The sequence below is a fragment of the Choristoneura fumiferana genome, chromosome 8 (genome assembly GCF_025370935.1).
Source record: "Choristoneura fumiferana chromosome 8, NRCan_CFum_1, whole genome shotgun sequence".
Classification (NCBI taxonomy): domain Eukaryota; kingdom Metazoa; phylum Arthropoda; class Insecta; order Lepidoptera; family Tortricidae; genus Choristoneura; species Choristoneura fumiferana.
The window spans coordinates 11,254,580-11,325,991 of record NC_133479.1 but is presented as its reverse complement, the minus strand read 5'-3'; the positions used below and the strand labels follow the sequence as shown (position 1 = coordinate 11,325,991).

Genomic DNA, 71,412 nt, shown 5'->3' with positions numbered 1-71,412 from the left:
TGGATATCTTTTTCAGTTTATCTGGTACTCCACTATGCAGAAACTTTTGTTTAGCCTCTAATGCTGCTAGATCTAATTGAGGCTTAGGAGCAAATATGGGAGCTAACTTCAGATTACTTTTTTCTTTGACATGATTTTTTTTAACAAGTTTCTTAGCATCCTTTACATTATTTTTGACTGATTTGTTACTTGTATTTCCTGATGGTGTAGATACTTTAGTAACTTCGGGAGCTTCAACTGTCCTATCAATTTGTTTTTTCTTTTTAGGTGTGAAAATATTGTACTCTTCATCAGAACTAGACAAGTTAAAATCTGTATACTGTATTGGTTTTCGGATACTTCGTTTTGGTCTTCCAATATTACATTCATTTATCTCTTCAGAGTTTAAGGATTTTTCTAGGTTTTCAGATACCGGCGTATCTTTCTCTTTAGTGACTTGTGCTCGTTTTCTTTTTCTTGAATCACTCTTACCATTTGTATCCGTATTTACAATAGGATGCATTACATCATCTGCAGCATTCACTGTTTTTGTATTTTCATCTTGTTTTTGTAATTCACCTGAGTTTAAGCTTAATTTCTTCTTCTTAAACTTCTTTTTGTTCCTTGCGGGAAATTTGACTTTAATTACTGGACTACTCTGTTCAGTATTTTCAGAATTGATCGGAACTAAAGATTCATCATTTTTTTCAAGTTTCTTAAAGTAACAAAGCATGTTTTCCTTTTTTCTGATTGAGGGAGATAACTTTTTAAGGAACTCACTATCTTCTTTCGATATTTCTTTTTCACTTAAGCACTTCGCAATAGTACAATTTTGCACTGACTCGTTACTCTCGTTAAACATATCAATTATCTGAAGTGTACCACCATAGCTATTATGTCCGTTTACGTCAGGTATATCACCTTCTTTATTATTGAGTATAGGTGATTTTTGAAAAATTGGCTCTTCCTTCTTTGCCTTCATTTTCGATTTACTGTTATTGACAAGCATGTTAGTTAGCCTTTCTGCTCTTCTCTCCATTTTTCGTTTAATAGCTTCCTCTTCTAATTCTTCTTTCTCCTTTTTCTTTAGAGATCCTTTTGCTTCGGCCATCTTTTGTAGCACTAAAAGTCTTTTCGCCTTTTTGTTCTTTTCTTCTTTCAACAATAGTAATTCAACTTCATCAACAGTCTTTTCTTTGCCAGGTGAATTACTACCAATACTTTTGTTTCTAGATTCCATCATTAACTGAAAAGCATTTGTATGTTTCTTTTCCTGACTATTTGGTGTTAGTTGCTCTACATGTTCAGATTCAGCATTTAAAATTTTATCAACCGAGCTTTTATCTTTCGGGATTTCTTTGAACAAGGTTTTAACTGACGTAGTTTTATCTGTTACACGCTTTCTTCTCGCCATTTTGAAAAGGTAATTTCTTGGGTAAACTTCGGAATCGCAGATGTTGAGTTCTTTGATATTGTTATTATTGGGCGATTTTATTTTCAAAGAACACTGAAATATGTGTGAGACATTTATAACTTCAGGGTCTTCTTTGCCATCTCTTCGGAGTTTGTATTTTTTCAATTTATTCTTAAGTGCCTTATTTTTACTGCATTTATGTTTGAATATATTTTCCTTAAATTTTTTTATACCACATTTCAAGCTTTTTTCAGAGGGCAAGTCCTTATTCAGTTTTCTAATTGATATGTTATTCTGTTCCCGTTCAGTGATAATTGGCTTGAGAACAGTTGACATCACTTATCTGAAAACACAGAAAAATCATATTAAACAATTGTGTACAAGTAAGATGTCCAAGCGTGTTGTTGTTAACAATCTACTAATTTGTGCATCCATTCCATGAATATGAGGGCCACATTTCAGCATTTTCTGACACATTCGGACTCAGAATCGCTTTCAGCACTCCTTTCATTACTGAAGTAGAACTCCTTAGTTATTTCCGTGGGAATATCTCAAATTCCGTTATCAAAATTAAACAAGGTTCATACTTGTTTACTTTATAATTTTTTTGCATTTATTAAAAATTTTAGCTTTCTAAGTCCAAAAGTTTGGGCTGGACATTGATGATGCAATTATCGAGGAATGTTTCATCTTATGCTCATATGAAAGAGTAACACACACAAGATGGGTGCAGTCGGAAGCGGATAGGGGCGGGAATTCGGTGGGCTTATTTACGTGGCTGTATATGAACAACATCTCACCGCGGTGGCCCGCCCCGCGCCCGACGTCGGTAATGTTGTTCATTATACAGCCACGTAAATAGACCCGCCGCACTCTCGACCCGGCCCGCTCCCGACCCGCACTCTTCGTGCGTGTGTTTTGCGCTTAACTTATGTTCGCTACGGTACTAAAACTACGCTCTTGCTTGGAATCCAAAAGCTTAACGGTTACCTACTTGACCTGAAATGTATATTTCAGAATCAAATTATTATTATTTTATTTATGAACATAGATATATATATAGTTAGTATTTAGTTTTTAACCAACTTCAAAAAAAGGAGGAGGTTCTATGGTTCCAATGTTTGTATTTTTTTTAATGTATGTTCGCCGATTACTCAGTCAATTGTGGACCAATTTTCAAAATTCTTTTTTTATTTGAAAGGGTATCAGGGCGCTCATCTGTAAACAATCATTATTAATATACCTAGATAAGCGACTAAGAAGGAGCTTTAAGTTAATGATTCTTTCAAACTGATCTGATGCTGAAGCCGGAAGGTAGGCAACAAAACTGTTATAAAACAGCGTAAGTAAGCCGTATTTGGGCTTCATGGAATCGTTGTGAGATGTGCTTTGGCTACGAATCACTAAAAAGGGAGAAATAAAGAAAATTTTTAAGAATAAAGTAAATCAACTCCAAAAAAATAAAAAAATAACAAAAAATGGAACAGACTACAAAACACTTGAAAATATTTTTCTAGCACTAGGTACCTGTTCAGCACGAGCCAGCAGAAATGAAACAATAGTCGTCTTCCTAACCTACATACTATGGGTTTCAATCCATCCCTTTTTTTTTAACTAAGGGATCAAATTTGTAATTTTTTCTTTAATTTTATACTGTAGTTTTTAAGTATTTTATTTGACCCAGATAAAGCTGGGAAAGAGGCAAGATGATCATAATAATATGTCATTCAAAAACTCTCACTGAATTTTTCTATAAAAACATGTAACATTTCTATAAACACAATATTTTATGTAAACAGTTTAGTAATATCTGGAGTGACCATTCTAACTGAATTTGTTTTATTCACGGAAACTAGACCTAGATGTGTCTTCAATGGTCTACATTAACTCTGCAGTTTTTTTTCATAACAATATTTTTTCAATGGTGGCTTGGCTAGCTAGAACCATATTGTGTAGCCAGCAGTTGGAAATCAAAGTGACTATGTCAGCCTCACACAGAAAACTATATGAAGCTCTCACTAGCATTGTGCCAAAGTTTATGGCTATAAAGAAATGTTTTTAAAGAATTTTCCCATCCATCAACAAAGCTTCATCTGATACGGCAGACTCAGAAAGACGCGTGAATCTTTAAGATCTTTTTTTAAGGAAACAGATATCCTAACCCTGCCGTCACTTTATGTTTTTGAAATAATCATGTATGTTAGGAAGAACATATGTGATTTTCCCACTAACGTCGATAAGCCAAAGGCTACTAGAAACACAGGGAAGCTTAAAGTTCCATCTTACAGACTGGCTAAAACCAAAAAGTCTTTTCTGGGAAATTGCATATGTTTTTATAATAAAATTCCAAAAAATATTATAAATGAAACAGATACAAAATTCAGATCTATTGTCAAGAAGACATTAATATCAAAGGCGTATTATAAAGTTAATGATTATATCATGGACGGGGATATTTGAAAATAATTCCGATCCGCATTAGTGATCCCTTCAAATAGCGAACCTACTGTGTTAAAAATAAAGTTGTGTTATATACTTGTGATGTATACATATTATTTAATAATATTGTAAATCTGTTTTAAAAAAAATATATATACCTCGTTGAGTTTCTTGCCGGATTCTTCTCAGCAGAGGTTTTACCGAACCGGTGGTAGATTTTTTTTTGACATTCATAAGTGCTTGTTATAGCCTAAATTGAATAAAGATATTTTGACTTTGACTTTGACTTTGAATGATCAAGAATAGCATTACAAGCATTGGGCTCAAACTCAACAAGCAGAGACTTACTTGGTTTCCTTGTTACAATATACTACTATATTGCAGGCCTTAATAGATAAAATTTTAAACCCACATTATTTCCCAGAACAGATTAGGGAAATAGTAGAGTAGCTATCAAACATCTTCTCGTCCAAGACAGGTATACATGTAGATTAGATTTACAAAAATAATTTGTATATTAACAGTCTATATTCATAGTTGATCATTGAATCTTCATACTGCTGATAATATTGCGAACTATGCAGTGCAATAATCACTGCAGTGAGGGTTTCCAGCTCGACTCATTTCTCGCTAATCTTCAGTGGTGGCACAACTACATATTATATTCAAATAGAACTTTATATCCTAGCAGTGAAAGATAACAGAAAAAAACACCAGTCCTTGGTTACCTCAATATTAAGCAAGTGGGCTCTTCTAAGATAATCTTACATAAACTGATACTCCGCACAAGATGTTGCAAAAGCAAAAGCACTGATAATTTACTAAACAATCCATCAATTCTCTGTAGTAAAATATCGTAGAAGCAACATAATTAAACAAATGAAAACTATTTCAGGTTGATGTATCATAAGTTGTGTCAAACGGTTACTTAGACTAAACACAAGTAACTTGCACTAACATAATAAACACGTACACTATTTATGATACAAATTTTTCTCCGTCATCACTTGATAAATAGTTCGTTTTTCGCTGTAAATGCAAACACAACAACAAAATTCTAGGAGCAAGTAAATTGGCGGTAAACAGAATGCAATGCGATCCGACCCAATGAAATGTCACTTCACTGTCAAATAAATGACACATAGCACGCACGCATGGCACATTCGTTTTTGTTCTATTCTTTAAGCTACAAAAAAGTTGCGGTAAACTTGATTTTGAACGGACTGAATCGCTATCAAGACGTAAAGTAAAAAATTTACAGTCAAAATTTTGAAATAAATAGCATTGAATAAAATATAATTGAAACCGCTGAACATGTTATCCCATTTTAAATTAAATGTGTACAACTTGATCATATCTGAAACACCACGAATCTGAATTGACGATTTGCACAGTAATCTGTCAGATAATTAAAAAGTATACTTTTTCGATCGAATCGGTGGTCCAGCAGTTCCTCTGCTATTGCTTGGAAACCATAAAATTTTGATAAAATGGCCTCAAATGCACTGAAAGGCAGTTTCATTCGCCATGTCGGGGTAACTATAACCAAATTACATCACTATCTAGTTTCCCATGAGCCCATTACTTTGATCTCCACCTGGGCTGTCAAATGCCTGTTATGTAAAAGTAATTTATTTCATATATATTTTGTAATTGTGCGGTTTTAAAAAGGCCAATTTTGAGTGTCAATGTTTTATAGGCGAGAAGCTATGCGCAGGCTGCCCCAGCTGTTGCAAGGAAGGACGCGAAACTTCAACATAGTGTTCTGCCCAATAAAACATTTGTGGCTGCTTTGGATAACGGCGCCCCAGTTACTCGAGTGACGGTAGCCTTCAAGTAAGTTAAATCTACAAAGAAGATAAGTAACTATTCTTGCTGAAACAGCAAGGCGAGCCATAAAAAAAAGTGTAACTATTATGTTGTTCTATCCAACACTTACAAAACCATGCATCTAAAATCTTGTATTTATATTTCAAGGGCTGGTTCTCGCTATGAGTCTCCTTCGGACCTTGGACTTGCCCATGTTTTGCGTTCAGCAGCTGGCCTTACCACCACAAATGCCAGCTCCTTCATTATTGCAAGGAAACTGGCACAAGCTGGAGCCTCCGTTACTGCCTCAGGAGACCGCGAGTTCATTTACTACACACTTGAGGTAAGTTGAATTGTTAATTTATGTATTCAATTCATCATCCCAGCCTATATACGTCCCACTGCTGGGCACAGGCCTCCTCTCAGAACAAGAGGGCTTGGGCCATAGTTCCCACGCGGGCCCAGTGCGGATTGGGAACTTCGCACGCACCATTGAATCGCTTCGCAGGTTAGTGCAGGTTTCCTCACGATGTTTTCCTTCACCGCAAAGCTCGTGGCATGTATTCAATTAAAACAGCCAAAATCTGCATGATTGAAATGTACAGTCAAGGTTACCAACATTCACCTTAATGTGTTGGACATCCTTTGTACCACAGTGGTGCATAACTGACTGTTTTCAATTTTCTACTAGTTTACAATCATCTTTCAATGTAAGAAAATAAAAGAATAACCCTGACAAGTTGGTTGTGTGATGGGTTGAGTCCAAAAAAAATTGTATATGTTTGCAAATGCATGGCTACATTAGTAAACATAATTATTGACAATTGAAAGGAGATAGGTATTGACTAAGCATAATTTTTAAAAGATAGTGAGTTATACTACATGGGAATCAGTAATTTTTTCTCTGTTGTTTGAGCTATGTCTCAAAATTTTCACAAAAATGTTGCTGTCAATTTCTCCTTTCAATCTTTGATATGCAAATTTTTTTTTTTGCAAACCAATGCAATCTTTGATAATGTCGACGTTGTTTAAGGTTACCTGGGGCAAAAGCAACTAAAAAAAATAGTATAATAATTTTGCCACCCTCTACCATGAGCTCTATAATTAGAAAGGTTATTATTGTTATTAATAATGCACAGGCAGCTTATAGCTGATGCGTGCATATCATTGTTCACTTGTGTAGTTGTCTTCAAAGTACTTATCAAGTCAAATAAATAAACTTAATTGCTCACATTTCAATGAACAGTTTTAACTTCAATTACACTACAAACTTAGCTTAGGTTTTCCAATAATATTTTTATTGTTCCACGAGAACAGTAATAGTTACATTCACCCCACTGTGGGGTAATGTGACTATTAGTTATAACATTGTTGTAATCAGTAACTGTAAGTTGGGGGATAAGAGTACATGTACATTCATGCAAGACCTTCTGAAGATGGTATCTAGTTGCTGAGAATAGGGCTCAGTCTCCAGCAAATTCTTGTTTTAATTTTTATGGGGTAAATGCAACTACTTATCAGTTAATATTTGTGAATTAAATTCTCTTTTTTTTACATCACTAGCGAATGGCATTTTTCATACAAAAAGTATGGGGCTATTGCAACAGTTGAAATAGTTGCAATAACCCCATGTACCCGAAAAGTTGACGTTAATGTAACTATATCAATAAAATATTAATTGGAAGAACTACAGTTCAAATAAATATACCAAAAGCACTTAAGTTTTATCTTTTCTTTAGGAAGAACTTGTGTTTTTCCATAAAACGGCTTGTAATTTTTTTTTAACAAAAATAAACAACACTGCAAAGCGTTGCTTAAAAATGGCGGCTGATAAAATTTGCTCTGTCAATACAACAGTGAGCGATCTAGGAACGCAATTGGTGTTTTATGTTATAAAGCAATGAGTTTACTACGCTCCAACCGATGGCTCTTTTTACAAAAACCATTATGTTGAGAGAAACTTCAATTAGTTACTTTAGCCTCATAGTTGCTTTCGCCCCGGGTGACCTTATATAATATTTATAATTAGGCCCTTTATTCCAGTCAGCGGTAAAATGGTAATGCAACATTTTGACACATGGCAATATTGGTTGCTAAATATTGCTATTTTTCTGCTTTTTGATTCTTGTAGTTGGGTGCCGGAAAGGTTATTAGGTAACTAAATCAAAATTTTCTGTTTATTAGGCAACCAAAGAAAACCTGAGCCCTGCTTTGGAGTGCTTGAACAACTTGGTGTCCAACCAGGAGTTCAGACCCTGGGAGCTGAGTGACAATGTGCCCCGCCTCAAATATGACATTGCTGCTCTTGGACCTCAGGTAAATATCATTAATACCAACCAAGATGTTAAAATATTGGATGTATGTGATTTTTCTAGTTATAATTTAATGAAGATATTGTTGACTGTGATTAATTTTACTTGATTTTATGTAATAGGTATCTTATAATTAAGTAGATAATATTTTTGCACTTGACTACTAACAAAATAGATGAAATGGTCAAAATAACACCAACGGGACTTATCACGCTAACACACACGAGTAATATATAATATATATATATATTTTTATTTGACTGGATAAGTAAGTAGTAAGAGATCACCACCGCCCATAAATATCTGCAAGATTTACCTCGATGCTTCGGCATCATAGGTCTACTCGTGACCACGGCCACTGCAATGTTGCCGAAATGTCGAGGTAAATATTACTCGTGTGTGTAAGCGTGATAAGTCCCGTTGGTGGTATTTTGACTGAGTGAAAATCACGAAAGTTTAAAACATTATAAAATAGATGAAAGTCTAAACTTAATAAAATAATTATGGCGATATGTTTTTTTTTGTTAAGGACAGGAAATATGCTTTTTTTGCCATAATTATTTTACTATGATTTTTTTCGTTCAATAAATAAATAAATATCATGGGACACTTGACATCTAGTCCCAAACTAAGCAAAACTTGTACTATAAAACAAATGTTGTATTGTTGTTTTTTATGGTGATATAGAATAAAGAACCATGTAAAACAGACCTTGGCAGAATTTTTCAAAGTAAACATTTTTATTGTTATGTTTGATACATCTAAGGTGCGTGCCGTGGATCTGCTCCACAAGGCTGCTTTCCGTCGCGGACTCGGAAACTCGCTATTCATCTCGCCGAAGAAGATTGGAAAGGTCTCGTCCGAGTCTATGCAGCACTTTGCTTGCAGCACGCTGACGCCCGCGCGTTGTGCTGTCACCGTTGTTGGAGATGCACATGTAAGAACAACTGTTCTTTTATCTTAATCCTTCTCATAAACAGTGTCTCATAAGCTGCATGAGAAACTTAAAAGCACAGTATAAAAAAGGAGCAGTATTCCGTCTCGGCAGCGTCCTTGATATAATTACCTGCGCCGGCTCGGTACACAAACGCGCGATAGGGCTATGCCTACTCTACTAACTGTCTGTCACTCTTCAGTTATGTATTTGATTTGATAATGTCACATGAAATTTAAATTTGGGAAAGGATTAGGAGAGATTAAAGATGAACTAAGTAGTATTTAACAAAAATGCATTTTACGTTATTTTAATAAACCACAAAACGTATTATGTTTTAAACGGTTTTATTTGGCTTCATCACTACGTATATTTATTACGGCTGTAGCATAGCTGATTGCAGATTTGAAGAAAGAAAAAAAAAATAGATGAATTTAAGCATCCATACATCGAACAATACTGTTAATATTATTGTGACATATTCATCATCAGGCCTACGCGTCTGTTCCAGACGAATTTTGGCGTGTTGCCTGTGACATATTAAGGCACGTAATAAATGCGCGTGAGTCCGTACGTAACCGCGGAGCACTCGCGACTGTTGGTTGCCGAGGTATGCTGAGAATTCGTGGCGCGTAGGTATAACTCGCGTTCCGGCCGTTTGTATGAAGATGGTGTACTGCTCCTTTTTTGTACTGTGTTAAAAGAGGGTTTGATGGGCAGGTCAACTAACAGATAAACACACTTTCAATAAAGTCATTTTTCTAATGACTAGTAAAAGTGTCACCAGTTTCAAGACATTAAGATTTTTCCTGTTTTTTTTTTTTAATATACCTTTGCTAACATTTTTGATTGTGATATTTATAATTTATCAATTATCATACATTCTTTTTAATAAAAAAAGATGGATAGAGGACCTCAAAAAACAGCAGGAATATACTAAATGAATAGTGCTACAGACAATGAAAAGGGGAAAAAGGTGGAGGAGGCCTTTCACTTTCTGACTTTCTTTTTTACCCTTGGGGACCACTAATATGAATTAAAAAAAAGCTTTAATAATAAAAATATAATTTACAGGACAGGGCTGCTATGATTGCTCAGGCCTTGCAGCTGCCATCTGGGGAGAGCAAAGGCGAACCTGGCAAATTCTTTGGCGGTGAATTGAGGTAAGGTCAGCTTAAAGCCATGGTATATAAATCAACAATTTTAAATGAAAAATTTTTTTGGTAATAAAAAGTATTTTAACAACAACAAGGTAAACGTACGAGTGCTCGTCACTGTCCCAATAGTTGGCATCATTAATCATGTCATGTCATTAGGAATAGAAATGACAGCAGGGTGCCGTCGTGTCGAACATTCGGACGTTTACCTTATAAGGTACTAGCTTTTGCCCGCGACTTCGTCCGCGTGGAATAGTAACTTTGGGAAGTATTTAATGTATTTAGGATACCTATTCTGCCAATAATAGCACATAGAAACTTCTACGGTTTACTGAAAATAACCATTTCAATACATTGCTATGAATATAAATTTTTTTTTTGTTCTTCCATCCATCCATGGTCTTTAGTAAAACATAATTATTTTGCGGGTAGCCACATTTTAGCAAAACGACGTGTATTCTACCCTGCCAACACAAAAGGACTCATTCTTCATAGTGAACTCTTGACACCTTACGTCCTTTATTGTAAGTTAGGAGGGTAGGATTATAATTAAGACGGCATTTTAGCTACACAGAGTTCCGATAAATATACTTATAGTAAATTTGTTTGGAATTCCGTAAGAACTTTCATCCCCATATTTTCAAGTAAATAGGTTGTAATTTGAAAAGCGCCAGAACAAATGTTTTTTAGGGTTCCGTTCCTCAAGAGGAAAAAATTGAACCCTTATAGGATCACTTTGCTGTCCGTCCGTCCGCTTGTCTGTCAAGACCCTTTATCTCGTAAACGCGCGGGGTAGATAATCCTAAACTCAGGTCAATAGTCCCGATAGCTGTGAAAAAAACAAACTTCTAAGTCAATGCAATCAAAAGCTACAGTCACTGATGCATTAAACTGGCTACAGTCATTAAAAAGGTGTTTTCATACAAATCGCCTTAACAGAAAAAGTTATAGCGCACTGCTGGCTGTCCTAGAAACTTGGAATTTGCATAAAAGTAGCTCTTGTATAGCACAATAAATAAGAAAAATCTGAAAATCATAATTTTTTTCATGATGACCTCACATTGCGTACATTTTTCTTATGAGCTTAATAGGCTCTGCTAACACTGCATCATCCCCTCTGCTAACATCCCCCCCGCAGGTAAAGTTTTCAAATGAGACATTTTTTATAAACAATTTTTTTTGTCATTCATCATCATCGATCATCGTCACCACAATAACCATCATCATCATCAATTATCATACTCAGCACCACTATCATCACCATCACCATCAATCAGCTCCAGTCTCCGCTCCGCTCAGCAGCGTCCGCTACGTTCTGCTTCACTGCCTCCGCTCCGCTACCTCCTCTCCACAGCCTCCGCTCCGCCAGCCTTCGCTCCGCCAGCCTCAGCTCCGCTCTACTTGACTGCCTCCGCTGCAGCCTGCATTGTCTCAGCTCCATCCGTTGCCTCCGCTCCACTCCGTTGCCACGCTGCCTCCGCTCCGATGCCTCCGCTCCGTTGTCTCTACTCCGATCCACTGCCTCCGCTGTAGCCCGCATTGTCTCCGCTCCATCCGTTGCCTCCGCTCCACTCCGTTGCCACCCTGCCTCCGCCCCGATCCGATCCGAACAAATATCTATGTATCTCTTATCACGTGCCCAAATGCCAAGTTTCATAAAGAACCACCGATTTATCTTCAACAATGACGATCTTCCATATAAACTTTCATTTCATCCCCTATTTCACCCCCTCTCAGGATGAATTATAAAAAACGCGCGAACAAATATCTATTTATCTCTTATCACGTGCCGAAATAGCAAGTTTAATAAAGATTCATCGATTTATCTTCGATAATGAAGACCTTCCATATAAACTTTCATCCCCTCACAGGTCGAATTTTCAAAAAAGCTCAACCAAATATCGACTTATTTCTTATTAAATGCCTAAATGCCAAGTTTCATGGTTTTATTTTCGACAGCGATGAACTTCCACCATATTAACTTTCATCCCCTATTTCGACCCCTAAAAACCTCTTTTTCGCGATTAAAGGTAGCCTATGTTCTTTCCCAAGGTCTATTCTATCTCTGTACCAAATTTCATCCAAATCGGTTCAGCGGTTTAGGCGTGAAAGCGTAACAGACAGACAGACAGACAGACAGAGTTACTTTCGCATTTATAATATTAGTATGGATAGTATGGAAGTATGGATTAAATGCCTAAATGCCAAGTTTCATGGTTTTATCTTCGACAGCGACGAACTTTCACCATATAAACTTTCATCCCCTATTTCAACCCCTTAAAGCCTCTTTTTCGCGATAAAAGATAGCCTATGTTCTTTCCCAAGGTCTATTCTGTCTCTGTACCAAATTTCATCCAAATCGGTTCAGCGGTTTTGGCGTGAAAGCGTAACAGACAGACAGACAGACAGAGTTACTTTCGCATTTATAATATTAGTATGGATAGTATGGATTAGTATGGAAGTATGGATAGTACGGATTTTGTAGTTTATCAAACGTTTTTGAATATTTAACAATTCATAATACGATACATAAAGGCGGACTTGCGCAGATCAGTTTACTATGTAACTCCCAGTTAACTGCTAACCCGGGGCTAATTAGTGTCAAAATGTATGGAACTCACTCCTAATTTTTTTAACCCTAGTATGGGCGTCACAAAAAAGACACATAATTTTTGAAACATTTTGAAAGAAAAGAAACACTTTTTTAACGCCCAGCTATCGTAAGGTAGCGGGTGAGCAAATTAATTGTCTTTAGTTCATAACTTATTCTGTTATTAGGAAGGAGACTGGTGGTGATTTGGCTCATGTGGCCATTGCTCTGCAGGGTGCCCCAGCTGGCACTCCCCAGTCTTTGGCTCTCGCGATTGCCGCCAAAGGTGAGTTATTCTTGGAGTTTAGTCTGAAATCCGTACAAATAATAACTATTTCAGAATGTCCTTTGTTGAATGTCTTGATCGAGTTGTAGTGTATTTTAGTAGTTATGGAGAGCTCGACCAGTTTTTTATTTCCCATTAGTGCCAAATTTCTGTCTGCAAGTATAATATTGTACATAAATTCTGATGGTATTACGTGTATGGATAAAAAACTTGAGTAATAAATTGCGAAATTATTACACAACTTTTTTTTTAGCACTGGGCAACGGTCCAGTCACCAAGTGGGGTGCTGATCTGTCTCCTCTAGCAAAGGCGATTGGAAACATCGGACCATTCGCTGCGGCTGGCTTCAATGTGTCATACTCCGACAATGGCCTTTTCGGCGTGGTCCTGTCTGTACCTAAGGACGAAGCTAACAATGTAAGTAATCTTGAAATAGTGATATCCATAGTAAATTTTTGCAACCACTCAGAAGCAAAGCTGAGAATTCGGATTAGAAATTGTAACTAAAGGCAAGAAACTCCGTTTTCTGACTTTGTAGACGTAACTTTTATAGACTCGCCTCGTGAGTATGAGTTTCTACGTCTAAAAACACGAGCTGTCGCTTGTTGTAAGTATCTAAAAGGGCTCCAAAGGCATGACTCGCCCGGGGCGTCTAGGGCGCCCGGCCCTGCTTTATAGTATTAAAGAAACATAACTTCAATATATCAAAGTTAACTTATCAATTCGGTAGCGGCCCCTACGTAGTGTGCGTATAGCGCCGAGGCCGAGCCAAAAGAGTGCGTTCGGTGTATATTAAACTACGCCATTTTACTGTTAAAATTAAAATTAATGTTCTGCGCAACAAGGTTATTGCTCGTCTGTCAAGATGATGTCTAGGGCAATGGCGTAAACTTTATTAAATCATAAGATCTAAACATTACGCCATTTTATATTGCAGGCTATCAAAGCAGTTGCTAAGGTGCTTAAATCATCGTCACTGTCCGCCGACGCTATCAAGGCTGGCAAGAGCCAACTTAAAGTCCAACTCCTGAGTGAAGCCGATGATGGAGCGTCCCTGGCCGAAAGCCTCGCTGCGCAAGGCCTCTACACTGGTTCAGTAAAATCTCCCGGAGAACTGGCTGCCATCATTGAACAAATTTCAAGCAATGACGTTATCCAGGTAGGATACCACAATATGCAAACTTAAGATATGAAATAAACCAGAAACTCCACGTCGGTACTGTCACCAGCACCATATCTGACATAACAAAGCATTTATAAATATTTATAGCTCTAAAAATAAAATGACAAATTACCTACTATGTATTTCCTCTGTAAGTGAATTTGTATATTCTTAAGAGAAAATAAATATCTTATACCTAAACCTAACCTAAAAAAATAAATAAATATCATGGGACACTTGACACCAATTGACCTAGTCCCAAACTAAGCAAAGCTTGTACTATGGATACTAGGCAATGGATAAACATAATATATAGATAAATACGTACTTAAATGCATATTAAACATCCAAGACCCGAGAACAAACATTTGTATTATTCATACAAATATCTGCCCTGGCCGGGAATCAAACCCTGAATCCCAATTCTAGGAAACCTCTATTTCTAGGGCCAGAGGACTGTCATATATTTTTGTACACTTGAACAAGTATATCCAGATTGAAAGGTCCAAATTCAAAATATCTTTACCTATTCAATTAAGGCTAATAGCAAGAATTTAATGAATGTAACAAAATCTGGGACCGGTTCTGAATCTGGCAAAAAACTCAACAAGGTACTTATATATTTCCATAGTTTAGTTTTTTCTACACATATATACAATTATATTTAAAGACTCGTCACAAGTGTTTAACACTACTAAACATTTTTAACACAGTATAGATGCACTATTTGAACTAAGGCTAAAAGCGTGCGCAGGTCAGCTAAGCACCCATCAATTTGGTCTACCTGTGATCTTGGTTGTTGCAAGTTGCAACATGGCCAAGTTATTTTCCTTTAATATTGGCTCCAATAAAAGACATGGTTTCTGGTTTATTACTTTATTCTACAGGTATTATAAGGACTATGATTATTGATCATAGTTTAGGTGGCGACAAAAAAGAAGTATAGGTAGTGCCACGAGTGTTGAAGTGAATGATACACACAGCTACAACATTTCGTGTAATGACAGCAGGTTTAGACATTTACTCATTCATTTTGTGCAATCAGTTCCTTTTGTAGCTGTGTGTGTAATCATTCACTTCAACTCTCATGGCACTATCTATAGTTACTAAATTATTGCTCTATTTCTTCATAACACACATTTTTGATTTAAAATTGTCAAATATGCCTAAATTTTGTATGAAAGTTTGAAATTTGTACTACTTATTGGTAGTCTTTAGGTTCAAACTTTTAAGGCACCAAAAACCTTGTTTTTGTCGGTTTCCGTCAACTTCAACAGATGGATCAGTTCATTCATGGAAACTACCCAGTAATTAAGTTTAGGCCCAAATTTCAAAAATATTTTTTTCCTTTTATTTTTATACGTAAGTGTTTTCCAAAGTGTAAATTGTAAAATTCATAAACTCGACTCGATTCGCGTTTTCTGTATTGCCAATGGAACTACTGCAAATAATGCAAATAAACTCGCAATTTTAAACTTCTTTGCTAAATGCCTGAATTAAAAACACTTTCGTTACGGACTTTAAAAAAACTTTATAAATTAAGAAGCTTCACTGTTTCACTTTACTGTTTAACTGTGCTGTGCATTATAGCAATTCAATAAAAGTTACAAAATTAATTAATTAATTAACTTCTTTTGACCTGTTGAATGTCCCCTTAAAGTTAACGGAAATCAAAAATAACGTACTGTATAAGGGATTAAGGAATCAATTGGTTAAACTTTTTGCTGTCTTATTAATTAACTGTATATTACCATCTACATAATATATTTCTTTTGCAGACTGTTGGAAATGCATCAAAGTGTCCCCTGGCAATGGCATCAGTTGGCAACCTTGCATTTGTGCCCTATGTTGATGAACTACTTTAAAATGTTCAAGATAACTGTATAGAAAATTATGTATTGTATGACACCCTAATATAATGAGATCATAGTTTTGAGGGGTTATAATTTATTGTTTTACCTAAAAAAATAAATGATTTGTTATAGGTATGTTGTTTGTTCTCTTTTGATAACTAGTAATTATCTTACTAGAACTGCATAATGTTTTGAAATGTGTAGTAACACTTGCAACAGTACCCGTAGCGCCATCTGTGGGCTTTGTACGGAATAACCCCGCCGGCCGCCCGCGCCGACAGATACAACGCCCGGTGCGTTTTAAAAGATGGCAAAGAGAACTGACGTGATGGTCAAACGAATAATACGGATTTTATGTGAATTATGTGATTATTGTGATTTCTGTAAGTTAATATAGTACATGAACATTCTGGTGGTAAAAATAGTGAATAAACCTCAGATTAAACAATTGTTTGTATGATCTGAGGAATAAACGAATAAATGATGTACAAACAAGCTCGTTTCATGGCGCCCTTTCCAAAATGAAAAATCGTGAACTGTGTATCACTTTGACCGTTTTATAATCATTTTTACCTTTTTAGAGTCTTTTACGTATTTACAATACCTACACAAACACAAGTACTCAATGATGACTCGTTCTGGTCGCACAGCGCGTACGCCAGATCCACCGCGAAACCCAACATCAAACGAAGACGCCGCTGCCGCAGAACACCATTCTGATGTGGATGATGGTGAACACCCTGGAAATGCGACGATAACCTGTCCACCTTGCTGCAGACCATTCATTCTTGTTTCAAATGCAATTATTCGATCAGAACATTCTATTATACAAATCTTACATAATCCTACTAATATTATAAATGCTAGTTTGGGATTAAGTGTGCATGTATGTTTGTTACTCCTTCACACTCAAATGGCTGGACTAATTTTTTATTTAAATAGCTGGATGTCTGGAATAACATAAGTTAAATAATTTCCTGATGTTTCTAAAGGATTGACGTAACATTCCAAAATTTCAATTGCAGGGATTTAGAGGCCATCAAATTTGTCCAACATTAATGTTATGTATGTTTATTGGGAATATTAGTGAAATTACAGAATAAACATTCACTCGTATAGGACAAAGACAAATGACTGGATATGGTATGGAGAACTACACCATGTATTATTTAAAGATGATATTTTTGTTGTGTTCTAAAGCACTAGGTATGTCTATCATTTTGTTAACCTCTTCAACGCCACAAAACAAAGTGACATGCTCTGTATGCCACAGAAAAACCTCCAACAAATCAAGTTTATTTTTAAAGTTCACTGTAGGATTAATTTTGAGTTAAATGTTGGTCATGTCATTGTATAGATGAACATGGCGCGTTCCATTAGCTGTCGTGACTGGATGGCTGGTGGTGGAAAGGTTAAAAGAAGGCAGGACGTCAGACAGGAAAAAGTTTGTTTTTGAGACAGCAAATAACCAGAAGTCAACCATGAAACTGTCCTTGCTTATTCGTTAAATGAAAGGTTGAATGAAAAACTTTGTATCATCATAACTTTTTTATTGCACTTCTGCTTCTGTTAAGAGCATATTAGGTATACCTTTAGTTATAGGAAACTGTCTGCCAGTTTCTGGGCATGTGAGATGGCCTTCCTCTATTTCAATTTCTAATAAAATTCGATGAATTTTCTTCAGATTTTCTTCATTTTGTTCACAATTGTCTAATGTTTTGGGTAAACCATCACTGTGCCCTATACTGTCAGCTGCGGTCCACAACACATCCCAGTTGAGTTTTGGTATAACGCGAGTTATGAATTCTGGATTAAAGTCAACTTGTATAACTTTAATACTTGTAGCGGTAATAGTAAGCGGATAGCCGGTTGTAACGCCCTTCAAGCATTTTGATGTTAGCACGTTGTGAGTTACAAGCTTCATTTTGTAGCTTCAGGGTTTCTTCATGTGGTTACGAGCTCTGTTATGAGTCAATTGAATAATCTACGATATTGGCATGTAAAACAGAACAAGAAAAAGTAATTACAACACCTTGTGTAGAAAATCTATAATCTAAAGATAACTTAGCTTCAGGCAGAAGCATGCGCTTTTAGAATTAGAATTGCTTTAGAAGAAGAAAAGAAAACTGAAGATGATACGATATCTGTCACTGTCAGTGTGACATTGTCAATTTAATTTGACAGAATTAAGGTGGGGCCACATCTCAGATCAAATAAAAAAGTAAAGATGGAGAGCACAGATGGTGAACAGCCGAGTGAGGCCGATCAAACTACACCAACCCGTTTGCTTACACAGCGAGACTTGCAACCAAACTACACCAAAACCTTATCACTTAGCAACGCATTCCCATGGAGCATGACGTATCTTAAACTTCGACAAATATAACTAATAATGCCAAATTGTGTCGTGAAAGGATGTAAAAACTATCCATTCAAAAATAAAAAGCAGGATGGAATCGCTTTACACACGCTAGTAAACTCGAAAACTAATATTTTCATTAAAAATCGAAATAATTTTGTTTGAATTTTGCTTTGAACACAAAACGTCAATACTAGTGTTGCCATTATAATAATTGTAGTTACGGATTCGATTTGTAGCATTCGAACATGGCGGATGTAGACAATATCTAATTTTGCTATTTCTGTTTCTTTGGCTAGTTGAAGTATAATTTTGATAGTGTTTTATGCGGCGATTTACCTTAACAGTGAACAGTGATCACAAAATTCTATATTTCTCTCGTGTTTGACATTTTTTAATGCACAAGTTGTGTCCACGTGGTTTCTGGAATTTTACTATCAAGTTGCAAAAACTACAACCACCGTACAACGTCCCTCTCAAAGAGAGTATACTTTGACACTGGCGAAATTGTCCTATTAATTAGGACAGAAAAGCCATATTTTAAAAGAGAAGAATTGTAGTTACCCTATTATTGGGTAAAAGTCTCCTAGGTAATACAATTTTTTATTTTTAAATTCTATTCTTTCTACGGCTTAAAACTTGAGAACGTGAAACGCAACGTAAAGTTATTTGTTTCCTGTAAACGTTTACTAACGTATTTTAATGTAAGTAGTTGTTTTAGGTTGGTTTTTGAATTTAAAGCAATAAATAAAAACGTTATTAACGATAACGATAACGATATTTTTGTAGGTGCGGGGTACTGAGAATGATTATGGCAACACCGGCCTACGAACACATGTTTTAAAACAGGCCTACTTGGCTGTTTACCGCTCTCCATCTTTACTTTTTTATTTGATCTGAGGGCCACATTTGGGCCACATGCAGTCGCTCGACCTTGCGCTCGACGCTCGTTTCCAACGTCAAATCTGGTCACGTGACATTTAGCGATAAAGCTTAAAATGTTGAGCTTTGTCGCTGCAAAAAAAACCTCTTAATAATTTCGGCAAAAACAGTGTTATTTATTTTTTTCATTCACTCCAATTGCTTTTATTTGTACCATTGCCACGACTGCTACTAAATGAGATTAAGAAAATAATCAGCTGGGCTACTATGAAACTCGCAAATCGAAGTTGGTATTGCACCGTCCCCTTCACTCGCGTATTAAATGAGATAAGCGTCAGCGGGATGGCAACATACGAAGTTCGAGTTTTGCGCTTCGCAATATAGGGCCAGCAGGGCTACTACGAAACTCGAAACTCGAAGTTCGTGTCGTGCGGTCCCTCTGACACTTATACTATGTAATACGAGTGAGAGGGACGGTACGATACGAACTTCGACTTTCTAATTTCGGAGTAGACCATCTGAACCCCTGGGGTTGCACAATAATGAAGAATTTTGATTATCCAGCCCCTAATAAACCTTAAAAATTATTTGTTTAGAAATACTTAACACGATTTATTACGTTTACAAAAATGCTTACCTTTGGTCACACTATTGTCTGATGTCGGCTATTTTATCCACGGATTTTATCTGTACCCAACATCCACTTGGAAGATTTGAAACAAAAAACATGGTCTATCTATATAAATAATGTGGTGTGGTGTGGTACTAACTTAACCTGTCAAATGTCAAATCGTTTCTGTCGCTCGGCTCGCGTATTGAAAAGAAAAGGTAGTAACGACCTAAAGTATACCTACGTGTCGAGTAGGTTTATTTGGTATAATTATTTGATCCAAAATTATCTGTCTTCTTTCGTTTGAATAGTCTACTTGCCTTGGCATAATCATGGCTAACAGTGATAATTCATCAGAACACCAAGCAGAAACGAATAACCCGACGGTTTCGACTTCGTATGTTCCTAATACTCAGCCTAAATCAACCGTAAGTTCTTCAAGTGCAAATGTGGATGAGAATGAGTTATCTAGACTTACAGAAGATTTAACATTACATCACTCCGCTACACAACCCCTTAATAGTGGAAAGGCTATTGAAACAGTATCAACTTCGTCATTGTTTACAAACGTAAGAGAAAATGTTAACAGTGAAATTTCGAACACTAATGACAGTCCAAATCAAGGAGTTGCAGGAAACCCTAAGCCGGGAGCATCTAAAAAAAAGAATGCTAAAAAGAAAGAAAGGTTAAAACAACTACACATGCCTCAACCGGCAGCTACGTCCCAACAACCTCAAACCGCGCCAGCAGCGCCGACATCTCAGCAAATAAAACCCGAATACTTCCTACCACGTAATGTAGCTTCTATTCAAGAACTATTCACTCGACACATTGGCCCCATGTATGCAAACACTGGCTCACACTACTTAGAAAACTTGAGTCACCACCCGCAATATCAGTTAATGCATAACATGCAAGTACGAGACTTGTTTCAACAACAAGCTCATAATGTAGCTAGTGCACCCAACTCACCTCATGTGCAGACGACTCCATACCATATGCCTAATTCAGTACATCAACAAATGGATCCGAGAACTCCAAGATATTTGCAAAATGTGATGCAACATCCACTGCTCAACAAGTCATATTCTGTGGAAAATTACAAACAGTACCAAAAGCAACAGCAGCAGCAAGAAATACATTATAATATGGAAAATACTGAGGAACAGTCTTCCACACCCAGAAGGAAAAGAAGAAGTAGGACAAAGAGCAAGGAGGGACACGTTTCTGATAAGAAGTTTGGATTTTACATGCATATTAAAGAAGTTGAAGCAGGCTTAAAAAACAAAACTTTGGTTGAAGGAGTTTTGAGGATTAACCCGAAACAGTTCACACATGCTTATGTATCAAGCAGTGACCGGGATGAGCAAGACATCCTAATTGATGGTATAAAGAATAGAAATAGAGCCTTGGAAGGTGATATTGTTGTTGTAGAGCTTGTAACAGAATGTATGAATGATGATGATGATGAATCTGAGAACAGCAAAATTGACACTAGTCTAGATACAATAAATGATGGTGAAAATGCTGTTAGTAATTCTAGTAATATTAGTAATGATCCTGTACATTCAAGACCTGATGCTAAACAGAAACGAGGAAGAGTGGTATACTTAAAAGAAAAAGTACACAACAGGACATGCATTGGGGTCTTAAAGCTGATGGCAGATAAAAACAGACAGAAAGCCTTATTTGTGCCTCGAGATCATAGGATACCACGACTTAATATTCCATTCACAAGCTGGCCTGACAATTTCTATCAAAATTCTAAAAGTTATGAAAACACACTGTTCTTAGCCAAAATTATAGACTGGTTTGATCTAAGATTTGCCACAGGCAAAATTATTCAAAGTATTGGCCAATCTGGTGACATGATCACAGAAACAAAAGCTATCTTAGCTCAAACTGATTTGGACGTTACACCATTTGGACGGGAATATAGGCATTTATATCCACGCCTTGATTATAAAATCCCTGAGGAGGAGATACTACTTAGGGAGGATTGCCGTAAGCTTTGTATATTTAGCATAGATCCATCAAATTGCCGTGATATTGATGATGCAGTTTCATGTAGAAAACTTGATAATGGAAATTATGAAATTGGGGTACACATTTCTGATGTTAGCTTCTTTTTGACTGAGAGCACAGAGCTAGATGAAAAAGTAGCTGAAAAAGCTACTACTATTTACTTAGTGGACAAGGCCTACCATATGCTGCCTGAGGAACTATGCATGCTTTGTTCTTTGTTCCCTGGTGTTGATAAGCTAGCATTCTCAGTGTTCTGGGAAATAACTGAAAATGCAGAGGTGTTGAGTCACAGATTTGCTAAAACAGTAATTCATTCTTGCAGTCAGTTGGCTTATGAACATGCACAAGCTATACTTGAAGATAGAGAAGATGCAGAGATTAGCTTCCCAGAGACATACAATGGATATCAGTATAAAGACATATATGAAACGATTAAAATATTGGGCAAAATTGGAGCTAAATTTAGACAAAATCGGTTTGAAAATGGAGCTTTACGAATTGATCAACCCAAGGTTGCTTTTCATTTAAACCCATTTGATGGGTTGCCTAAATCATTTTGGATTTATGAATCTAAAGAAAGTCACCAGCTCATTGAAGAATTCATGTTACTAGCTAACATGACTGTTGCGGCGAGAATTTATAAAGACCATCCAAATTTAGCATTTTTGAGGTGCCATCCTCCACCTAGTGGTTACATGTTGAAACAGCTAGCCAAAGCACTTAAACCAATGGGTATTGATTTAGAGATCTCAACAGCTGGTGACCTCCAGCGCTCACTCTTGCCTTATGTAGCTCCTGACAATGTTGATAAAGGTAGAGCTATGGTGCTCAGTATGCTGTGTGCAAAACCTATGGCCAGGGCCAAGTATTTCTGCGTGGATGGTGTTGAAGATGATGATTTCCATCATTATGCTTTGAATGTGCCTCTGTATACACATTTCACCAGTCCCATTAGACGATATGCTGATATTATTGTGCACAGGTAAATATTTTGAATAGATATAATTGACATTTATTAATTTACTAGCCATTACCTGCGACTCCGTCCGCGTAGAATTTGTTTATCGCTAACCCGTGGGAACTATGCATTTTCGGGGATAAAAACTATCCAATATCCTTCTCTGGGACTCAAACTATGTGTATACCGAATTTAATCTAAATCGGTTCAATAGTTTAGACATGATGAAGTAACAAACAAACAGACTTACAACTTTCGCATTTATAATGTTAGTGGGATTCCTACTCCCTTACTACTACTTGAACCTTTTAATGTAAATAAGTGCACTTTTTAAATATGAGCAATAAGAATGGTTATAGTTTATTACAAGCTTTAAGTTTTACCTGTCCTGTTGTCTGTCTGTCTGTGTGTAGTAAAATCTTGCAAGTTAAATTCTACCAACTTCCAGTAGTCAGATTGGCTGGAAATTCAGCATACATATGTAAATTGAGCGAACTTGTTTCTTATACAATTCTTAATAATGTACAATACAAGAAACAGGTACATATAGAATGTCTTACAAGATAAAAATAACAGGCGGCCTTGTCGCTTCAGAGAGATATTCTAACAAAAAGAAGTAAGAAATAGATTTGATACTTGCCAGCATCAAAGATCAGCAGCATGAAAGTTCATTAAAATAATCTCTGCTGACAATTATTTTGATTTTCTAGGTTACTGGCCGCCAGTTTATCCTGCAAGGGCTCACCGCGATGGGAGGTGGACAAGATTCGTATGATAGCAGCTCAATGCAATAAGCAAAAGTACAACGCAAAGAAAGCTGGTGAACTTTCCACCGAACTGTACACACTAAAGTACATTGAGATGCATTCTCCTATAGTGACAGATGCGGTCGTCGTCGAAGTGCGCGAGAAGTACATTGACGTCATTATCGTTGCTATGGGGCTAAATCGAAGAATCTATTTTAATAACGTAAGAAAAAAATACTCCTTAATATTATTTACACACACAAACATCACGCCTGTATTCCCAAATGGGGTAGACAGAGCACACGAAACGTTAACGCTTCGGAACTACTTTTAGCAATTTTAGGTTTTAAGTTTGACAAAACAGAAACATAATATTATTTAGATTCAGAAAAAAATAATTTCGGTAGCTGTTGCCTGCAACATGGTCTGCGAAGAATTAGCTTATCACTATCACGCGGGAAGTACCCAATCTCCAGGATAAAAACTATCACATGTTTTTATCTCGGAAAATGGCATAGTTCCCGCAGAATAGCGATAAACCAATTCTTGGCAGACGACCTTTAGGTGCGGGAAAAACCTGGTAGTAACAAATATATTTTTTTATTCTTTTTCCATGGCCACCTTAAAAATATTTGAGCACATTTTTACGTTTAATAATTTACATGTTTAAAACCACAGTTATAAACAAACAAAAAGAAAGTAGAATATTACATTATTTTTTTAAGACACTCATGTAAATTCAATGTTTTTACAGGACTTCCCGGGTGACTTTAAGTGTGTAAAAAATGATGCTGGCGCTAAACTTTCACGAATGGAAATAGATTGGAAGAAAAAGGATGTGCCTGATGCACCGCCTGTCAAGCAAGTCATAGAAGTATTCTCTATTGTCAAGATTGAAATGACGAAAGGAAATGACCTGGTGAAGGTTGAGACTAAACTTGTGACACCAGACGAGAATGTTCAAAATTGACTAAATAAATAGTACAATTTGCTGTCTTTTCAAGACGCTCCATTTCATAATAGTTTGCTTGTTTAAACGAGTATGTACATTTCTCCTAAAAGGACACTATTTTTCATAAAATGTAAAATCAATGTCATAATACTTATGTAATTTATGAAGTAGTAAAAGATTTTGCCGTACTTTTAAACTAACTTTGACTGTATCTGTAAAGTACAATGTAGTAGTACATAGTTTGTATTGTGTGTTTGTCGTAAAATAGTGAATAATTGACCACTATCATGGATCATCACCTTTTCAGGTTAACTATTTATTCAAATGGCCTGTGATTTAATCCACAGAATGAACTTAGTATGAATTGTAATAGGATAGAATATGAATTTCAATGTTTTACTCTGTCTGTAATATAAATAAAATAATTAGTAATGAAAGAGGTGATTTGAGGATGTGATGTGATTTTAGAGGCACAGATATCTATCTAAGCTAAGATTATGAACTATTTTATATACCTAATGTTTTTTTTATATTTTATTGTGTGTATGACTAACTTCTTATTTCATTCAATATGAAATTAGATGTTTAATGAGAAGACAACTTTTTCCCAAATGGAACAAGAACATAATTAAATTGTGACATTGTTTAAAAAAAAATGTATTATAGTTATGGTGTTTTTTGCTCAACTCATTTTTATTATATTTCCTCTGCTTTGCTTAATTACGTCAACTACTTAGATAATAGTCATAAAATTAATTTTATCAGGGGTTGGGTAGGTTATTCGTATATGTAATAATGCCTTTAATGAACTAATGATTTTTCCGTTACATATGAAATGAGATAAAAAAAATACATTTTATTTTATTCAATGTGTAAACTATACCTAGTAGGTACGGATGTTGCCAAAATTACCGCTGATTCAGTTATAATAATGTACTCTGTGTTCAATGCACGCTCAATTAACGCGATTAGCAGCTGGTACATTAATAGTCAGTAAAATGAAAATAAAAATTATAGTCCATAAGGTTTTGTTATCAATTTAATTTTTGATATAAGCTTTTTTTCTGACTACTAGCATTGTCATCCAAATAACGTATCCATATCAAGTATGAAATCGATGCTATTCCCATTGAAGAGTTCCGTCCTGCGGAGACGATCCTGGCCGAATCACCAGAATTTCATTACCAGATTATTGGATTGTTACCAACCTTATTTAAGCGTATCAAATTTCAGATCAACCGAATACCAGAAAGTAACCAAAAATGGTTTAAAAATTTAGAAACCACAACTTACATAACGAATGTTGAAAGTTAAAAAAAAGCTTGAAAAAAATGAATAAAAGAATGAGGGCTATCGCGTATGAATTCGCCACTAGAGGCGCTACTGTAGCGTGAAGGTCTCCGAAATGTCAAATCTCATAGTTTTTGGGTGAGCTACGCGGGTTTATTTATAATTAGAATAATTTTGTGAATATTTTGCAATATCTGAAATTAATTATGGCAAATATGCGTTCCGGGGCAATGAAATGTCTGTGTTTTGAGACAGTTTTGTCTTTCGGAAACCTTGTCCTCCCTTTTTTCCGAACAAAACGGGGAATATGCAACACTGTTAATATTTTTATGGTACGGTTTTATGGTGTATTAAATATGATTTTAATCTAAACTTTGTTTTCACGCCCGTAATAACAGACTTTGAAAGCCATACTTAAAAACTTCACGCAACAGTGCGCCATCTAGTGAAACAAAAAACGATAGCCCTCATTGCAACAGGTTTAACATGGGCAACTAACTTTACGTAATTTAGGTCATTTAACCACATCATACAGTTGCCGCTTTACTGTCTGCTTGCCCATAATCAATCTCATAGGATATGTATATACAACATACATGATTAATTTGTGCACATTATGTGGCAAACTGCACAGATTAAACGTACCGACTTTGTGATAAATCATATCCCACATTCTACTTTCATGTATTATAAATGAGAAAGTTTGTGTTTGCGACTTCATCTAGCAATAAAATGTGAACTGATTTAGATGAATTTTGGTATGGAGGCAGTAAATTCCGGCGAAGGACATGGTAGTTTTATACTGGAAAATGGCATACTGCCCGCGCGATGGGGCGGTTTCAGCACTTTGAGCGTTAAGCTCGTTTTTGGAAGCGCATTGCGCGTACGAGTGCGGTTTTGTTTCGAACTTCGTATGTTGCCGTCTCTCTGCCGCTTATGTCATTTAATACGCGAGTAAAAGGGACGGAGCGATACGAACTTCGATTTGCGAGTTTCGTAGTAGCCCCTCTGAGGAAGAAGCGCGTTCACGCTCGTTCGATTTAATCTAGCACGTATGCCAAAAACTACTGGTATACGTGCAGAGAAGAATAACACTAGTCTGGAACCGCCCTAAACGAATTCTTCGCAGGTGAAGTCGCGGGCAACATGTAATGAATATTTCTTTATCTACATGCATATCATAACTTCCCTATTATATGTTCAGAAACGACTATCAAATGGCCTTTATTAAGAAACCTGGTATCTGCGGGTGCATCTTAATGTTCACATTAAAGTACAGTGCATCTTAATGTTTACATTAAAGTATCGGTAATTCTTTTTTTAACAATGCATATCTATACATATTGTAGAAAACTTATGACATGCATGTAGATAATAATTATTATTCAGTCAGTCAAAGTCAAGTCAAGTCAAAGTCAAAGTCAAAATACAGGCCATATCTGAACATATTATAGAAAACTTATGATATGCATGTAGATAAAGTTATGTATGCGGCTATACATAATTAGGCATTATGCACCAGCCCCATAAATAACTATTTTGTCATAGGTATGGTGCAAAATAATGTGCAAAGTAGTGTGTCCTTGTTGTCAGTTAAGACGTGGTTAAGACAAAGAATGTACTACACTACGTATTGTAACTTTTTGATTTTTTGTAGATGCATGTATACTCCCTACCTACTGTGACTTTAATACAATAATAATTTTGCCTAAATCAATTGTTTTTCTTATGTGCCCCCGCCAAGTTGAGTGCAATGCCATCTGCCGTACTACTCTTTTTTGGAAGCTTCCAAAAAAAGGGTGGTGCTTCGACCCAAGTCGAGCAGCCAGTTTCAGGTAGACTGTTGAAATTCTGTTTATTTCATGGGCTAACTGATGGTAACACTGCAATTTCAAGCTTATTGCCTCATTCATTTAGAAGTTGTACCTAATAAGCTTACACACAGCAGCAGCAGTATTCATTTAGACCACTAAAAGGTATGTAAAGTTACACATACTGGAATGGAAACTGATTAAGGATAATCAGAGTTCAGACCTGAATGATGAACTATCGTAGTACCACAGAATAACTAATAGCACTATGGTAGTCCTTCGCAATATTTTATAGAGCTGAAATTTGGCGTAGAAATAGGGTTAAATACTCAAATATAAGGAAAAATCTTCTAAACCTTTTCTTGAAGATCTGAAATTCGATTGGGAGTTTCTAGATTTGCTCACTAGATGGCGCTAGAATGGAACGGAACGGTTGATGTGTGTGTGAAAATGGTCGCAAAGGAATTAAGGAAGACCGGCAGATTGCTGATTTGGGACCAATTCGTGACATGCATATTTTTATTGTAAGTATATTGTTTTTACCTATTTTCCCATGTTGTCACGAATACCTAAATGTTTTCTTTCTTAAATGAATGAAAAATATATTACCTACTACAAATCATAAAAAAATTGTTAGGTTTAAGGGGATTGTTTAGTATCGTTCGTCTAAATAAGCAGCTGGTCTAAGTACTTAGCAACTGGTCTTAAAAAGCAGCTGGTCTAAGTAGCAAGTGGTCTAAGAAGCAGCTGGTCTAAAAAGCAACTGGTCCTAACCCCTGTTCATGTAGAAAACTTGAAAAAACAGAGTAGGTTAGGTTCGGTGTCATATACCGCAGCGTGCTTGCTCGCTGGAAGCCCGCCATGGGACCTCGAGGCCGAGGTCAACTCAAATGTCTATCTAAGAGCAGAGGAGAACTGGCCCCACCCTCGTGAGGTTCGGCAATGGCGGGAGGAAGATGGTCGGAGAGGTTAGGAGTCCCCGGAGCTAGCCGGGAACTTGTGGCAGCCATTCGGCCTGTACTGAAGGAGTGGGTCGAGCGCAAGCACGGCTCCCCCACATACCACGTCACGCAGCTCTTGACCGGCCACGGTTGCTTCGTCAAATACTTACCTGTGTGAGGTGGTGGGTAGGGAACCCTCGACGATGTGCCATCATTGTGGCGGCAGAGCCGTGGATACGGCCGAACATACTATTACGCGCGCTGAGTGTCCAGCATGGGCGGAACCTCGCGCAGTCCTATACACGGTTGTTGGAGACCTGTCGCTTCCGCCCCTCATTGGAAAAATGGCCGAAAGCGAAGAGGCCTGGGCGGCATTTTGTGTATTTGCTGACGATATAATGTCGTAGAAGGTGGCGGCGGAGCGGGAGCGGGAGGACGACGTCAACTCGCTTCCGCAACGCCGAAGGAGACCAGGTCGGCGGCGACGTGCCTTCGCAGACCGAATACTGCCGCAATGGAGTCCGTCACAGAAAGCACGGGACGGAGGCAGAGGAGGAAGACGCGCCCTACCATCCTGGCGCGTCTTCGAGGGGGGTCGCCTAATGGCGACAGCCGCTGGCAGGGTCGCAGAAGTAAGCCACAAGCGTTCCTGTGGCCCTGCCGCTATGCGGCGAGGCGGTAATTCCGGTGAGTTTTAGTGGATAGGCCGGGGCCTTCTGCTCCGGGAGTCCCACATACCCGTCCCAGTCCCTCGGCCGGGCGGAATGCGTAACTGCATTTTCTCCCCGAAAAAAAAAAGGTTACTGTTGTTGAACAATGAAGGATGTGATGTGACATATTTGTTTGATAGCAACACTAGTTTTGACGTGTGGCTACACTTTCCTTTTCACTTCCTCTTCTACAAAACGACCCGGCCATGGACGGACGATATTTGTATTGTACAATATAATGTGATGCAAGCATCATAGTGCTTTATTTACACGCCTGTGCCTCTCTCCGTTCCATTCCACTCGACAACAGAAAGTCTATCAAGAGTTGCGTCAAGGCGCGAAGCGCCTCAGCTACGCGGAATAGGATTAGTGCTTATGATTGCGATACGATTATTATTATTAGTAGCGGACATGATCAAGACGACCACAGTGGAAGGTCAAGACGATTCAGACTATCACTTAGATCCACAGACTTATGCTCATCCTCCTTTGCCTGTCCCTGAATCACAGATTACTAATATATAGCTAGCCCTGAATCAATGAACTTAAAAAAAATCGCACTTGACATCTCTTGTCACATCCGCTTGACAGTAACCACAGCAGGACCATCTTTTATTTGTGGTAGCTATCAGTGTCCAACCGAAACTTTATTCGATGGCTGTTCTAGTATTTAATTTTTAAACTTGCGTTCATAATACCTTAGTATTATATTTCTATCAAAAGAAGCCATTATTGGATAAATTTAAATTTATAGTGGAAGCTAAAAAAGCGAGTATCTATTTTATTTATTTCACTTTATTTATTTTGCTTTGGGACTAGGTCAATTTGTGTTAAGTGTTCTGAGTCCCGTGATATTTTATTTTATTTATTTATTTGATGTGAAATAACATCATAGGCACGAATAATTTGCAGTTGCACGGGTGGTGCGGCCACTCCACAACGCCGATCGTTTCCGCACGCCGCTTTAAAGCGTACGAATCAAGTTTCGGTTTCGGTTTTAGTTTCAAGAGAGTTTCTGGCGAAATCGAAACTATGCCGAACTCCAATTTAACGCTGAAACTCGTCGAAGTCGGAACCTAAACCAAAAGTTTAGTCGGATACTATAGTACAAGTGGATTTGACGCTTGTAGTAACTTAAAAAAAGTAAAACAAAAAATTTGAAAATTATTTCATTGAAAAACCTATAACACCCGAAACTCGATTGTAGCCTCTCCCCACAAAAAATAAAAATGTTTTCGCCGGACACGGAATGCGTCCAAAATTACTAGTTCAGTACAATTAGCTGAAAATTTGGCAAAAGTAATGCAAGACTTTTATCTATCAGGATATGTAGATTATAGAGCATAGTTAAATTTTATCCACTCTCCCCCCCTGCCCCCCCCCTCCGGGGCGAGGTTTTTCCATTTTGAAAGAAAACCGTACACGATACGTAAAAAGTGTGTAGGAACGAAATAATCCTTGATAAATTTACTATGAACCTTTCATACATTTAAAAGCAATATCACTTATAGTTTCAGCGCCAATACTAACTTTTTTTATAATTAATCGATTTTTTCTGCTAACAGGTTAGTTTTCTCAAAAACTTCACCCTTTACCGCCAATAGATGTATGACAGAAGTAAAGAATAGAATATTTTCTTTATAAAAAGGTATAATTTATTTCTAAATTCTTTCATTTACCGTTGCTATGCTATTTTTAAAATTTAATTCATTTGGCCATTCAGTGAAATATAAATATTCATACTAGTTAAACGGTGTTACTTTAAATACTTAGATTCTCATATGTTTTCCTGAAATCTATAGGTATGGACCTATTTTCTGTATTTTTTTAAAAATTTTAGGCCCTACTGGGCTTTTAGGAGATAAGGGGCGAGGAAATGGTCAATTTTCACCTATTTTCTTAAATAACTTCAAACGGATTAATTTAATTTTCATAATATACCCTTTCATTTGATATGTCACACGATTTGACACGATATAGTTTATATTAGTTTTCTTAACTTATACCACAAGTAGCACTTGTCAGATTACAGATCTTTTTAACATATCACACAAGCCAGTGGCGTGCAGTGAGGATAGCCAGCACCAGTACTACTGCCTACCCTCCCTGCATGCTGGAAGCATGTTATATAACATATAACGCAACTAATCCGGAGGAGCAGATACTCTATTAAATATAATTTGATGGATCAAAACAAAAGCAGACAGGTAATAGTAAATAACCACTTGAAACTGGATAACATTGCGTTTTTTGGTAACACCTCGTTTGTTTGGACTTTTCAAATTCAAATTGCCGTACTAATGGCGACACTGCCCGCCATGTTATTTGAAGTATGAAAATTTTCCATTTTTTTTTGTTTAGTTGATAATTCAATTATTTCAATTAATTACAACTTTATATGTAAAAAAAAAATTATGTTTTAACTTATCGTTCGATATTTAAATTTGTTTTTCGATAATTTATAAAACAAATCTACTAAAACGATAACATTCAAAACAGCACAGCTTAGAGCTTCGCCTACTCACTAAGTCTTAGCACTAAGTACCAAAATGTTTCTTCCACACTTAATAGATGGCGCAGTTGGTTACTCCAACTGTCAAAATCAGGTTATTTTCTCCCTCTGGGGTTTTCGTTCGTTTCGTTCGATTCGTCTCAGTAGTCTGTGATTTGTTCAAACTTCAAGTGTTATTTTATTTTCGATTGGACCGGTATGACTTTTTTGACAAGTTACACGAAAGTTATTGTATCGTAATTTTGACAAATATTTGATCACTACCTAATTTTTACTTGTATTGTAGTATATATAAATCCTACTGAAGATTTTTTACAAAGAAATGGAGGGATTGCAACTAGTAGAAGTCATTAACAATGTATTAGATTCGCGCGCTGAAAAGAAAAGTTTGTCGTCATTATTGCACTATTTACACGCAACGCTGTATAAAAATTTGAAAAATTCAGATACGGTAGTATCGGATCTAATCGACTCTGAATTCTTGAACGAAATTTTACATCTAAATGATCATGAACATATATTTCTTTACTTTGGCAAATCTTTAAGATGTTTAAAAATTGTGTTTCGAACCGGAGGAAGTATCAGAGATATTGACGTGCTCATACAATACAAAGGATTAAAAAGAATTTGTGTTACTGATGCGAATTTACCACCATCACCTTTATTAAGCAAAGAATACAGTAGTTTAACAGATATTGTTACCAATTTCCTGGAGCATATAGATAGCTTAACACCCTATTTTCATGAACTAGACCGAATTGACCGATTCTGTACTGTTATGGAACCAGCTAAACCGACATTCAGAGACGCCTATAGAAGAATTCTGTTAGGTGATTTTTTTTATTTTGATTTGATATTTGTAATTCATAATCATAATAGGTATCATGCATCTTTAATAGAACAAAATGATACATAGCCTTGTTATGACTAGATATATGTAACTTCGGTTAGATATTTTACAATTCATTATTGTGCAGCATTGTATTAAGTATGAGCACTAACACTAGTTAATGTTCTTTCTTTTGTATACTAACCCCTACCCCCTAACTCCTATGAATGCTGCCTGAAATAAATTATAATTATTTAATTTTATAGAACTGTATGAAATGTGGATTTCAATTATCTGACATTTTGATTTTTACTTACCTATCTATGCATTACTTATATAGCTATTTTATTTGGTAGATGAAAGGGCATGGCTACATGTGAAGGTGAGTCCCAAGGGCTTTGCGACAGATATCCATTTGGTTGGCAACGCTGAGCAGTGGTCTGAGAAACTACAACTAGGTCTTCTCAACTGGGACCATGATATGGACATAGTGGAAAACATTACGGCTGTGTTTGGTAAATATTTCAGTATTGTTGAAACACACTAATATTGTTTTTGTTAATATAGCTTCCACCCATGCTGTTTTAGCAAAATGTGTGTTGCCAATGTTGATGTAGAGACATTACACACATGAGGACTGTTTGGTTTTTAGGGTTCCATAGCCAAAATGGCAAAAACGGAACCCTTATAGTTTTGCCATGTCTGTCTGTCCATCTGCGGCTTTGCTCAGGGACTATTAATGCTAGAAAGCTGTACAAATATATATTTACATATATGTGTGGGGTATCGTTGGATAGGTATTTTAAAACTATTAGGGGGTTGCTAAAACGATTTTTCGATTTCAGTGATTTGTTTGCAAAATATTCAACTTTAAAGTGCAAATTTTCATTAAAATCGAGCACCCCCCCCCCCCTCTTAAATCGAAACCAGTTGGAGGAAAAATTTGAAGAAAATCAGGATGGTAAGTAAGTATATCAAACTTACAAGGAAAACTATAACGGTTAAGTTTTCTTGAGAATTATTAGTAGTTTCAAGAGTAAATAGCAGCCTAAGGTATAAAATATACCTAAACTTGGAATATTTCGTATAAAATACGAAATTCTTAGAAAAATATTACTTATTTTTTTTCGTAATGGCTACGGAACCCTATTTCGGGCGTGTCCGACACGCTCTTGGCCGGTTTTTATAATTTTGATTTTGGGGAAGGAACAGACAGGGGACCAAAAACAACATAATGTTATGGTAGAGTGACAACAACATAAGATTATTACAAGTTTTTTTTAATCAGGGAATATTAGAAAAAAAAATCCTTTTCTCAAATAAAAAATAACAATTTTACAGATTTAAATATAAATAACAGATGGCCATAATTTTTATTGCACGATTAATATTTCATTGACTATTATGAAGATAATGAAATATAAATTCAGAGAAGACATCTATTTCTCAGATATTTGGAACTTTCCAACTGAGCAGAAGTTACCAGAAGAGCCCAAGTCATTGGAAAAGGTCAACAGTGCATCAGACGAGATAGTCTGCAACATTTGCTTCTCCTCAGAGCAGCTAGAATCACCCAGTGTTCCCCAGCCTCTGTGTAAGAATGCCAAGTGCGTGGCTTATTTTCATAGGAATTGTCTTTTTCAGGTTGGTAATATTTAATTTACTAAGTATTTGAGTCATTGAATTCAGTTTAAAACCCGTCAGAGTTCAGTCAAAACTGTTTATAACAACACCAGTTATTACATATTATAACAATTAAGAAAATAGTTCCAACACAATCTTATGTATGATCCAAATGCTTTGATTATTATGTGCGAGTCCAGCTTGCATCTTGAGGGTGCCATACTACACTGAAATAGAATAATCCTACACTGAAAAGATACTTCAAATGGTGAACTACATAACATAGGTAGTGCCACCAGAGTTGAGGTCACGCACACAAGAACTTGTAGTGTAATGACAGCAGGATTTTGTTTGACATTTACTCATTCATTCTCCTTGTGTGCAATAAATTCTTTTTTCTCAAACATCCAAGGAAATGTCGTCCTTATCTTCGTGATCATAGAACGCCAAGTACGTCATTGTATACCACTTATTGAGGATTCGTTCTAATTCCAAATTAGAGGATAGTAATGGAAATTCATACAACATTGCCGGCCAAGGCCAGCAAAGAGATTCTTTTGTTTCAAATTAGAGGATAGTAATGGAATTTCATACAACATTGCCGGCCAAGGCCTGCAAAGAGATTGTCTTTTGTTTCAGTGGGTTTTATTTATTTTATTCACTATCTATGGCATACTGCCAATCAAAAAAAGAGTATTTTGGCGGGAATAGAAAAAAAAACAAATACTTATACGGTTTATATCTAAAATAAGTGGTTTTTAGGGTTCCGTAGTCAACTAGGAACCCATAAAGTTTCGCCATGTCTGTCCGTCTGTCTGTCCGCGGATAAGCTGAGAGACCGTTAGTACTAGAAAGCTGTAATTTGACATGAAATATACATATAAGTCACGCCGACAGTGGTACAAAGTACACAATACGAAATCCTTAAAAAAAAAAACCGAAAATCCTTAAAATATTATTTTATTTTTTCGTAATGGCTACGGAACCCTATACTCGGCGTGTACGACACGCTCTTGGCCAGTTTTTTAATTTGTTTAAATTCAAATAAGTGTTATTCTTTCCGATATGAGTTCATCATCAAGTGACATGGTATTATTTCCTTGGATTTATTTGAGAAAAGCACTATACAAGCCTCGTCCGCGAACAGGGATTGTCGGCCTCGTATCTCTAGATGATAACTAGATCTATAACTACTCGGCCGGCAATCCCCTATTTCGCGGACTCTACAGTAATGTGCTATTGTAGCTGTGTGTGTAATGAATAATTTTTCACTTCAATTCTCGTGGCACTACCTTCTTTATACAATCTATTAACAACACAACTGTATTGTGCAAATAATAATATAGTTCTATACCTAGGGCTTGTTTTTAGCTCGATTCAAATTGTACTTTTTTTATGGTTTCCTTACCCAAAGTGTGACGAGCGGCACCCTTTACCATAGTAAAAGAGAAGAAGTAGGTCCGCTCCGACCCTTTAGAGACTTAACTGCCTACTCTGGCGCGGACGCTTAGGGTTGTCGACGTCTATTTTAGATTAATTACCTACCGGCAAATAATTTTGTACGAAAGTTAACTTAAAATTGTCTAATGTCTGTGTCTAGAGAAACCAGACAGATTCTATACCTACCGTTATATTATTATTATTATACTAAATTTTAAGATGTTATTTTAAATTCACCGGAACGGTGATGGCGACTGTATAGGTACATATTAATTATGTTTACCTACACATAATACTATAACTATATTGTTTATAGATAGGTATCTATTATTTTTGATGTGTCCTTGCACGAAACTATTACACTACACTTATATACCACTAATTTACAACTATACCGAATACAAAAAATACATAAGTACGAGTACTCTAACGTAAAAGGTGATAATGAAAGAAAGCAGCCTTGACTAAAGAAAGAAAACTTAATTAATCCTCCTTAAATTATCAGTGTGTGCGTACGGCGGGTGCGTGCGTACAGGCGCGCACACGTTTAAGCCGCGCGATGTACTTTTGTTCGTAGTGAGCCTCTTGATTGTTTTTATTATTCCAGTTAATCATGTTTATTATATTTTTACCAGTGGCTGTTGGCATGCTCTGGTGGCCGCCTACCCGCATTCGGAGTAACAACTGGCACCTGTCCAGCCTGTTATGAATCTACTACATGCAGTGTAAGCGACAACTAAAGAATTGGAAGCTACTACACCTACTAAACAAACTAGTTAGGTAATGTTAAGACAAAAACTACAAATATGTACTTAAAACTGCCTTAAAGTCTGACAACGAAGTGCAGAAATAGAATTATATTAATATGAGTTTTAAACTCATACTTTCGACTTAAATCGGTTGAATATGGTAACATTTTTTTCTTGTCAATCTATGAACTTTTTAACTGTTAACACATTCTCTTTATTTTTCTGCTTTTTTTTCTAATTTTCCTGTGTCGTGGTCTGGTTCGTGATTAAATCACAGCCCGCCTAGAATAGTTATAAAAGTTTTAAGGGAAGAGTAAAATGATAAATATGGACAATTCATAAATCCAATATTGTTTAGGGTGAACAAAGTGATCCAATAGGAGTTTCTACCTCAAGTGCAATGTAATAGTAGGTCTACGCTCATTACACATCTCGTGAAAAGATTTTGGACATAGGTATGTAAGTAATTGAAGTAAACATCAATGCAAGTGTGTTATCATTGGGCTCCATTAACGATACGCCAACTCTAAGTGGTCGTAAGTTAATTTTAGTCAACTAAATTTAATTTAGTTACTAGATCAGTGTAACGAAAACCAAATCGATGTGCTTATAAGCAACCTTTAAATGTGATAATTACATATTATGTTTTTAAAAGATTTGAGTTTTATTTTAAAGAAAATTTTTTGGGACACAAATACATTAGAACATATTTTCGAACCTATGGTGGTGGTGGTAGTTTACCACCAGTTTGAAAAATGTTCTTCCACACCTATTATCGCGAGGATAAAAATCTCACTGACGCTAATATTATTTCATACGAGAGCGATAGGGAAGGTACGATACGAACTTCGAAACTTCGAATTTCGTAGCCCTACTACCTATTTCGTTTCGTGAGTACAATTTATTATTATTACCTACTATAGATAGATCAATCATAAACTCAACACTGACATTGATTTCCGGGACGCAGGAAAAGATGAGGGTTCCCATTGACCGATTGATTTGATATTTGGTACACACATTTAGTTTTGATGACAATACAATTTTATTATAAGTTTTCAGTATCATTCAATCAAATTAAAGAACTTGACTAGTAGACTATAGGCTACACTACGAAGTGCAAAATTCAAATTTCGTATCTTGCCATCCCACTGAGGCTAATATTATTTAATACGAGAGTACGGGACGGTACGATACGAACTTCGAATTTTATAGTAGCCCCCCCCCCCAGTACAGACCAAAAAAAAATTTGATCAAAGATGGCCGCCATCACAAAATGGCGGATTGGATTAAGTACTTACATAATTTCTTTTCAATCCCTTCATCATGAAAAGGTTTAACAAGCCGCACTAAGATTTTGAGTTATTATGTATCATACTTATTCGGATTTTTTTCGAAAAAACAAACAAATCTATTTGCCCAATAAGTTAATTACAGTCGAGTAGAGTTATTTATACCTACTTCTGAGCAAAAATTCAACAAAAACTATACCGATCTGAACACGCTTCTAAGCCGTCACAATAGTCGCGTTCACATATTTTTGATCAAATTTTTGCTCACCTGCATTTAATATCTGCCAAAGCGGAGCGTACAAAAATATCTGACACGTCCTACCGGCGCGGCCCTAAAAATAGAGTCGTATCAGATATTAATTATGCACGCTTTGTTGTGTCAGATATTGCCGATATTGGTGCTGGTGACGACTGTAGACTGGCAGCTTTTATTCTGAACTGAGCTGTCTGTCTGACGAAGTTAATGGAAATCAAGAAAAACACGGTGTATACATGTATACAGTTTTACTTTTAAAGCTTATTTAAATACGTATCTTCTCCAAAAAAACACGACTTAACAAGAAAAAAACCAGAACACAGCTCGGTCGCCCAGGTAGGTAATGCTATAAATTATGGACATCGGAAAAGCGCTTTTCTGTGGAATCTAATTTTGAGCTGTCATGTCAACCAACAATCAAGGAGGAAAACCTGATACGAACTGCTAGGTAGTTTCTAAAAATATTACTTGCGCTATCAGTAGAGTTGACCAAGTACAGTCGCCGTAAGATATTTCGGAGCGGCATGTGCCGCCTGCCGGGCACATGCACTCTATTATTCAGGTATTAGAGTTCACGTTTTGATATTTTTGATCACCTTGGCCGCTCCGAAATATCTTATGGCGGCTGTAGGTACATATACATACGTGTAGCAACTATGTGCATTTGTATGTAAATAGATAACATGCACACATACATGTTTTCTATTTAGGGTGTAGAAATATTATCAGACTATTACACAAAATTCGAACAAAGATCATCTTTAAGGTCAAGTTGTCGTACAGAGCGTTATCGCAATGTCATTCAGTCGTGTAGTGAATCTATCACATATTAGGTATGTATGTAATAGTATTGCTTCACTTAAGCTCCTATTATGATTGTGTCTTGGCTAGTGGGAGGACCATTAAAACCCATAGTACCTTTACTCTTTTAATGATATTAAAAATTATGTAGACATTATTTTGTGGTTATATAGAATAATTCAGTTTATACAATGTTGAAATGCTTGCACCAGCTGTTCAAGTTTTGTGATTGCCGATAAAACATTTTACTTAAAACAACAACAGCAATTTCGCAATGGCAATATTGCTGCAACCACAGAGCCTACCTTTCTTTCTCGTTAAACAAAAACATAAGCAAATATTCAGTACACAAAAGGGAGTGTTCATTAAAGAACATTTGTCTTCACATGACAATATAATTACGGTTATACTTATTTTGAATTATATCAATATATATATCTTGGTAATTGTTCAGAAAGAGGCATTTTGCGTGTTAGTTGTGTGAGTGTAATTTAAATTGTCATGTAAAAGCATTACCCATAGTTTGCTACCTTATAAGTTAGGTCATCACAAGGGTACAGTGTCAATGGTTCGAACAGTACAGGTGAGGCTGGTGCTGGAGCCAGGTGCTTCCCCACTCTGGGGGCCAGTCTCACGACCAATGTTCTGGAACAAAACATATAAATTGGATTGGGTTGTTTTTGCTTTTATAAAACAGGAAAACACTGAAAATAAGTCAAGAAAATTAAAAGCGAAAAGGACTTTTATAGATTAAGTTTAGTACCTTGACATGGATTTGATTCTTGAGCATTGCGGCACGGAGAATTAACATGGAAGTTCTTCTCTGGTATTCCTTTCCCATAGTGAGGCTCCTCTCAAATGTCGTGCTTCTCTGATCAACATCTTTTGCATATAGAATTTTATTGTGTGAATCAATGCGAGCCTGAATCTGACCATCCAGAATGAGCTGCATCAACTCATCTTCCAATGCTGTCACTGTGCGATTGAAGGCAGCAGCCATTAGGTGCATATCAGCTGACAAGTAAGGACTGAAATACTGAATAAGTGCTCTGTTGCGTATTTGCATGTACAAGGAATTTAAATGTGGGGCTAAATACATATCTAACAAAAGATTGTCCCTTATCTCATCCAGTAGCCTTAGGCAGGATGCATACTTCGATTCATAGAATTTAAATATTATGTCACGCAACTGCGGTTCTAGCTCTAAAAATAACTTAAAAGAACTGCTAACTATGACTTGCTTCTGAAGTTCAGAGCGATCAAAAGTGGCCAGGGCACAAAGCCCTCCATATATAGCAACATTGTTGCTGCTGAGAAGCTCAGGATAGTCGCAGTGGTCAATGCTTGCAGCCAGAAAGTGCTTGGCAGCAGATTTGTATTTTTTCGTAGCCAGTTCTGCTAGTCCTGCAGCACATTTTAAGCGTGTCAAAATGGTTTGGTTTGTGTCTTTACCAGGTGCTTCTGTGAAGTCAGGCGTGCTTTCAGCTTTTGATACATAATTAAGGACATGAGCCCAGTTTTGCAGGTATACTGACACCTTAACTACATTGAGGCACATCATTATGATGTGCTTGCCGCTTGTACAGTAATCCCTCGCTCTAGAGTAGCATTTGAGAGCACTTGTAAGGTCCCCACAATCAAGATAATGGTCCCCTAGATCATCATGCCCTCTCCTGATACTTTCTTTGATTGAATTAGTTTTGTAGTTTTTGAGGTCGGTATCTAATTTTTCCAACTTTATCGCAGCCTTCTTCGTCTTGGATTCTACCCATATGGTATCTAACACAGGGATGTCCTGAGAACCCATTTGCACAGCTATGTCAGGCAAGCCCGCACTGGCTACTGCTTCCGCAAGCTTCTTATGTAAGGACTGGTAGAGGCTTACATTGTAGGTTGTCATGACATAGGATATAGCCATTTTGAGGGATTCTAATCTCAGAGAAGGACAGTGATCTGCTACAAACATTAATCTGTACAACTTGGCAAAACCTGTATAAGCTGCTGAATAGGTCTCTAGGTCCAAGGTGGGATTTTCGACTACATAACACTCCGATTCATTATTTTCATTGTCTTCCAGTGGAACGTCCACCTGCATAGGTTCCGCGGCGTTCTGTAATAACAAGATTACGTTAATCATAACACCATTTGAACACAGTGATACAGTTCAGAAAGAGAAACAGCTTAGAATGAAATAGCTCACCATTTCGAACATTTTTAACGTGTAGTTATTTACGATAGTACGCGAATTCCACTGTCAACGCAGGAAACCAACCTAAAACACAACGTATTTCTTTATGTCTTGATCGTAACAATCTCGGATCTAGCGTTTAATTAATTTCTTAAAACACTCACTGCACTTAAACGATAGTGAAAACTATTTAACAGTAATAATTATTATGAAAATACCTTCAGTACGATTCTTATTTGCAGCGGCATTTTTCTTTTAATTTACCAGCGACAGCAAAGAGAATCTGTAACGGTTCGTTTACACGCACGCTTCAAATTCCCAGACACAGTTTGTTAAAAAAAACAAATTACTCATTCAGGCATAGAATACAATATTTTTATCAGATATTTCATAACAAAGCAATAATAAAAATAATAAAAAAATATCGATAATTTCAATAATTAGAACGTGTGAACGTAACTTTAACTCAACGTCCAACTCTATATCCGTTTGGGGCTACCATTCTGTGCTACCATTAACAAAAAAAGAAACCTTGAAGTTCGCGCGTTCATTTGAGTGCGTATTTTGTTTAAAATCATCAACTATTTGTTTACAATTAAAACGATTATTGTATAGGACTTAACTTATTAATAATTTGTTCTGAGTAATTATCGAAAAAGTGTGAGAAAAGTCAAAGTTAAAACCTTTCCGATTTAGATTTTTTTCCTTTGCCACGCGGAAGTTTACATATTTTATACCGTTTTTATACTATGAGACCCAAAATATGCCGAAAATAGTGTCGCTAACTTATTGCAATTAAGTTGATATAATGAGGGCTATCGTTTTTTGTCTCACTAGATGGCGCACTGTAGCGTGAGGTTTTTAAGTATGGCTTTCAAAGTCTGTTATTACGGGCGTGAAAACAAAGTTTAGATTAAAATCATATTTAATACAACTTAAAACCGTACCATAAAAATATCGAGCATGCCACAGTGTTGCATAGTCCCCGTTTTGTTCGGAAAAAAGGGAGGACAAAGGTTTCCGAAATATAAACTGTCTCAAAACACAGACATTCATTGCCCCGGAACGCATATTTGCCATAATTAATTTCAGATATTGCAAAATATTCACAAAATTATTCTAATTATAAATAAACCCGCGTAGCTCACCCAAAAACTATGAGATTTGACATTTCGGAGACCTCACGCTACACTAGCGCCTCTAGTGGCGAATTCATTCGCGATAGCCCTCATTAAAGAGAATGTATTTGATTTTTAAATTGACTTAAAAAAAGGAGGAGGTTCTCCCAATGAGGGCTATCGCGTATGAATTCGCCACTAGAGGCGCTAGTGTAGCGTGAGGTCTCCGAAATGTCAAATCTCATAGTTTAGTTGAGTGAGCTACGCGGGTTTATTTATAATTAGAATAATTTTGTGAATATTTTGCAATATCTGAAATTAATTGTGGCAAATATGCGTTCCGGGGCAATGAATGTCTGTGTTTTGAGACAGTTTTGTCTTTCGGAAACCTTTGTCTTCCCTTTTTTCCGAACAAAACGGGGACTATGCAACACTGTGGCATGCTCGATATTTTTATGGTACGGTTTTAAGGTGTATTAAATATGATTTTAATCTAAACTTTGTTTTCACGCCCGTAATAACAGACTGAAAGCCATACTTAAAAACCTCACGCACAGTGCGCCTAGCGAGACAAAAAGCGATAGCCTTCATTCGATCTGCACGACTTGATAATGATGTAGGTAATACGAATAACGAAATAACGAATTATCAAGTCGTGCATTATCGCACAGCATTATCGTCGCACATTTCAGCAGGGCTAAACTACGAAATTCGAAAATCAAAGTTCGTATCGTAACGTCCCTCTCACTCTCTTATTAAATAATAAGCGTCGGCGGGACGGTACGATACAAATTTCGAATTTCGTACCTACTAGCCCTACTGGTCGACAACTACTAACTTGGACGTGCATTAACCACACCCCTACTACGAGTAAGTAGGTGTAGGTGGGTCCTTATTCGAGCATTTATTTAATTTAATTTACGAGACGACATTTTTCTTGATATGGTAGAAGATTCTGTTAAATTTTCCAGGTTATCTATCTAGTAAAAGTACAGGACGTCGGAAAAATAATCGAAAATGTCATCAATTTTGACAGCCCATTCATATCATAACAAAATGTGACCACGAAGATTTGAGGCCGTTGAAAGGCTCGAATAATGACCTAGGTTGTGGGGACTGTAGCTAAGTAAGTAAGAGCTAGGTACATAGAATCTATGCGCGTGGCTTTAAACTTAATCAAATAAAAAACCAGCCAAGAGCATGCATGCATGAGTGCATGTTAGTCTCTAAAACTATTTTATAAGAAAATAATGTTTACACTTACTTCTGTTTGCTCTCCTTAAATAAATAAATAAAAGAGCGTGTCGGACACGCCCGAAATAGGGTTCCGTAGCCATTACGAAAACATTAAGTAATATTTTTCTAAGGATTTCGTATTTTTGCACGGAATCTTCCATAGTTAAGGTATATTTTATATCTTAGGCTGCTATTTACACTTAAAGTACTAATAATTCTCAAGCACACTTAACCGTTATAGTTTTCCTTGAAAGTTTGATATACTTACTACCATCCTGAATTTTTTCAATTTTTTCCACCCACCGGTTTAGATTTTAGAGGGGGGGGGGGGCGCTCGATTTTATATAAAATTTTTCACTTTCAAGTTGAATATTTCGCAAACACATCACTGAATCGAAAAATCGTCTTAGCAAACCCCTAATGGTTTTAAAAGACCTATCCAAGGATACCCCACACAGGGTAAGGGTAAGGGTTCAGGGTAAGGGTTGGATGATAAAAATAAATCACCCCCACTTTACGTGTATGGGGGGTATCCTAAAAAGAATTTGTTTTTAATTTTTTATTGTACTATTTTATCGGCATAGTTTACATATATATCCGTGCAAAATTACAACTTTCTAGCATTGATAGTTCCTGAGCAAAGCCGCGGACAGACAGACAGACAGACAGACAGACATGGCGAAACTATAAGGGTTCCGTTTTTGCCATTTTGGCTCCGCAACCCTAAAAAAGGATATTTCTTCAGTATCTTGTTTTATTCCTGTTATAATACCAAATACAAAGATAGATCCAGCCCCTTAGTACAGTCACCAGCACCAATATCTGACACAACAAGCGTGCATAAATATTTGATATGACTCTATTTCTAGACGTAAGGACGTAAGGACGTGTCAGATATTTTTGCATGCTCCGCTGTGGCAGATATTAATGCTGGTGACTGTACCACTACCATGAGTTTACAGTGACCGTTCGATAGCGACGGCATAAATTATTTTTATGGAGAATTGTACAGCGCCTCTATTGAATGTAAACTCATGGTAGTGGTACCTACAGGCCGTCGGGAGCAATCTGCGCTCCGGCACGTATACCTGACAATCGACTTATATAATCCAATTCTAGAAAACAATATAAAAATACTACTTATCATTATACATAACAAAGTCAACCTAACCTGCCAGGTGGTCAGTTTTACCACCTGCCAGCGGTATACAGCCTAGTAACTACAGTATCTACTGATGAGATGAACATGATCAATCAAGAAATATTTGTACAAAAAAAGTTCAAATGTTTTCCCTAAGGCGACTCATGCTCGACCGGTATTTAGGCATTATTTGTTGATATGCAGATCTAATAATATAAAATTCTCAGGTCAAAAATGTTTGTGACATACTCCTTCGAAACGGCTTGACCGATTTTTATGAAATTTTTTGTGCATATTCGGTAAGAATAAGATGTAAATTATTTTTCATACTTCTATGCGGACGGAGTCGCGGGTAACAGCTAGTATTATATAAAAGAAAGGGGTAGATTTTTTATTTTTTTTATTTTATTACTTAATGGATGTACGGATAGACCATACTTACCTAAGATAAAGATACATACCTACCTGTTATTATTTAGAACACACTTTAATATGAGCTCCAAGGCAAAAAGTTTGTTTGTACCTAAAGGAAAGAAGTTAGGTAGTTTTAAAATAAAGTCTAGTACGCATGCGTAGATAATTCGTGACATCGATTCACTGTCACGAGAAGTCCGTAGTTTCAGTTTCAGTGAATTACGAAAACAAGGATAAATAAATTTGGTAGAAGTACCTACCTACATTATAAATCTAAATTGTACTGTGAGCATGATACAGTATTTACTAGAAATAATATTCAAAGGAACGTACAAAGCATTTAACGAATATTTCCATAGCCGGGAAGTAAAAGAAAATGTTTGTTCACTGTGCAAGAGGAGGCTGAACGATGATTGTAAGTTATCGATAAACTCTATGTGTGTACCTAACTGCCACATTCTTAGTTTCGAGGAGATGTAGAGATAATTTTCAACTAGGGTTGCGCGGTAAATAGGCCTATTCAACTAAACTAAATAGGGTTAGAAACTGAACAACCACCACGTTATTCAGGTTCTTTTATTTTAAAAGTGTTTTTACACTTTTTTTTTAATTATAAATGTACTAGATACACCTCTTCAAAGCCGCGGTCTCCCGGTGGATGCAGACCGCTTCCAACCAAAGCAACTGGGGGTATATGGGTGAGGCCCTATGTCCAACAGTGGATGACCTACTGCTGTTATGATGATGAAATAAACTACACTAATTTACCTTGCGTCTCCACAAAGAAACGCAGCGGAGATGCAGGGTAAATTAAAGAAGTTCATATGGACCTCCACAAAGTACCTAACGCCTAGTGGCGTACCTAGGTAACCAAAGGCCCTGGGACAACAAATAAACTAGGGCCTCAACTAAACTAGGTATTTAAAATCGTTTGTTCCGTATTCGTCGTGTTTCGCGAATTCGACGCACTCTAGATTTGTCATTTATACTTTGTAAGTCAGAGTCCGAGGGGCCCCCTGAGCTTGGGGGCCCCGGGGCACCGCCCCGTCTAGCCCTTCGGTAGCTACTTACGCCACTGGTAACGCCTGAATCAATCAATTATTGGAATCAGAAATTATGGGCAGGGCAGTCGGCAGTTGCGGTTATATTGTAGTTGGAATGAAGCGTTTTCTAAATACTTAATATTATATATATATATATATATTTCTAGGTTCAAGGGTTTGGGCTGGGCTTTGATGAGCCAGTGATGAATGAATCAGGACTTGTATTTATTTATATATATATATAATATAATATATAAATATCACGGACAATTCACACCAATTGACCTAGTCCCAAAGTAAGCTTAGCAAAGCTTGTGTTATGGGTACTAAGCAACGGTAGATAGATACATACTTAAATACATATTAAACATCCAAGACCGAGCATTCGTATTTTTCATACAAATATCTGAATTCAAGCTTCGTAGTCAGGTTCTCTACTATAACTATATATATATATATAAATACAAGTCCCATATTAGCCCAGCCCAAACCCTTGAACCTAGAAAGCTGAAATTTTGCACAGAGGTTCCTTTTGTGACACATACGCGACGCGAGATAAGAAAGGATTTTTCGAAATTCATCCCCTGAGGGGGTGGAAAGGCGGGGGGGGGGGAGAACGTAAGTATGTAAAATAGTTATTTCTAAAGTTACGACTGCGAAATTTGGAAAAAACATTTTGCAAAAAATATAAGTGAACACGTATTTCGTCATTTTGTTTCACTGTTTTTGGAAGTTCTACCTCAGGTAAAAAGGGGGGAGGAAGTTAGTACGGAAACATGCTATTTTAATGTTATAATATGATGAATGTGCGTGTAGTTTTAAAGACAAAGGAAAGAATACAAATTTAATTGTTTTTGGAAACTATAGGGTGAAAAAGGGGGGAGGGTAGAAGAACACACTAATTTTAGAGTTAGTTTTATGTAATTTAATGAAAATTGAAGTGAAGAGAAATAAAAGAACACGTTTTAATCAACTCATGTCTTAAATTTACCTTTTTTTCATAATTCTACCGCTAAAGAGTTTAAAAGGGGAGTGGAAGTTTGCGTGAGAATTTTTTTATTTTTGAACTTATGATTTTGAAATTTAGTGAATAACTTAATAACTATAATTTTTAAAGTTCTATAATTTTTGCCTTCCATCGCTGCATGTGTTGAACTACAAAAAAATTGTAAGGTTTGAAGTTGGTACATTACATAATGCGTGTAAACATCCATGGTTTAATTGACGTAATATTCTCGATCAAAATAAATATTAGTTGATGTTGTAACAATGTATTAGAACATACCTAATTATGTATTGTTCATTATTGAACGTAGGATGGTCTAACATCAACAAGATAACTTGATAAATACGGTCACAAAGTCCACACAAAGTAACCTAGCTAACACGAACTTCCAAAACTGATAAACAAATGTAAGTACCTAAAGTTTCGCCTGGTAAATATAATTATTTATTACGCAATAATAGTAGTTTATTCATAAAGGGGAGTAATCTGTATACATACTTAGCGTCCAGTGCTGTTCCACGGCTGTCTTGCTGGATTTTGCTTTAAACTACATTTACCTACAAGAGTTTTTTTTTTGGTTTCCCGCCAAGCAACAACGAGCAACAACGCACACACAATAACGCGACCAGTAAGGTATTTATGCGCGTGTCAAAGCAAGAAAGTGTCCGGCATTTGAATTGAAATTTCGCGAAAATTTTGCAATAAATCCAGTACTTAATATTATGTAACACACACACACACACACACACACACACACACACACACACACACACACACACACACACACACACACACACACACACAGATGCCTCTGGAAACCTTGAAATATTTGGCAAATGCGGCTAATGCCTGTCTTGTAGTAACCTCAATACCATTAGTTATATATGTGATATCCTAATATTTGTGAGCACCTACCTCCTATAAATCAATAATAATTCCGATGAAGCTTAGCTTACAAATCGTTCAAGCTAGAGTAACAGTTTTACAGACTCGCTCACAAACTTTCGCATTTGTTGTATTAGTAGGACAGGTGATGTACGTAAGTATAATAGGATTAGCGGACTAAGATACTTACCTATTGTTCTGCCAATAAAATAATGGACAGTGAATCGTTACAATAATCACTAAGCGATATTATCATACGAGATATTATCAGTTTCCATCCAAGTGACAGGGAAAATGCAGTTTTTCCAGATCGAAAATTCCGTCGCAGATCGAAGTGTATTATTTGTGATGGTCACAGCGATTGTCTGATGTTTGTTATTGATAAGTTGAAAGTTTGCTATAAAATGTTGTAGGTGGCTGAATACCGGCTGAGATTGGCAGGACACCGTTCATGATGAAGGCTGTCTTGCTGTTGACTGTGGTATATTTCTTGCGGTGCGAAGGTGCTGTTCTAAGCAACGATGTGGTGGAGAGAGATGAAGCCGTGAACAATCGGCCCATCATTGGCGTGCTGTCACAGGAGCAGTCGTTTTATCTTCACGGCAAATATCCTGAGGAGAATTTTACCAGTTACATTGCTGCCTCCTATGTGAAAGACGTGGAGTCTGCTGGAGCCAGAGTTGTACCAATTATGTATGTTGCAATGACATTGATACATAGATAGGTATAATGACAATTAATTCAATAAATCAATACTGAAGCTGTTTTTACGTGTTTTTTCCAGGATCGGCAAAGATCGCTCTTACTACAAAGAAATTTTAAGCAAGCTGAACGGGTAAGTTCTTTACTTACGTCTTTTTGCTGCTTGCGTAAAAGATTGCGATGAATTGAGAACCTCCTCCTTTTTTTGAAGTCGGTTAAAATAAAAAGTGATACATTTGTCACAATCTAAAATTTTATGAGATTCGGATACGTATTGAGACTGAATGAAAAGTGTTAAGTAATATAACATTTTAAATTTTCGACTGTCCTTACTAATGCAACCATTTACCTTCATTGAGGAGAGTCATTTTCATTACTTAATATTTTTTTTGGTTGATGTTTCAGCGTGCTCATACCAGGTGGAGCGACGTATTTTAACCAATCTAATGGGTACGCCGATGCCGGCCAGCATATCTATGAGCTGGCAATGGAACTGAACGACGCCGGTGACTACTTCCCGATCTTCGGCACCTGCCTTGGCTTTGAGCTGCTCATCATATTGGCTTCGGGACGTGGGGAGAAAGAGAATAGGATTACTTGCTACTCTTTCGAAAATATACCTCTGCATTTCACTAGTGGTAAGTGGGTTAATCAAGAAAATGATGGGTGGACAGATAATAATTTAGATAAAGCAATTAATGCTAAAGGAGGTACAATAAGATGAAGAGATTTTGAAAAAATTGAATTTTCGTACGACATGTCGGTACAAAAAAAATTGTGTCATGTTACTAAACACGTAAGGGTCATTATAAATAGTAAACCTATGTGGCCAATAAATCGCCTCTGGGTTAGTAGGGTCAATCCACTGCTTTAATTGATATTGCAGTTAGTTATATTTTAGTAACGTACCTATATTATGTTTTCTGTACTGCTTACCTACTATGTGTTGGTGTTCAATAAAGAGTTATTGTATTGTATTTTTTAAATGCTACTTTGTCATCAGATTTCCGCAACAGCAAGATGTACAAGGAAGCCGATGATGACGTCATTGAACTGTTGGCCAATGAAGAAATCACAGTAAACGCTCATCAGTTCTGTATCGTGGACGAGGTCAGTCTATTTTTGGGTTTCCGTACCTGAGTTGGTGTCCCTTCGGAATCATACTTTAACAAATGCTTTACGATCGCGACAAAAGCTGACATCCTAGAATCATGATTCCGAAGAAGAAGTATGAGACCGCAAACTGCAAAACGCAACTGGTCAAGCGGGAGACCGCACGCAAGTAACGTCCTGGGTTCTATAAATTTACATGAGATACATTCGGAAGGTCGGCGGCAAGTACAGGAGGCGACGGCGAGCGATTGTGTCGCCACTATTTCCGCATATATTTCATACAAATTCAAAGAAACCAGTACTGAAGTATTTTAATTTTAACTAAGTGTACCTAACCTTTAAGTACTTTTTTTCCTGATTCTGGGTTCTTCATACTAAGAATCAAGATCACTATTGATTTTGACGAAAAAAAATGTCCCCAAATTTCCATACAATTTTACGTGTCCATTTTGTGACGACGATGAAAAAAAAACTGAAAAAAAAACATCGTTTTATTCGTCCTAATCCGTAATGCTAAATAATGAAAATAATGATTGTACGTAAAAAAAAAAACAAATCATACCTTAAGACTTTGATAATTTTGTTAAATGTAATGACAAATATGAAGGTAAACAGCTACCGAACGACTAATGATAATCCAGATTTATTATAATAATAATAATAAATTCATTTATTTCGGGCAACTTCGCCCATACAATAAATACCTTACAAAGTAACATACATATTTATAATCAATAATATTTAAAACTAATTTCGTGACAAAACCATAATTAAACATTTGTTCGTTTTTAAAGAATATAAAAGTCTTTCACGAATAATTATTGGAATAGACACATTAACTTATATATTAAGAAGAGTTCTATCAGACCACATTTTTAATTTTCATTATTTTTTTATGGAATAATCAAGAAAAACTAACAAAAATGCAACGTGGCCAGCTCAGCAGGTATAAACGCTCTTAATTGCAATTTCAGAATCTTAAGACCCACAACTTGACCCAAGACTGGCGGGTGACGGCGTACAGTGATGATGAACATGGTGTGCAATTTATTGCTAGCATCGAACACAAAAGGTAATCATGATTGTTTTACTTTCTCACATTAAATATTAAACCTATAAGGCCTTCTCTTTGAAATAAATAGGTGGAAGGCAAGGATCGAAACGCACCCTTTGCTCTTTCTGGCATACCTAATTACTAACAGGTATATCTTCTAGATTTTTCGCCAATCTTCTCTCTTGTTATGCACGCTTGTAGTATCAGGAAGTAATGAGCGAAATATGTTAAGTAAAATAAAAAAATAGGTATCATAGGATACGCAGCCACCATAACTATGTAAGGTAGCTAAATGACTTTGTTCACCTGTTTTTTTAAACGCGCCGTCGACGCGCGTTTGTATTGATATAAACGCGATACGCATGCGATGTATGCTGCTCTATGGAAAGAAAAACGCACTGTCAACGCGCGTCTCTTTATCGCATGTCGACGGCGCGTTTTAAACGCGGTGTGCAAAAGCTCTCCTAAGTGGTATGCATTTTCCTGGCCTAGTACATAAATACAATAATATAAGTAATTATTGTACACCACAATAGTAAGCGATACAGAAAACAAATAAATACCTAATGCAATTCAATACTATTGCTAATCGCTTTTATCTAATTTCCAAATGATAAATCACGACTTTTGATCAATTAGATGAAATTGTTTCGTTTGTCTCGTCACCGCTTAACACTTTCAATGCAGGCATTCCTATTTTTAACCCCCGACGCAAAAAGAGGGGTGGTATAAGTTTGACCGCTATATGTGTCTGTGTGTCTGTCTGTGGCATCGTAGGTCTTAAACGGGTGGACCGATTTGAATGCGGTTTGTTTTATTTGAAAGCAAGTTTTCTAGCGATGGTTCTTAGATATATTGTATCAAAATCGGTTCAGCCGTTTTTGAGATATTGAACTTTGAAGTGACGAAGTCGGTGGTTCTCCAACTTTTTTCAAACTTTGAGTGAACATGTATTTGAAACACCCACTCAGATCCTTAAAAACACATATAAGCGTTCATAGTGGTTCATAGTACTGTAGCAACTAGAGAGAAATATCGAATATTCAGCCAAGTTCTTGGCCGAAGTTTGAAATATTCAGCGCGACGAGAGATTGTGACTTGTCTCTTTGCAGCGTGTCTGTGGTGCGGAGGCACCTGCAAAGTAATTTAATGGTGTGCGTGAAGTTCCCAATCTGCACTGGACTCACGTGGGAACTATGACCCTCTCATTAGAGGAGGCTTGTGCCATGTTGTGGGACGTACCTAAATAGGCCTAACCTGTAACAGCTGTGTAATGATACCTACTAAAAACTAGTTTGTCTATTACAGGTACCCGTTCTATGGCGTCCAATTTCACCCCGAAAAGACGTTTGAATGGAAACTGTCAAAGCATTATCCGCATTCTAAGAATTTCGTCAAAGCGAACCACTACTTCATGGAGTTTTTCGTAGGGGAGTGCCGCAAGAACCATCATTCTTTCGTCAACGCTGCAGAAGAGAATCAATACGTCATCTACAACTATAAACCCTATTTCACGGGTCTGTTGGGTAGCAAGTACCAGCAGTGCTATCTCTTTGAACCGAGAGGTACTGTAACTAACAACTGAACTACTTATTTTAATTTCTCAAACTGAATATACAAACCATGTTAATTATATTTTGCAGCAAATGATTGCCGTTGTTTTCTTTTATATTAACTCGTACCAACACAACACACACAGCAACAGCTTAATAGTGATTAAATATATGTACGACATCTTAATATATTTACTGTTTTAAGCATTTTTTTCCAAACTAATCAAATGTCTATTTAATTTTCACCCCGTGCCCAAAAAATACAGCAATCTGAATGATTCATAGTAATACATTAAGTAACCTTATTATGACCTCGTATTAAATTACGTCATCGTCGTAGTAACGTTGAACACCGGAGGAAATTGTGTCTGATAAAACCGACTCCAAAAAATAAAAATAAAAATAATAACAAAAAATGAAACCGACTACAAAACTCTTGAAAATATTTTTCTAGGTACGTACTAGCTCGAAGTCGGTGCCTCAGCACGAGCCAGCAGGAGTGGAACAATAGTCGTCTACCTCACCTACATACTATTTTTTTTTTATTATTTTTTTGGAGTAGGTTTTACTTTTTTGTTAAAAAAATTCTTTTTTTCTCACTTTTTAGTGATTCGTAGGCAAAGTACAACAACGATTCCATTAAGCCCAAACACGACTTACTTACGTTGTTTTATAACAGAGTTCCGTTGACTACCTTCTGGCTTCAGCATCAGATCAGTTCGAAAGAATCATTAACTTAAAGCTTCTTCTTAGTCGCTTATCTAGGTATATTAATCATGATCGTTTATATACGAGCGAGCATTACTTAGCTTTGATGAGTTTCATTGGTCATCTACGGTCTTCTTCATCAGGTCCAGGTTACCAAATGATACTTTCTGAATGTAAATGCTCATTTTTATGCTATAATGCCAAAATCGCCATAGGTGTGCCTATAAAATTTGAGGTTTGCCCTCGATTTCCCTAGGATCCCATCATCAGATCTTAACTTGGTGACAATGGGACCACCTCAGAATAATACTCTTTCGAATAAAAAAATAATTTTGAAAATCGGTCCACAATTGACTGAGTAGGTAATCTGGTGAACATACATAAAAAAAATACAAACATTGGAACATAGAACCTCCTCCTTTTTTGAAGTCGGTTAAACATACGAGTAAACCTGTAAACTTTTATTCCTTTTATTCTTGTTTATTTTTTGGTTTAATTTAAAAGGTCTAGCTAATTGTAAGGTAACCTGTAGCTACCTTAAAAGTGAGGTATGAACCATTGACGATGGATTAACGGATTAAAACAGCAAATTTCCAGAAGGGTTTAATTTAATAATAAAGTAACGATAATGTTTACAATACATCTGACAGAGCAACTGGTATAACCAATTGCGCAGTCAGTAGAACGGAAGGAATTAAAAAAGAAGAACTGAAATTAAAGATAGAACGTGGCCTCGACCTAGCCAGCTGCCAGTTGCCAACGTGAACAAGACAACAGAGTACAAGACGTGAACTGACTGGATAGCCTTGTGGTTAGGGAATCTGAATATAAAGCTTGAGGTCCCGAGTTTGGTCAGATTCGGGTCAGATTCCGGGTTCGGGCAGATATTTATAAGAATAATGTTAAATAAAAAAATATCTTAGGACAATCGACACCAATTGACCTAGTTCCAAATTAAGCAAACCTTGTATTTATTATGGATACTAGGCAACGGATAAACATACTTAGATATATAGATAATTTAAACAGATATATAATGCACACTACTTACTTAAATACATGTTCAACGTCCAAGACCCAAGAACAAACAGTCGTATTTTTCATACAAGTATCTGCCCCGGATCGAATCCGGTACTCTAGGTTAGTAATCAGGTTCTCTAACCACTTGGCTAACCGGTCGTCATCGGTCGTTTGTTCTAAGTCTTGGACGTTTAATATATAAGTATGTACTTTTAACAGTTAGTAAACTTTCCTATTAGTATTAATTAGTATTTATTACGTTCTACAAACACAGATTAGGACTTATATAACATCGGTATTCTATTATCATCGATGTTGCCTTCATTTAACAGTATTTCAGAGTCCTTTGTAACATAATAATATGAAAACCATTATGAAACACACGTAAGTATATTTATTAAAATCCATGAGCCTAATTTCAGTACTTTTTTATGGTATAGTGGGAAAACGAGCAAACGGATTGCCTGATGGTAAACGATTACCGTCGCCCACGGACACCTGCAACACCAGAAGAGTCACAAGTGCGTTGCCGGCCTTTTAGGTAGAAGTACGCCCTTTTTTTTGAAAGCTTGAAGTTCATATCGGTCCGGGAATATCGCAAGCGATAGTTCATTCCAGAGCTTTACTTTTTGAGCTTTTTTTTACTCCGGGGAATACGTTATGTCGTCTGAATTGCCTGAGCCGATTGCGTAATGTGTTACGCTCATCTCATAGGAACATTAAGCAAATGAATTTGACATGCGTTGTGTGGACACATTGAGTGGATACGGGCAAGGCTGCTTATTCAGTGATGTCATAATCGGGGACTTCATACGCATAACGTTGCGTACCAGGTTTCTGATGAGTTGATGACTGCAAGTGACGTACCTAGTGATAACACGGACGTAGATTCTCTGATGTGGGTCCAATCCGGTCTAAGCATGTGTAAAAACTACAGTCCACGCTTTTGCCTGCTGAGAGCCTTGTGCGCAGAAATGGGCTCTATAAAAGGTGTTTTAAAATTAATCCAAAATATTTCAGGAATGAAATGAGTTTGTTTGGTTGATCCTTGATCGGTAATTCTGTAGGTATTCAAAATGAAGTAAAGGCGTGGCTACACTTTGAATGAAAAAAATTGCTGAAAACTCCGTGTTCCCCGTACATAACTATCTTACATAACCAGCACTGGTAAGGGGCAATTATTTCCTCAATAAACTAGGTCCTGGCGTTTCGTCTGCCGCTACCACGGGGCACTCGCTTCGTGCGTTGTGCGGTCGCTTCCCTTAAGTTGACGACAAAAGTGACCCATTATAGGATATATTTGGCCCTTTCCAGTGCTGGTTGTGTAAGATAGTTATATACCAGTAATAAAGTGAAAATCCTTTACAGGGGTAGGTACCCAAACAAAGGAATCCAACCCTCTGCTTAAATGTTTTGCATTAGATAATTCTTGCAAAAGCTGGAGTCCAAGACGCCAAACAGAAACCAAATTGACAACCTCTTCCTTTTTTGAAGTCGTATAAAAGGGTAAGTACAGTCAAGTGCAAAAATTAGTACCTATCAATTCGAACCACTCAAAAATATGTTACTGCGGCCTTATTGCGTCGGACTAAGAGTCTGTAGTACTTATTTTTGAAACTTTCAATAAGTTCATATGTTTACACTTGACTGTACACTAAGTATGCAATTACGACAAACAAGAGTCACGACCCATTCCATTGCGCTAATGCTAACTATGCGGGTAACTTTGTGGCGCCCAAAGTCGTTGTTTAGGGGCTTTTATTCAGGGTAATTGCTTAATGTTCTCAAATGTACCGACAAGTCCCCCGAGAGTCAATGAACTTTAAAGTGAGCAAAAGGAAGTAAAACGGGTCGGAAGAAATTTAATGAAATTAGTTCACGGGTTTGAAACTTTTAATAGGGATGTAACGATTCCGATTTAATCGGCAGGCTGATACCTATTATGAACATCGCCGATATCAAAAAGCTCGAATTAAACAAGGTCTAAAGAACTATTGGCGCAATGAGGAAAATATTTGTCTTATTAACTAATCTCAGTTGCCGCATAACTTGTTTTTACCCTACTGATCGAAAGAGGGTTATGTTTTTTGAGCGTATGTATGTACGAACGTACGTATTTATGTATGCAAGGTGTTAAATAAATAACTGAAAACATCAGACACCCCAAAATTTTTTGTTCTTTAGGTACCTTAAGTTAGTTGATTTCATTTATTTTCGAATACCTTCATTGTTTAAAAAAATAATATTCGTGTGTTTTGCTAGCTTGCCCTGGCCAACACAGGGTGTAGCAGGAAATAGCTAGGGCAGACCGAGGGTGCGGACGATGAGAATATTCTTTTTTGAAAAGTTTTATTAGTGATACCAACAAATATTTAGTATTTTAAAATCTCCTTTAAATTGGCATGTTATTCAGTTTATTGGCAACCAGACGGTAGAGTATTTTTTTTTCCACCATGAGAGCTGAAAGTTTGATCAATGTACAGTTGAATGTAGGTTGTACGCGGTTGAAACGTAAGTTTGCGATTTTTTTGTAATAAATCCAATATAGTATCCATAATATTCGGATAATATGACGTATTTTCGATTTAAAAAATGTAGAATAATGTCAGAAATGAAAAAGGATTGACATATATATTGGTTGTCAAATATTTATGGCTGATGGTTGTTGGTTTACGTTGGTTGATGGTTTAAAAATGCAATTGGGCCCGCTAGATGGCGCTGTTGTTGGTATGTTATCATAATTTAATTTGCTGTCGTATTTTTTGTGTATTTTTTTGTATAATTTGAATTTTACAGTGCATTGGGTTTACTGTAATGCTGTAATTTTTAATTGGCAAATAAATAAATAAAGAATTTCGGGCAAAGAAAAAGTCTGCCGGGTTCGCTAGTACATTGCAATACTGAGTGAATCGGAAGACGTGAGCAGGAGCAACCCTACACCCTTAGTAATTGAAAATGGATCGTTCACAATCACATTTGAGTAAAACCTACACACTTTTAATTGCCGTTACCTACTATTTATATACATAATGATACTGAGTAATTAATTTATACTTTTTGTTTTAAGCATTTAAAAATAATCTCACTGATACTGGTACGATATAATTATGTAGTAGCCTTAACTAATAATATATAATAAATGTTTATGTCTCCCGAATCACCTCTATTAAGGGGAGAAAGGGGTAATGGGGGTAACTTAAGCGGGACTTGAAATAATAGAATAAATAGAAAGAAAACCATTATTGCAATCACCTCGTAATAAATATAATAAAATAATAGCACAAAGGTAGTTTATTCCTAATTGATAATTCGTCATAATAGATATTATCTCTTATTAAGTATAATGAGGGATATTTGGAAATAATTTTTATTCGCATTGGTGATCACTTACCAAATAGTATCATTTATTAACATTGTAAATCTGTTTAAAAATATATACCTCGTTGAGTTTCTTGCCTGATTCTTCTCAATAGAGGTTTTCTTCAAACGGTGGTTTTATTTTGTAAGCCTAAATTTATTAAGGATATTTTGACTTTGACTTTGGCAATGGCGGTTAGTCCGTCTGCTCTGTACCTACTAAGGTCAATGTCGATCAGGGCTCCTGCTGAAAAAATATGCTTAACCGTGGTCTTTGACCTCCGCTTACGTGAGTACGCAATAGGGCACGAAAACACTGAGTGATTTGTCTGTCTGAGGCACAGTGACAACAAACTTGACTTACGGTACTTGGGTTGACTTACGTGCCATGGGTAATTTTGTTTAATTTTAGGTCGCTAAACCTCAATAATGTGGATGTGAGTCAACGAGGACTCCAAATAGCCTGGGGGATGTTTGAATGGTTTCATCAGGGGTTGTTAGGGCCGTCGCGCCCAGCAGGACGTCTCCCGTAAGCACGGTCACGGACACAAATACCGTCCTAAAATAACTCAATTTAACCACTGTGGTCTGGAATTGATGTTTTGTGGAAGAGTTATTTATTATGAAATGGAATGGATAACCGGTTTAGACAATAATGTAAAGCGTGATCATATAATTTAATATTGTTTACCCGTGATTTTGCACGCGTAAACCATTATATCCAGCAATTGAATTCAAATTTCGGAATTTCACTAAATTCCCTGAGAACTTCCGAAAATTAAATCTAGAGCGAACAGGTAGACAACAACAATAACAATAACAAGTAAACTATTTAATGACCTACCTATTGATTGCATTGGTGTTACATGCGAAGAGCGTTTTGATTTGAAAATTCTCCCAATAATACATTTAATGAGGGCTATCGCGTATGAATTCGCCGCTAGAGGCGCTAGTGTAGCGTGAGGTCTCTGAAATGTCAAATCTCATAATTTTTGGGCGAGCTACGCGGGTTTATTTAAAATTAGAATAATTTTGTGAATATTTCGCATTACCTGAAATTAATTATGGCGTATATGCGTTACGAGGCAATGAATGTCTGTGTTTTGAGACAGTTTTGTCTTTCGGAAACTTTTGTCCTCCCTGTTTTTCCGAACAAAACGGGACTACGCAACAATGTGGTTGCTCGATATTTTTATGGTACGGTTTTAAGGTGTATTAAATATGATTTTAATCTAAACTTTGCTTTCACGCCCGTGATAACAGACTTTGAAAGCCACACTTAAAACCTCACTCAACAGTGGCGCCATCTAGAAAGACAAAAAATGATAGCCCTCATTGAGTTTTTATTACCCGACTGCCCGAAGGAGGGTTATGTTTTTCGAGCGTATGTATGTATGTGGGTATGTATGTCCATTTCTTTGGTCCTCGCTGCAGCCTAAGCGGCCGGACGGATTGTAACATATGAGGTATCATTGGATTCGTCATAACTGTCGGAGTGACATAGGGTATATAATATTACAATACGACATCTGCGAAAAAAATAAAAATATATATTTTGTATTGTAACAATATGGGAATCAAATGAAAGCTAATAATTAGCCCGTTGTAAATATATAGGGGTTATAATACTTTTAATCTACTTTTTTCGCAGAAATATCAAAAAAGTATAAAATAAAAAACATTAAATTTAAAAAGTCAAAAACCCGACTGCCTTAAAAACTAAAAGGAAGAAAATAAGTCTAGTGGTCTAGAACTCTGTCAAGAAGCTCATTTAAGGTTCAACAGTCGGGACCCATTCAAATCGTAACCAGCTCAAAAAATCTTGGTAATGGGTCCCGACTGTTGAACCTTGATAGAGTGAGCTTCTTGATAGAGTTCTAGACCACTAGACTTATTTTCTTCCTTCTAGCTTTAAAGGCAGTCGGGTTTTTTGTTTTTTTTGATCAAGTATTTATTGTCTCCAACCGCATGTGTGAGTAGGGTCATCATTCCGATAAAAGAAAATTCCTGTAGAAATTAGCATTAAAAATAAACGGCCAAGTGCGGGTCGGACTCGCGCATCAATCCGTACAAAGGAGGATGGGCAGATTTGTATGGACTCTGGCCTAGGAACCAATAACGACAAGCCTTATATCATTGGAAAGGTTTTTTTTATATTCTACAACTTTTTGTACGGCGGGCAATCTCGAATCGCTGTTTAAAAAATATGAAAAAGCATAGAAAACAAAATCATAATACAAAATCATCAACATACAGGAACTTACTTAGTATCGAAAAAATCTACTTTTATGCAGCGGTAACTTTTTTCACACAAAGATTTCGGACTACCTGTCATATGAAAAGTTTAAGAACTTAGAATAAGCTATCCAGTGACATATCGCTTGTCCTTATTGGTCATTAGGCCAATTTTATTAGCCCACCCTCCTTTGTTGGTATCTATAAATATCTAGTATTACCAGAGCTTACTTCTCGTAAGCAAAATTAATGCAACGTGTATGTAAGTAATGCATCTTCAGGGGTCACAAGAGTGGCTGTTGTTGTCGGTTTAGGATCAGTTAGTGACCCTTCATGAATTTGTTTTCTTGGGATTTGGATTTCTTGGGAAATTTGTGTGGTGGTTCCCCCTCCAAGGTACCCACGTCATTCGATTTGCCAAATTTTGTATGAAAATGTTTATTTCTTCTTTCATTCGTTTTTTGCTCTTTGGTGCTGGACTTTATGTACGCCCATAGCATAGAATAAACCATGTACATGGACGTACGATAACCGGATATATAAGGGCAATGAACCCTGGATATTAATGCGAATAGTGCTATCACCTGGGACTGACAAGTTTTAATTGGCGGAAAGTCCATTTCAAATTAGCTTTTGAATATTTCCGGGTCAGCAATTAACACGTTCGAAACAGCTATATTTTAAAGTCAAATGTCGCCTGCTAAATTGTTATTGAAGACTAACCATTACCCGCAGCTTTACTCTTTAAAAGTACTGGCATAATGCTGAACTGAAATAGGTTAGGTATAATGCACGAAACACTAATTTTCCCTTTAACAACTTAACGTAATGTTAAACTAAAGATAACCGAATGACGTAAAGTGATCAGTAGGTCTGATTTGTAGAAATATGTAAATTTGATATATTTACTACCATTCTGAATTTAAAAAAAATCCACCAAACAATTTAGATTTTAAGGGGGGGGGGGAGCGCGCTCGATTTCAATGAAAATTTGCACTTTAAAGTTGAATATTTCGCAAACAGATCACTGAATAGTCTTAGCAAGCCCCCAATGGTATTAAAATACCTATCCAACGATACCCCACAATATAGGGTTAATCGAGAAAAAAAAACACCCCCACTTTATGTCTATGGGAGACCCTAAAAAAATATTTTTTTTTTTATTGTACCACTTTGTTGGTATGACTGATATTGTATATTCATAACAAATTAAAGCTAACGGTCTCTGAGCTTACCCGCAGACAGACAGACGGACAGATATGGCGAAACTATAAGGGTTCCTAGTTGTCTACGGAACCCTAAAAATGGGGTTTGAACTTTCTATGGTCGTTGTGTTTATGATGTGATAGTTCATATCGGATCTCTTTGCCTATTCATCATCATCATTCCAGCCTATATACGTCCCACTGCTGGGCACAGGCCTCCTCTCAGAACAAGAGGGCTTGGGCCGTAGTTCCCACGCGGGCCCGGTGCGGATTGGGAACTTCACACGCACCATTGAATTGCTTCGCAGGTTTGTGCAGGTTTCCTCACGATGTTTTCCTTCACCGCAAAGCTCGTGGTAAATTTCAAATGTAATTCCGCACATGAATTTCGGAAAAACTCAGAGGTGCTTGAGAGGCGATAGGTCAAACCACTAGGCCACCACGGCTACTCAAACCACTAGGCCACCACGGCTACTGGATAATTTAAAATACTCGTATACGTCATCATAGTTATTAAAGGAATTTCTAAAATTCTTCCACATATTATGTATACGCTTATGTACACGTAGCACTATGTTGCGAGGGAATTGATGATCCATAAATAGCGCAGCCTGGTCACTGGGATTGCACCCGCCCGAGTTGAAGAGGCTGGAGATTGAATACATTGAGTGACCTCCCTCAAAAAGGTTGGAAAAATACTGAGAGACATGTTGATCCCTCGTCATACACTTATGCTGTATAGTATAGTTACACCTATTACGGCAATGTTTGTTTAGGTTACTAACAATAGCACCTTTTCGTATCATATAAGTACTAATAAAACCTAGATTGGTCAAAGTTAGCTCCCTTTTTTTCGAAAACCTATTAAGGTTTAGACAATTAGGTATGTATTTGCAGTATAGGCTATTTTTTATAACAATTGTTGAGTAACGACAGTTTTTAAGGTCGATTGCCGCATTTACGCTGCAAAGCATTTGGCCTAAGCAACGTGCGAGGTATATGTACCTACCTAATGATTGATAACTTGACAATAATTTTCCTATGGATTATAAAATATCTAAAATAATTTTTATTTATTAAGATAACTTAGATAAATAGGATCCATCATTTGTGAGTATGACTTATAAAATTAGTCAAATGTACGACGCTTACCTTAATGTTAGTCAAACATAAACGAATAAAGAAAAATAAAATAGTTATGAGCACCCTGCCCAATAGCAGCGACTTGGGTGATATTTGTAAATATAGATTTTTAGTATTAGAGTAAGTTAGTTTTATTTGAGCCCCCCTTGAATATTAATTTTATTTTAATTTAATTATTTATTTTTAAAGTGATTATACATCTAAAGATTCTGTGAATATTTCAAGCAAAAATACGGCAAAACAATTACGTTTGTTGTATGGGAGCACCCCTTAAATATTTAATCTGTGAAACTTTTAAGTGTCTAACTATTACGACTCAAGAGATAGAGCCCTGTGACAGACGGATGGACAGACAGACAGACGACAGACAGACAGCGGAGTCTCAGTAATAGGGTTCCGTTGGCACAAGTAAAAGTTAATCAAAACTTAATATTGAGTATTTGCCACTCATTGATACGGTACTCTAGAGTTTAGACTAGAGAATAGACAAGACACATTTGGCTGATATTTGAAGATGACTAAGCTGTATTTCTTCGCGAATATTGTCACATAAAGCTAGGTGCTAACCTGGACAGTTTCCACATCATTTACAATACGAGATTGGGTCTTCCATCTGTATTTTAAATCACGATCGTATGTTTCCTGTTGAGAGAGAAAGGTTACAAAGGCTGTGAATCAGAGATAAATGAGTCAATGCACCTTCTACCGTACTACACGTGGGCCGAGCTCGTGTAGCAGTGCTCAAGCATGAATAATTCAAGACACATTTCACCTGAAAACTTAAACTTAACAGGTGTACTTAAATAGCATTTTGTGTTCTTGCAGGATTTTACTAATCTAGGAGTATTGCTAATTACATATGACTAAAGATTCCAAATATTTGGACAGCGACTATCACTCGCACGTTTACCTTACTGTTTTCAGCTTTGAAGCAGAGCGGTCTTTCTAGCAGCCTGACGCGGATTTGTCTAACTTGCTGTCTTATCGCTCTTCATCGCATTCACCATGTCTAACTAGCCTCGTCTCATACCGCGTGACAGAGAGGAAGTGGTGAATGCGATTTTGATTCCAAGTGTGTTAAACATTCAGGCCTCTTCCTTCATACTTTATTAAGATTTTTTTTAACAAAAAAGTAAAACCGACTCCAAAACCCCTGAAAAGATTTTTCGAAGTCGGTGCCTCAGCACGAGCCTGCAGGAATGGAACAATAGTCGTCTACCTCACCTAAATACTATGGGTTTCAATCCATCCTCATACTTTGAGATAGTAGGTACCTAGAAAAATATTTTGAAGGGTTTTGTAGTCGGTTCCATTTTTCGTTATTTTTTTATTTTTTTGGAGTCGGTTTTACTTTTTTGCTAATTTCTCACTTTTTAGTGACTCGTAGCCAAAGAATAAGAACATCTCACAACGATTCCATTAAGCCCAAACACGGCTTAGGTACGTTTTTTTTATAACAGAGTTCCGTTGCCTACCTTCCGGCTTCAGCATCAGATCAGTTCGAAAGAATCATTAACTTAAACCTCCTTCTTAGTCGCTTATCTAGGTATAAGTATTAATCATGATCGTTTATAGACGAGTGAGCATTACTTAGCTTTGACGAGTTCCATTGGTCATCTACGGTCTTCTTCATCAGGTCCAGTTTACCAAATGATACTTTCTGAATGTAAATGCTTATTTTATTGCTAAAAATGGAAAAATCGCCATAGGTGTACCTATAAAATTTGAGGTTTGCAATCGATTTCCCTAGGATCCCACCATCAGATCTTCACTTGGTGACAATGGGACCACCTCAAAAGAGTACCCTTTCGAATAAAAAAAGAATTTTGAAAATCGGTAAACAATTGACTGAGTAATCGGTGAACATACATAAAAAAATACAAACATTGGAACATAGAGCCTCCTCCTTTTTTGAAGTCGGTTAAAAAGAAAAGCCAAAGCTCATCCCGAGAACGACAACTAACTATGTCACGTACTGCCGTTTCGAGTTCGCTGGACTCCAAATATCAAATAATAAATCATATATTTATTTATAAAACAAACATATTGCTAATAAAATCAAATAATAATAAATCATAGTTTTGATTTCACCTTTAGGCTTTTTACACCTTTACTTAGAATAGGGATGTTGACACCACCAATCAACTGACTTACTTTTTATGAGCTGTCAAAACACAATTCTCCCATAGAGTTTCAATGGCAATCAAAGTCAAAGTCAAAATTATCTTTATTCAATAAGGACTATCGTTTTTTGTCTCACTAGATGGCGCACTGTTGCGTGAGGTTTTTAAGTATGGCTTTCAAAGTCTGTTATTACGGGCGTGAAAACAAAGTTTAGATTAAAACCATATTTAATACACCATAAAACCGTACCATAAAAATATCGAGCATGCCACAGTGTTGCATAGTCCCCGTTTTGTTCGGAAAAAAGGGAGGACAAAGGTTTCCGAAAGACAAAACTGTCTCAAAACACAGACATTCATTGCCCCGGAACGCATATTTGCCAAATTTAATTCTAAACAAACCCGCGTAGCTCACCCAAAAACTATGAGATTTGACATTTCGGAGACCTCACGCTTCACGCTACACTAGCGCCTCTAGTGGCGAATTCATACGCGATAGCCCTCATTTAGGCTATAACAAGCACTTATGAATGTCAAAAATCTACCACCGGTTCGGAAAACCCTCTGTTGAGAAGAATCCGGCAAGAAACTCAACGACGACTCAACTTATGACGTCATAAGTCGCTATTTGTTCGCCAACTCAATCAACTAACTATTTATTTGTTTTAAAGCAACAAAAAATCAAATTTTATAGTAAATCGAAAAATAATCTGGTTTTCAGGGATAAAATAAAGCGTTGTTTTACTGGAGTCATGCCTTCGAATTATTTTTAATGGCGTCAACATCCCTATTTACTTATCCATAATTTTTCAATGTGAGTGACTCGCGCTTCTTTGCAGGTATCTTCAGCCATTTGACGTTGAAGAATATATTAACACCAGACTTGATTAATGTAAGTTAGGTGTAACATAATAAGGCTATGATAGGGTAAAAATATAAAAGAAAGGGTGAATAGCCGGCTAACTGGCCTTGACTCCTCTAGGAACTCGATATTAACTGCCTCGTGCCAGAACGTTTTATATTGGACTGGGTGTAAATTAGACGAACGTGACATGACTGTCACTGGCATGGGGGTAGTGGCCGAAACATGTTTAAATAAAAAAGGCCTGTTTTACTCGAGCGAGCGACAATGATGTAATTTACGAGCAAAATGTTTATTTTTCTGTGTCTGGCAAAGGAAAATATCAAAGTGACAGGTAAAAACAAATGAATTAACACGAGCTTATACAAGGTGTTTTAAACAACTGAAAACCAGAAAGTAGTTTGCTTACAATCTAGAGTAGAATCGATTATACTATGTTTAAATTAGGCTGTGTTTGTGTTTTAAAAACCTTTTTTATTGTGCCCAGTCTAAAAGTTACGACTGCAACAGGAGCCAATTAAAAATTTTAGCGCGGTTGCATCATCATCATCATCATCATCCCAGCCTATATACGTCCCACTGCTGGGCACAGGCCTCCTCTCAGAACAAGAGGGCTTGGGCCATAGTTCCCACGCGGGCCCAGTGCGGATTGGGAACTTCACACACACCATTGAATTGCTTCGCAGATTCGCGGTTGCATACTATTTCGATAATTTAATACTGGCCGTTTTGCTGTCAATGTATGATTTTCTTCTAAAAACGTCAAAGCGCAACTGAAAAATAGTGACAAATACAAATTATAGGTGTCTGTAATGAAGAAGTCTGAAATGATGTAGAATAATGAAGGTATTCAAAAATAAATCCAATCAACTAACTTAAAATGAAAAAATATTTTTGGGGTGTCTGAGGTTTTCAGTTATTTCATTAAAACCTTATAGATATAAATAAATAAATAAATAAATATCATGGGACACTTGACACCAATTGACCTAGTCCCAAACTAAGCAAAGCTTGTACTATGGATACTAGGCAACGGATAAACATACTTATATAGATAAATACATACTTAAATACATATTAAACATCCAAGACCCGAGAACAAACATTCGTGTTATTCACACAAATATCTGCCCCGGCCGGGATTCGAACCCAGGACCTCAAGCTTCGTAGTCAGGTTCTCTAACCACTTAGCCATCCGGTCGACGGTAATAACTAATTTTAATAGGAGAATAATAGTCTTATGTCTGTTTCAACCAGCGTGTGTTGCCCTTCGTGGTCTTTGTTGGCTTCTTGGGAACTATGCTCGGAGTTTCTTCGCGCGATAGAAAACGGAATACGGAAATAAAGTCTAAAGAACTAGAGTCACCGACATAGCTCGAAGAGTATGCAAGTTGAAGGGGCAATGGGCGGGCCACAGCGTTCGAAGAATAACGATATATCCGTTGGGGGAGAAAAGTCCTCGAGTGGTGACCACGAATCGGAAGACGAAGCGTTGGCAGCTCTGCAATGATCAAGTAACTGAATGAAATTTTATTTTATGAAATAGATAAGCTAATATCACTGATAAGTTTCCGAAAGAAATCTGTTCAAGGTGATGTTTTTAGGGTTCCGTAGCCAAAATAGCAAAAACGGAACCCTTATAGTTTCGCCATGTTTGTCTGGTTGTCTGTATGTCTGTCCGTCCGCGGCTTTGCTCAGGGACTATCAATGCTAGAAAGCTGTAATTTTTCACGAATATATATATAAACTATGCCGACAAAATGGTGCAATAAAAAATAAACAAAATTTTTTTTAGAGCTCCCATAGACGTAGTGGGGGTGATTTTTTTTCTCATCCAACCTTATAGTGTGGGATATTGTTGGATAGGCCTTTTAAAACCATTTGGGGGTTCCTAAAACGATTTTTCGATTCAGTGATTTGTTTGCAAAATATTTGAATATTACGCTATAGAAAAGGAAATGCTTTGACGTCAGTCTACTAAGTATCTAGCCTACACTTTGTCGTTTGTCACTGTAAAGTAATCTAAAGCACGAACGGGCGGCGAATACCGTCTATCCCACTAGTCCCAATGCGTTTAATAGACTCTAAAATAATATAATGTTACACACGTAGGGCCACTACCGATTTACAATACAATTACATAAACTAATGGAATGTGTCATTTAGTTAATCTTTAAGGTACAAAGACATGTAATAACTCTACGCCTAACTAATACTACAAAAAACATATGCTCGCTTTTTTTAAAAGCAAACTAATACGTTCGTCCAATTTTGTTACAACGAAATTTGGTTGACTGTGCTGAAAACAACACTTTTTCTTGGTTTTATTATAATCATCAGTATCATCACCAGCTGTCAAACATCCGCCATTGGACCCGATGTAAGTCTGATGATTCATTGAAGAATCAAATAATTTATCTTCCCTTAGATGAAATCACTATAAATCCTCACGGTAACAAAGCACCGAAAGATACGAGTATAACTCATACGAAAGAACACGCCAAAAGCGATTCCGATAGCCAAAAAAATATAACGGAAGTTAAATAGAGAACATCGGATAACGGAAAAAACGTTTTATTGTTAGTGTAACAATAAATACAACTTGTAATATTGGAAACATCGAAGTCGTTGAACTCATAAATTACTGCACCCTTTGTGATCAAATATCGGTACCGGTGACCCTGTTTATCTCATTTACATATTCGTAAGTTCTGAGCGATGATCTTTATCCAGGATGTTTTCCAATTTATGTTTGTTTGATAGTGGCTATAATGCCAGTGCCAAGGCACTGTCAATGACTTTGGTAATACTTGTAATGTATGTAAAGTTGTTAAGATAATCAGGGAGGGGATTGTAAGTTGCGCCTTGGTTTTAAGTATAGATATTTGACGACGTATAACGTATTTAACGTATGTGGATACTTATTTATTCGAAATAAGTAATTTAGGTATAAAGGTAGCAGTTGAGCAAATAAATTATTTTATTTCATCGAAATAAGTAACGCAAATAATTAGGTATATAATAAAAACAAAACATAAAGTTAATAAAACGGACCTCCTCTTCCAAAGGCAGCGCAGCGCGGGGCATTGTACCCAAGATGCTGACCGCGTTGTCCCAAAAAAAGAATTAAACTTTAAAATTAGTGGTTGATGGTATTCGTAACCCTTATTAATATAAAATTAGAGTTCCTGGGTTCAAATCCAAATTGGGGCAGTTATTTCTATAATTCATTAATGAACATTTGTACTTCAGTCATGCATGTATGTTGTATATTATTATATTTATTCATTATAATGTACACCCGTTGTCTAGCATCTATAATTGTATAGTATTAAAAAGATTTGTTAAAGGGGTTAGATTAATTCATGTAAATTGACCCCCTATTATGAGTACTTAATATACATTTTATTAATTTAAGTGTAAATATCAGCTTAGATGTGTAATTATTAACTAGGTAAATTAGTTTTTTTTCAATCACTTCCTTCTAACTTTACTTGATTAGGAACGTGAGCTATTCATTTGTTTTAATTTGTTTGTATACAAAATAAAAGTAGGTACTCACTCATATTTTAGGAAAAGAAAAATAATAGAAGGTTTTCAGCTGTTATTAACTGAACTAAGAGTCCTGACTAAAGCCTTACCTGACGGTAAGTTTTAAATATGGCGCCGACACAAGAAGGGTTAATTACTGGTCATTTAAATGCCAGTTAATAGATAGTGTAAACAAGTAGTAAACACGGATTACCACGGCCGGCCCGGAGTTTAGCTTCAAACTACCTGGGCGTTCATTGACTCTACATGTTAGGTATAGTTGTTTATAGGACCTTAATTGCTCTAGAGCTTTCTAATCATGTGGGATATAGACTCAGTTTTATTTGTTTGTCTTGGCAACAAGGAACTACAATGTGACACGGAATTTTATTATTTTACTGCAATCACACAAAATAATGTGAAATCAATTCTTGAACTAGAATTAGGTCAAAATTCATGTCAATTTAGAAATAAATACACGGACAAACAAATACACCACCAATTTTAATTTATTAGGTAGGTAGTTGAACAAAAGCTTTTTGAATAAAACAATGGTCAATAAAATGTCTAGTTTATCGATTTCTGCGACAAATCTAAGGTGCTTATTTATAGGTGTTTATCGGATGTAAAGGTAGAATGCTCAAAAATAACCCTACTTTGGGCAATCGGGTTTAAATTGAACTCTGTGTACTGAGGTCAATAAATTAGATACACTGTACTAAAACAAAGACAAAGCGTTAGTATTGCTTCGAAGGCAAGTTCCGACTTATCTTACTTCTAAATTCGCTTAGAAGTTAGAAGTCAAAACGTTTATTGGGGATACTTTAGTTCTATAGGTACTCCCTTAATACTAGTCTCGTGACTAAACTAATCAGTCGTACGCTAATCTAATCTGCATGTTGATATTTTAGTACTTTCTTTCAAGAAATAGTATGCACGAGTTAAAAGTTTAGTAAAAAATATTTTTGAACATTCTTTATCTTGCCGTTTGACCTATGGCCTCCCAAGCAGAGGATCGTGTGTTCAAACCCGAGCACGTATTTCTTTTTAAGATAGGGGTCCCTTAATGATATAATAATTTTTCTAATGGGGAAAGTAGATGAATCGTCTCTATTTCACTACGTGACTTTACCTAAAGGTAAAAGGTAATGTGGTAATCGTGGCTCAACAGTTGTTATCAAATAAACACGTTTTTTATTAGATACTACAAAGAAAATATTCTGAACAAAGAAACAAATTACAACCAAATCAATTGAGGTCTCTATGTCAAATGAAACCTCATCATTATCTTTTCACACAAATTTGACCTTATTTTTCCTGTTTCCTTTGAAATTTTATTTTACCCTGAACAATGAAAAATTAATTAAGCATCGCGAACTCTTTCCTTGCTCAAAATCTGGATTCAGTCGAGTGCGTCTTAAAAGCTGTCGAAAATTTATTTGTCACATTTAGGTCGGCGGGCACGAAGAAGCTCATTGATTGGGACTAACTCCCGGGACTGACGTAGGTCGGAGATTCCCTATAAGGCTCCAAACACCAAAAACTTGGTAGCCCCATTTATTGGAGAGGGCGGAAAAAGTTTAGCAGCGGACATTGACATCGGCAAGACCTGAAAAATAATATGTTTTCGACAGAAGCCCTCAAAACTTGCAATCATGTAGGACAAACCAGTACAAAGACGCAGAAACTGCCTAAGTATTTCATATTTCATTGACTTTGGACGCGTATTTTTAACCCCCGACGCAAAGTCAAAGTCAAATTATCTTTATTCAATTTAGGCTATAACAAGCACGTATGAATGTCTAAAAAAATCCTCCACCGGTGCGGAAAAACCTCTGTTGAGAAGAATCCGGCAAGAAACTCAACGAGGTATATTTTTTTTCAACAGATTTACAGAACAGAACAGAACAGAGAAACAGAAAAAGAGGGGTATTATAAGTTTGACCGCTATGTGTGTCTGTCTGTGTCACCGTAGCTCTTAAATGGATGGACCGATATTAATGCGTTTTTTTATTTGAAAGCAGGTTTTTTAGCGATGGTTCTTAGACATGTTTTATTAAAATCGGTTCAGCCGTTTCAAGATCATCCGCTCTTTTGTTCGCTGCGGTAGGAATCTTAGACGCATAACCGGTATTTACTTTACTTCCAAACATATTTGGGACCTAAAATTTTAAACACCCATATATGCTATATAACTGCAAGATTATGGAATTCTCGGCCTGATGCTGCAGCCAGGATATCCAGAACATAGTAGGTAAACTCTTGATAAAACCATAGCAGATATATCGTGTTTGGATTCGTTTCGATCAGTATTTGATTCTACATACAATGCAATGGTGGCAACAGGATGAGATGATGCTGCAGCCAGGGTATGCAGTACACTAGTACACTCATTAAAAAAAAATAGCACATATGTCGTGTTTGGATTCGTTTTGATCAGTAACTGATTTTACATACAATGCAGTGGTGGCAACACGACGAGCTGATACTACAGCCAGGATATCCAGCACACCAGTATACTCTTGAAAAAATAATAGCAGATATGTCGTGTTTAATTCCTTTTGATCAGTATTTGATTCTACATACAATGCAATGGTGGCAACAAGATGAGCTGATGCTGCAGCCAGGATATCCAACACACTAGTACACTTTAAAAAAATATATATCAGTTTAAAAAACATGAAATAAAAAATGACTTAAAAAAACGCCAGCAAAAATAAAAAAATAAAAAAATTATGCACTACCTAGGAGTACACCGACGTCGCTTAGATAAAAAAATATTACTAGATACTTATACTAAGTTAACTTAGGCTAATTTTGCGGGAAATCAGCATAGTTCCCGCGGGATAGGGATAAACGAATTCTTCGCAGATGAAGTAGCGCGCAACAGCTAGGAAGTGCATAATTATTTTTTACTTTTTAGCTGTCTTTTTTAGCGGCGTTTTTTTTCGGACGTGTTATTTATATTTTTGCTGGCGTTTTTTTTAATACAGTTTATGAATTATCTCACGGTGGCAACTTAGGTACATCAGGTTGTAAAAATATCCATTTCTA

The 71,412-nt window shown here is 36.6% G+C and overlaps 7 protein-coding genes across 15 annotated transcripts in view; 4 read left to right on the top strand and 3 right to left on the bottom strand.

Moving 5' to 3' along the window:
• elg1 (enhanced level of genomic instability 1) overlaps positions 1 to 4,973 on the bottom strand; it is a 9,567-nt gene extending 4,594 nt beyond the window's left edge. The window contains exons 1-2 of one of the 3 annotated variants that reach the window (XM_074091220.1): positions 4,561 to 4,973; positions 1 to 1,736 (exon numbers count right to left, since the gene is read on the bottom strand). The exon at positions 1 to 1,736 is cut by the window's left edge and continues 1,864 nt beyond it. In XM_074091220.1, coding sequence (XP_073947321.1) covers positions 1 to 1,729 — 1,729 coding nt within the window. In that variant the 5' untranslated portion in view covers positions 1,730 to 1,736; positions 4,561 to 4,973. The remainder of the gene's footprint in view (positions 1,737 to 4,560) is intronic. The other 2 variants (XM_074091222.1, XM_074091221.1) reach the window with 2 other exon arrangements.
• A 257-nt stretch (positions 4,974 to 5,230) lies between these two features.
• LOC141430502 (cytochrome b-c1 complex subunit 2, mitochondrial-like) lies at positions 5,231 to 16,070 on the top strand. Its single transcript, XM_074091223.1, has 10 exons — positions 5,231 to 5,367; positions 5,532 to 5,668; positions 5,810 to 5,984; positions 7,826 to 7,957; positions 8,720 to 8,890; positions 9,962 to 10,050; positions 12,823 to 12,920; positions 13,174 to 13,337; positions 13,858 to 14,079; positions 15,861 to 16,070. Exons 1-10 carry the CDS (start codon positions 5,323 to 5,325, stop codon positions 15,945 to 15,947), a joined length of 1,320 nt encoding a protein of 439 aa, XP_073947324.1. The 5' UTR covers positions 5,231 to 5,322; the 3' UTR covers positions 15,948 to 16,070.
• Positions 16,071 to 17,464: 1,394 nt separating this feature from the next.
• On the bottom strand, positions 17,465 to 18,145 carry Trmt112 (tRNA methyltransferase subunit 11-2). Its single transcript, XM_074091219.1, has one exon. It carries the CDS (start codon positions 17,857 to 17,859, stop codon positions 17,485 to 17,487), a length of 375 nt encoding a protein of 124 aa, XP_073947320.1. The 5' UTR covers positions 17,860 to 18,145; the 3' UTR covers positions 17,465 to 17,484.
• A 1,572-nt stretch (positions 18,146 to 19,717) lies between these two features.
• On the top strand, positions 19,718 to 27,470 carry LOC141430498 (DIS3-like exonuclease 2). Its single transcript, XM_074091218.1, has 3 exons — positions 19,718 to 22,793; positions 23,480 to 23,738; positions 24,270 to 27,470. Exons 1-3 carry the CDS (start codon positions 20,119 to 20,121, stop codon positions 24,483 to 24,485), a joined length of 3,150 nt encoding a protein of 1,049 aa, XP_073947319.1. The 5' UTR covers positions 19,718 to 20,118; the 3' UTR covers positions 24,486 to 27,470.
• Positions 27,471 to 31,870: 4,400 nt separating this feature from the next.
• Fancl (E3 ubiquitin-protein ligase Fancl) lies at positions 31,871 to 36,548 on the top strand. The gene is made up of 4 exons (XM_074091196.1): positions 31,871 to 32,561; positions 32,917 to 33,075; positions 34,011 to 34,204; positions 36,259 to 36,548. The coding sequence occupies exons 1-4, from the start codon at positions 32,054 to 32,056 to the stop codon at positions 36,361 to 36,363; spliced, it is 966 nt and encodes a 321-aa protein (XP_073947297.1). The 5' UTR covers positions 31,871 to 32,053; the 3' UTR covers positions 36,364 to 36,548.
• A 1,405-nt stretch (positions 36,549 to 37,953) lies between these two features.
• Positions 37,954 to 52,272, top strand: LOC141430478 (gamma-glutamyl hydrolase A-like). Of its 6 annotated transcripts, none has more exons than XM_074091195.1 (7): positions 37,954 to 38,256; positions 48,166 to 48,445; positions 48,537 to 48,587; positions 48,860 to 49,092; positions 49,458 to 49,564; positions 50,542 to 50,639; positions 51,930 to 52,272. In XM_074091195.1, the coding sequence occupies exons 2-7, from the start codon at positions 48,204 to 48,206 to the stop codon at positions 52,204 to 52,206; spliced, it is 1,008 nt and encodes a 335-aa protein (XP_073947296.1). In that variant the 5' UTR covers positions 37,954 to 38,256; positions 48,166 to 48,203; the 3' UTR covers positions 52,207 to 52,272. The 6 variants fall into 6 exon arrangements, with proteins under 6 accessions (XP_073947296.1, XP_073947292.1, XP_073947291.1 ...); XM_074091191.1 differs by lacking the exon at positions 37,954 to 38,256 and adding an exon at positions 38,275 to 38,753; XM_074091190.1 differs by lacking the exon at positions 37,954 to 38,256 and adding an exon at positions 44,912 to 45,233 and having other exon boundaries at positions 48,256 to 48,445.
• Positions 38,836 to 41,234, bottom strand: CSN1b (COP9 signalosome subunit 1b). 2 transcript variants are annotated; one of them, XM_074091187.1, is made up of 4 exons: positions 41,128 to 41,234; positions 40,922 to 40,993; positions 39,485 to 40,831; positions 38,836 to 39,366 (listed from the first exon to the last, which is right to left on the bottom strand). In XM_074091187.1, the coding sequence occupies exons 2-4, from the start codon at positions 40,931 to 40,933 to the stop codon at positions 39,268 to 39,270; spliced, it is 1,458 nt and encodes a 485-aa protein (XP_073947288.1). In that variant the 5' UTR covers positions 40,934 to 40,993; positions 41,128 to 41,234; the 3' UTR covers positions 38,836 to 39,267. The 2 variants fall into 2 exon arrangements, with proteins under 2 accessions (XP_073947288.1, XP_073947290.1); XM_074091189.1 differs by lacking the exon at positions 41,128 to 41,234 and having other exon boundaries at positions 40,922 to 41,121.
• Positions 52,273 to 71,412: the final 19,140 nt, after the last annotated feature.

Bases quoted from the DNA above. Each gene is read 5' to 3' on its own strand.
- LOC141430502 (XM_074091223.1), top strand. From the start codon at position 5,323: ATGGCCTCAAATGCACTGAAAGGCAGTTTCATTCGCCATGTCGGG. The intron at 5,368-5,531 runs GTAACTATAACC...AATGTTTTATAG, and splicing joins GTTTCATTCGCCATGTCGGG to GCGAGAAGCTATGCGCAGGC. The intron at 8,891-9,961 runs GTAAGAACAACT...TATAATTTACAG, and splicing joins CCGTTGTTGGAGATGCACAT to GACAGGGCTGCTATGATTGC.
- Trmt112 (XM_074091219.1), bottom strand. From the start codon at position 17,859: ATGAAGCTTGTAACTCACAACGTGCTAACATCAAAATGCTTGAAGGGC.
- LOC141430498 (XM_074091218.1), top strand. From the start codon at position 20,119: ATGGCTAACAGTGATAATTCATCAGAACACCAAGCAGAAACGAATAAC. The intron at 22,794-23,479 runs GTAAATATTTTG...TTGATTTTCTAG, and splicing joins GCTGATATTATTGTGCACAG to GTTACTGGCCGCCAGTTTAT. The intron at 23,739-24,269 runs GTAAGAAAAAAA...ATGTTTTTACAG, and splicing joins GAAGAATCTATTTTAATAAC to GACTTCCCGGGTGACTTTAA.
- Fancl (XM_074091196.1), top strand. From the start codon at position 32,054: ATGGAGGGATTGCAACTAGTAGAAGTCATTAACAATGTATTAGATTCG. The intron at 32,562-32,916 runs GTGATTTTTTTT...TTTATTTGGTAG, and splicing joins CTATAGAAGAATTCTGTTAG to ATGAAAGGGCATGGCTACAT. The intron at 34,205-36,258 runs GTTGGTAATATT...TATTTTTACCAG, and splicing joins ATAGGAATTGTCTTTTTCAG to TGGCTGTTGGCATGCTCTGG.
- CSN1b (XM_074091187.1), bottom strand. The intron at 39,367-39,484 runs GTACTAAACTTA...GTTTTGTTCCAG, and splicing joins AGAATCAAATCCATGTCAAG to AACATTGGTCGTGAGACTGG.
- LOC141430478 (XM_074091190.1), top strand. From the start codon at position 45,110: ATGATACAGTATTTACTAGAAATAATATTCAAAGGAACGTACAAAGCA. The intron at 48,446-48,536 runs GTATGTTGCAAT...TGTTTTTTCCAG, and splicing joins GCCAGAGTTGTACCAATTAT to GATCGGCAAAGATCGCTCTT. The intron at 49,093-49,457 runs GTAAGTGGGTTA...CTTTGTCATCAG, and splicing joins ACCTCTGCATTTCACTAGTG to ATTTCCGCAACAGCAAGATG.